Source organism: Nicotiana tomentosiformis, chromosome 8 (assembly GCF_000390325.3).
Source record: "Nicotiana tomentosiformis chromosome 8, ASM39032v3, whole genome shotgun sequence".
NCBI lineage: Eukaryota > Viridiplantae > Streptophyta > Magnoliopsida > Solanales > Solanaceae > Nicotiana > Nicotiana tomentosiformis.
In genome coordinates this window covers 42983327-43055415 of record NC_090819.1, presented here as the reverse complement: position 1 = coordinate 43055415, position 72089 = coordinate 42983327, and the positions used below count along the sequence as shown (strand labels likewise).

General features: G+C 40.3%; 3 protein-coding genes across 3 annotated transcripts; 2 read left to right on the top strand and 1 right to left on the bottom strand.

Annotated features, from left to right (window-relative positions):
* Positions 1-32833: 32833 nt before the first annotated feature.
* Positions 32834-34261, bottom strand: LOC104090288 (uncharacterized). The gene is made up of 2 exons (XM_009595356.2): positions 33489-34261; positions 32834-33395 (listed from the first exon to the last, which is right to left on the bottom strand). Exons 1-2 carry the CDS (start codon positions 34259-34261, stop codon positions 32834-32836), a joined length of 1335 nt encoding a protein of 444 aa, XP_009593651.2.
* Positions 34262-39872: 5611 nt separating this feature from the next.
* LOC138897388 (uncharacterized) lies at positions 39873-40853 on the top strand. The gene has a single exon (XM_070183354.1). The coding sequence runs from the start codon at positions 39873-39875 to the stop codon at positions 40851-40853; it is 981 nt and encodes a 326-aa protein (XP_070039455.1).
* A 2005-nt stretch (positions 40854-42858) lies between these two features.
* Positions 42859-43428, top strand: LOC138897387 (uncharacterized). The gene has a single exon (XM_070183353.1). It carries the CDS (start codon positions 42859-42861, stop codon positions 43426-43428), a length of 570 nt encoding a protein of 189 aa, XP_070039454.1.
* Positions 43429-72089: the final 28661 nt, after the last annotated feature.

Below are 72089 nucleotides of genomic sequence, written 5' to 3'. Positions count from 1 at the left end.
TCAAGCCGCATGTGCAAATATCAATGGTAATAATAGCACGACAGAAACCTTGTGCAACCCCATAATAACAACCACACGGCAGAAACCTCGTGCATCACAATAATAACAACCGCACGACAGAAACCTCGTGCATCACCACAACAAGTACCACAGCAACAATGACAATAATATAAAGTACGACAAGTAAATCAACTCAAGAACTTTAATTCACAAAGAAACGGTAGAACCAATTCACAAGGAATAACCACAATAAAGAATGCTAGGCGTAAAAGGAACAGTTCAACAAAGGGAAACTAATGTGTATCAATGATCCCACAATATACATTTCAACAACAGGGAAACTAACACGAGTCAAATAATTCCAAATAAAACAAGTCGACTAAGATATAGGATGTCTAAAACCTCTTTTAAGGTTGAGGAATTACTAAGGATTTTTAATAATTTAATTAAGGATAAGCAGCGGAAAGATAATCATAACCTCAATTAAGACTGAACAAATTATAAGATGATATAATAATAATTTCAAATAAAGATAAGCAGTTATGAAAAGATAGCATGGCAATAGAGGATGTAAAATCTTCAGTTAAGTCAAATAAGAGTCAAATAGGCAATAAGAGTGAATCCTAAAAGCAATTAATTCTAATTAAAGCATGTAGAGGTGAAACTAGTAAATAGGAACTTAATAATATCAAGAACAACTTCATACTCAGTGAATATAAGGACCTAAGAATCCTAAAAGGCCAACTTTTTACAAATAAGTCTGAGCACGCACTCGTCACCTCGCGTGCATGGACTACAATCAACATAGAAGACTCAATCCTAAGGGAAAAATCCCCCACACATGGTTAGGCAAGATACTTACCTCAAACCAAGCTCAACCAGTCCGTAAGAATGCCCTTTTTTTCAATTATCCGACTCCGAATGGCCCAAATATAGCCAAACACAATTGCATATCATGAATACAATCATAATAGACTCATCTAATTAATAAAATCAATACTTTAACAAAAATCTCGAAATCCGCCCTAAAAAGTCGACCCGGGCCCACGTCTCGGAATCGGGTAAAAGTCACAAAATACGAACACTCATTCACTCACGAGTCTAACCATACAAAAATCATCGAATTCCGATACCATTTCGTCCCTCAAATCATGATTTTTCATTTTGAATTGTTTCTTAAAAAACCACCATTTTCCTCAACTCAAAACACAAATTAAATGATAAAAATAAAGATAGAATCATGGAAATAAATAAATTCTAGGTGAAGAACACTTACCCAATCGATTTGCTTGAAAAACCCACAAAGAATCTCTCAAAACCGAGCTCTAGAACTCCAAAAATGGTGAAAATGGCAAACCCTTGGAATAGAGGACTTTATATTCTGCCCAGGGGTTTTGTGCATCGCAAACGCAGAGAAAGGGATGCGTTCGCGAAGAAGAGAAACAAAAGCTGCCCAGTTGTTCTTCACGAACGCGACAACACGTTCGCGAACGCGGAGAGGAAAACTATGATGGCCCAACGACTGCTCTTCGCGAATGCGTGAAGTAGTACGCGAACGCGAAGAGTGTAATGGAATAGCTATGCGAACATGTAAGTGACATGCGAACGCAAAGAGAAAAATGATCATCAGTGCCTAGGGCCTGGTTTGCATTTCGCGAACGCGAGATAGGGAATGCGAACACGAAGAAGGGGGTGGTAGAACTTCGTGAACATGAGAGGGTGACTGCGAACGGGAAGAGAAAATATTTCACCCTCCAAAATAACACTACGCGAACGCGAAGGCAAGGACGCGAACGCGATGAAGGAAACCGGATGACAGATAACAATAATTCAAAAATAGGGGGAAAATACCCGTAGCCCATCCGAAACTCACCCGAGGCCCCCGAGACCCCGTCTAAACATACCGACTAGTCCTATAACCAAACACGGACTCGCTCGAGGTCTCAAATCACATCAGACAATGCCGAAAATACAAATCGCACCACGAATCAAACTTATGAACTTCCAAAACTTCCAACTTTGAAAAATCGTGCCAAAACCAATCTAACCAACCCGGAATGATATCAAATTTTGCAAGCAAGTCCCAAATAACATAACGGAGCTGTTCCAACTCTCGGAATCACATTCCGACCCCGATATCAAAAAGTCCACTTCCGGTCAAAATCTTCAAACATTTAACTTTTGCCATTTCAAACCTAAATCAACTACAGACCTCAAATTCACAGTCCGGACATGCTCCTAAGTCCAAAATCACCCAACGGAGCTAACGGAACTGACGGAACTCCATTATGGAGTCGTCTTCACACAGTTCCGACTACGGTAAAAAATCCTAAGACTTAAGCTTCCGTTTTAGGGACTAAGTGTACCAAATCACTCCGGATCATCCGGTAACTGAATTCAACCACGTACGCAACTCAAGGCACATAATACGAAGCTGCTCAAGGCCTTATGCAGCCGGACGGGATTTAAATTCTCAAAATGACCGGCCGGATTGTTACACAAATGCGGAAAGTGTTGGGCAGAGGCTATAAAAATCGAGGTTTTTGGTTCTTTTATCATATTTTGAGATGTGGGACTCGGATTGAGGCGATATTTGGAGCAAATTTCATCACAAGAATTGGGGTAAGTGTGCTCTACTCATTTTTGGTTATATTTCATTAATCTATCTTCATTTTTGGTAATTGGATTATGATTTTCAAAGAGGAAATTAGGGGTTTTGGCCTAAAGTTTAATAATGTAAATTTTGAGTTTTGAACATCGATTCGAAGTCGAATTTGAGTGAAACTAGTATGGTTGGACTCGTAATTGAATGGGTTGTCAGATATTGTGAGTTTTGTCAGGTTCCAAGGTGCGGGCCCGTGTTAGACGTTTTGGCCGATTTTGGGCTTTTGATTAAAGATTCGACCTTTTTCATTTGGAATTGTTTCCTTGGGCTTTATTTGATGTACTTGAGTTATTTTTGGTTAGTTTAGAGCCGTTCGAATGTCGGAACGCGCGTGATGGCATCTTTGGAGCATCGTTTGGCTTGCTCGGCATTGGTATTGGCTTGTTCGTGGTAAGTAACTCTTCTAAACGTAGTGTTAAGGGTATGAAACCTCGTAATATGTGTTATGTGATCGATATTGAGGTGACACACATGCTAGGTGACGGGCGTGTGGGTGTGCACCCTATGAATTGTGACTCCGTTGCTTCCATGGCACTGCATTGTGGCTCTATTTTGTTGATATCTGTGTTATCACCATGTGATAAAGTAACTGAGCTGTCAATCATGATAAATATCATGTTTAGACTTTATGCTGATATTTTTAGGTCCTATAGTGGTCGTTTCTTGCTGTCATCTCACTGATTTTATCGATATATCGTACTCAGTCATATTCATGCATTCATATCATATCTCTATCTCAGTTGTTGTTTATTGATACATCATATCATTGTTATCGGGCTAGTTTCATGACATTGTGAGCCCTTGAGTGAGACTGGAGAGATTGATGACTGAGTGAGGCCGAGGGCCTGAGTGAGAGTGACATTTTGGGATCGGGCTGCACATCGCAGCATATTATAATGATTATATTTTATATGGATCGGGTTACACGCCGCAATGAGCCTGAGGAATGTATGTATATGGATCGGGTTGCACGCCGCAACGAGCCTTAGGGATATATATAAAATGGGATTGTGCTGCACGCCGCAGCGATATAGCGCTTGGGCTGAAGGAATCCCTTCGGAGTCTGCACACCCCCAGTGGGCGCAGTCGACTATATATATGTGGACCGGGCTACATGCCGTAGCGGGTATTGTACAATGCTGAGTGATTGAGTGTGCTGAGCATTGAGCATATTGAGAGAGGATGCGAGACAGTGAGATTGCGTACTCTGAGAGTGTGAGTACATGATTCATCTCTGAGATACATGGCATTGGCATGCACACATGACATACATGCATAAAGATGCATTTTCTTCTCAAGCTGTATAGTATCACGTCATTCATGTCTTTTTACACACATTGATATGTGGGCATAGAGAGGTATTTCACACTTGCTATCTGGAAAGAAAATGAAACATTTTTATTTATTGTGGAAATGATATTTGGAAAAAAAATTACAGTTTTCAAACTTACTCGTATTTTTGGCATTTTCGTTAAAAGATTTGGGTTTTCATTAAGATACTTGAAAAGCATGACTATTTTCTGGAACTGTGAACGAGTTGAGCATTTTACTTCTGAGATACATCTCTTATTACCTGTATTATGCTGTTTTGAACTGTTGTGAAGTATTGGTATTGTACCCGACCTTGTGTTAGCTCGTCACTACTTTCAACCTAAGGTTAGGTTTGTTACTTATTGAGTACATGGGGTTGGTTGTACTCATACTACACTTCTGCACCTTGCGTGCAGATGTTGGTTATTGATGTTGCTATATTCGATGGGAGCTGGATTGAAGATGTACCTGCGTCCCAGTTGTAGCTGCCTCTTGTTCGTGGTAGCTTTAGATTTATAAAACTTTGTTTATGTACTTTTCCAACAGACTATGTATTTATTTCATTTCGACTTTGTAAACTCTATTCTTAGAAGCTCATGATTTGTACTACCAGTCCTTAGGGAATGTATAAGATTCAGATATTTCTTTACTTAATCGCTTTATTAATTGTTATTGGAATTGGTTAAAGGTTAATTGGCTTACCTAGGGGGTTAGGTTAGGTGCCATCACAACTAGTGGATTTTGGGTCGTGACAAGTTGGTATCAGAGCTCTAGGTTCATAAGTTCTACAAGTCATGAGCAAGTGTCTAGTAGAGTCTTGCGGATCGGTATTATGATGTCCATACCTATCTTCGAGAGGCTACATGGCATTTAGGAAATATACTTGCCATCTTTCTTTCTTTATCGTGCGGAATTGATTCAGCTTGAGACATAACTCTTTGAATTCCTTCCATGCATTCTTATGCGCACACGAGCACTCAGTATCAGCTGTGCATCGCCGGCTTGTGATTCTATGAATGAGGTACGGGATGTGATTTTTATGTGCTGATGATGGGCCAGTCTGGAGGACTGGAGGCCAGGTTTTGACTGTAGCTTAGGCACGGAGATTTTGATTGTGTGAGCACGTGCTTTTGGACTTATATGTCTGGTAGTGTTCCTATGAGTGGAATTTATGGCTCGATGAGCGGTAGAATGGCTTTGTCATGAGTATTATGCGACTACGGGATGTGTTAAGACGATTTGAATGCGACGAGAAGTGTTTCCTTGAAATGTAAAGGAGGGGCCATTGGGTGCTTGATTTTTGTTTTATTGTGACGTACAGTCTCGTGTGTGAGTGAATTGAAGGATCCTTTCTGTTGCTTAATGCTGGAACAAAATAGGTTCTCATGTCTTATTGTCGAGATCAGACTCAGGGAGATTAAGTGATTGCTTAGTAGTTGTGGCTGTGAAAGGGTATAAAGAGATGTCAGTTTGAGGCTAAGTGGGTGGGGGTATAACCTGCGAGGTAATCTACGGATGTGTGGTTTTTATAATGTTGTGTGGAGGCTTTCTTTTCTACCAGTGGGGTATATTTGTGCAATTGGAGTTTGGATCGGTTGTAATGGTTGACCTGACTATCACGAGGATGAATGCGAGATTTGCAGACGATTTGAGGTATTATATGGTTTGTATTATATGAGCTTACGAAGGATTTAGTTGAATTTCAGTGCGGGATTTTGGCAGTAATAGAGTATGGGTATCGTGATGTTATCGACTATTGTGTTGGCTTTGAGCCAAGTGGGGGAGTCTGCTATCGACAAGTTGATTGCATGATTATGTGTTGTATTGGTTTCGGTTCGGGGTATACTGGTGAATCAGTTACGACTTGCAGAGGTCGAGATCGAGGATGACTCAGGTAAAGGAAATTCGGGATACAAGTTGTATTACACTCTATGGGTATATGGGAATCATAAAATAATTGAGTGGTTATTCGTGAATGGTGTAGTGTACATGGAGTAGGAATCTGCTCAGTTGCTTAGGAGTGTGGGTTACTCCCCTTGGGTGTTGGTGTGCTAATGGGGCACAGGTCGTTCGGTCCGTTTGGTCGGTTTAATTGAGATTTGAGAAGAGTGGATGACTCTCGAGAATGGTTCTAATGGATTCAAGATTTATATGCAGCGATTTGGAATTTTCCAGATTTATATATGGATAGAAACTGGGAGTTGCATTGGATGGTGTAGAGACTTATGGCATTTTATATCATTGTGGATTGTGCATTTCAGTATCAAGAAGATGAATGAAATAGTTTTAGGTTCACATAAGGTCTCTTTAGAGTACGTGTCTCGGTTGAGGTGCCTTGTGGTGCTTAAGAGGGGAGTCAGTGGCTTATAGGCCTTAGGGCGTTGTGGTTTTATACTAGGGTCTCTTGTGTGGTGAATTTTGGTTAGGGATCATGGTGTTCTAGAAAGGAGAAGTATCAATTTGAAGGAAATTTGGAAAGGACTTAGAGAAATAGGACAACTTAGTAGTAGGTTGGGCTAGCACAGTGATGGGTATGATCGGTTCTTTGGGTACTTATGACGTGGCTAGTCTCTACAGGTGTTTTGTGGCAATGCACTTGGGTTTTGGCAACCTGCGTGGCTGGGTTGAGTTAGAGATATTCGGTTCAAATAGCTTGGTTATGTGCAAATAGGTTTCGAAGAGTTCTCAATGGTTTTTACCACGGTTCGAGGAGTATATTTCCTGCTGGCGTGAGGAGCATGTGGTGTATAGGGAATTTCTCTTGGATGAAATCAAATGGAAGGTCCTTGGCTAATTGAGTATGTAGTTGCTTGTGACTCGGAGTGGACTATGAAGTTCTTGTATTTTTCATATGATGGCATGGTATATGCAGTGTGTTGTGTGGGATTGAGATTTACGTGAGAGGGATCACAGTTCTGTTTGGAAGAGAAGGTCATAAAATTCGTAGGCAGGATGGACGGTTTCAGATGACTAGGTAAATGATATTACTATTTGGTATGGCTTGATGAGAGTATACATTTCAGGAGGGGCAATGTGTTTTGATATATGGATACTTCACTGGTACTGCGACACTCTTCTAGTTGACCGACTGCTAATATTCAAAATTTGCTATATGGCACGGAAGAATTTTAGAAGTATTCCTCGTGGGATGATCATGTATGAGAGATGTGTTAGACATTCTGGCAGTAGAGTTGGGATCAAATATAGTGATTCGTGTGTTCTATAGATTTGGAGATTGGGAGTTCTCAAGAGCAAATTGTTTCATGGTTGTGGACTGTGAAGTTATGGCCGAAGATAGCCAGATGATAGAATGTGTTATGATTCAGCCATTGTGGACTTTCGGAGGTTATTTATCTATTCGTGGGTGCCCGAAGTTGATTTGGGGGTCCATTGGTAGGCTCAATTAGGATGTGTATTCTACACCGAGCTGGATTGACTGGCTCTATACTGCTATTGTTGAGGGAAGTGCCATTAAGTTGTTGTTGAGCTTATTCATGTTCTGAAATGATCTATGAGTTACTCTTCTATGCTACGAGAAGTTGTGATTCATTAGTTATATGCACATATGGTGCGGTTCTATTGTGGCCTTATAGTAGAATTTGAGCGAGAAAAGTATTGGGTATTGCTTGGTTAATGGCGTATTGGTTATGTTCTTTCGGGTTTTGTGTGGCATGGTGTCATTTGCTTCTCCGTGGTTATGGTAATGTACTTTGAGTACTTAATGTCGAATTGCGCATGGTTATTGATTTTTAGCAGGGTGGCTTGAGGTATTTCATATGGACCAGTATTTGGATAGGGTCGTGCATTGCAGCAGAGTTATGTGGAAATATGATCCTTTGTGTTAGATTCGTGTGTTATGGTTCTATGGTATGTGATAGGTTTAAGCATTTCGTGGTGGTGGTATTTGATGAGCTTGCGGGACGATTCTCTCATTTGAGTCATTTTTCATGATTGAGTACATTTGGAATGTTGCTATTTGGTGCACGGATTTCACGGGTTGTGGCTTTAGATTTTATTGATGTGTCATGTCACTAGAGTGGTCGTGTTGGATGAGATGAGGTCATTGGACCTAGAATAGATGCTATCGGATTTGATTGTGGTATATTTGGAAGGATAATACCGAAAGTCGGCTTAGAAATTTGCTATAGTTCTTGTAGAAGGAGAGTGAGCTCCATGACCTGTTGATCTGATGAATGGTTATGAATTCTGTATGTTTCTTTCATCATCGGCAGTGTACGAAGGTTTTAGAGCGAGGCTTTATTTGATATGAGGTCTATTACCGGTATTTGGTTGTTTTGAGCAGCTACTGTGATTTGAAATTTTCGCTATGAGTATTTGAGTTATGTGGTACATCATGTGATTACATCTTGGGTTATAGATATGGCTTGATACAGCTTGTTCAGACTTATACGGTGTGTAGATGCGAGATTCTGATCTTATAGAAATTATAGTTGCTGGAAATTGGATTCTAAGGTTTATGGGCTAGGTTGAATTATGAAACTACAGTTATGTTGTGTTGTCGGGCCTATATGGGATAGAGTGACGTGAGATCACCCCCGGGTATGTGCATGGCAAGGTTATACGGCAACTTGATGGCTTTGATAACAACCCTGGACACGTTCGAGGACGAACGTATGTTTAAGTGGGGGAGAATGTAACGACCCAATAGGTCATTTTGAGAATTTGCACTTCGCTTGGTAGTTTACGGGCGTGAGTAGCTCCGTATGATGTATTTTGATTTGTGTGAATCGTCGGTTTTGGTTTTCAGGTTATTTGGGACTGATTTGGAAGAATGATTCTTAACTAGGGAGCTTTAAATTTGAAAGAGTTGACCAAGTTTGACTTTTTAGCATTTGACCTCGAATTGAAATTTTGATGGTTCCGTTAGCTCCTTTTGGTGATTTGGACTTAGGAGCGCGTCTGAATTGTGATTTGGAGGTCCGTGGTTGAATTTGGCTCGAAATGGCGAAAGTTGAAATTTTAAAAAGTTTGACCAGGAGTGGACTTTTTGATATCGGGGTCGGATTCCCATTCCTGAAGTTGGAGCATGTCCGTAATGTCAAATGTGACTTATGTGTAAAATTTGAGATCAATCGGACATGATTTGATAGGTTTCGACATCGGTTGTGGAAGTTTGAAGTTTCAAATTTCATTGAATTCGAATTGAGGTGTGATTCGTCATTTCGATGTTGTCAGGTGTGATTTGAGGACTCGAGTAGGTCCGCATTATGTTATGGGACTTGTTGGTATATTTGATTGAGGTCCCGGGGGACCTCGGGTGAGTTTCGGACGGGGTTCAAATAATTTTCATTTCATGTTGCATTACTGAAGATTTCTGGTGCTGGTGTTTCCGCATCTTTGGAAGAGTGGGCGCAGATGCGAGTCCGCAGATGCGGACAATTGGCCACAGAATCGTAGCAGGCTTGGCTGGAGGTCATCGCAGATGCGGAGGAGGAGTCGCACCTGTGAGTGTGCAGAAGCAGAAATTGTTCCGCAGGTGCGAGGGGCTAGCTGGTTAGTTATGGTTGTAGAAGCAAAACAGTTACCGCAGATGCGGTGGTCGCAGATGCGACTATTTGTCCGCAAATGCCGAAAGTGCTGGGCAGAGGCTATAAAAATCGAAGTTTTTGGTTCTTTTATCATATTTTGAGATGTGGGATTCGGATTGAGGCGATTTTTGGAGCAAATTTCATCACAAGAATTGGGGTAAGTGTGCTCTACTCGGTTTTGGTTATATTTCATTAATCTATCTTCGTTTTTGGTAATTGGCTTGTGATTTTCAAAGAGGAAATTGGGGGTTTTGGCCTAAACTTTCATTATGTGAATTTTGAGTTTTGAATATCGATTCGAAGTCGGATTTGAGTGAAACTAGTATGGCTGGACTTGTATTTGAATGGGTTGTCGGATTTTGTGAGTTTTGTTGGGTTCCGACGTGCGGGCCCGTGTTAGACGGTTTGGCCGATTTTGGGCTTTTGATTAAAGTTTCAACCTTTTTCATTTAGAATTGTTTCCTTGGGCTTTATTTGATGTACTTGAGTTATTTTTTGTTAGTTTCGAGCCGTTCGGAGGTTGGAACGCGCGTGATGGCATCTTTGGAGCATCGTTTGGCTTGTTCGGCATTGGTAACATCTAGTAGAGTTGACTTAACACCAAGCAAATCTCCTTTCTAGTCTAGGACTTATAGCTTTGGAAATTAAATTACTCTTGCCTTCTTCGGAAAGAGGAGTTGCTTGCCTTACCACACCAACCACCTTAGCGCTGGAAGTTCTAGCAATGGGCCCTCTCGACGATGAAGCTTATCCCCCATCATCTCACTAGCCGACAGTTTTGGTCTATCGAGAAACCCCCCTCTGCCCGCATCTCTGGAACTTGCTTTGCTTTTTTTCTTTAAAGACCCCGCCCTTTTCGTCTGAATTTATTCCCTTAACTGATTCTGAAATCCCCGCACTCATCAAGGCAGACATCAGAAATGAAACTATTGCCAAGGGTTTTTTCAGGGGCAGAGTCAAGTTCGTTACGGTCAGCACTCTACTGAATCAGCTGCTTTATTTTTGGTACCAACAATTAAGAATTGTTTTCCCCTACTTGCTGCGTCAAAAACTAAATCACAAGCTTCTGATAAAAAACTCTTTTTTGTTAAAATGAATGCGGATGGGTGTCTACTTTCTTTGAGAATTTGGATTGTACAACCAAGAATGTGGCGCCTGGTCCTTTCGAACCTTAATCTTAAGAAATTCCTGAACGAGGCTTATTGCCCCATGTCTTACCTATAAAAAAAAGAACATATCTAAATTCGGGCTCTTATGAACTCTCACCATCCCTATGGTACTATGGCTGTACAGCTACAGTGCCCTATGAAGAGATTTTCCACTCTTATTGGCTTGTTCGAGGTAAGTAACTCTTCTAAACTTAGTGTTGAGGGTATGAAACCCCGTAATACATGTTATGCGATTGGTATTGAGGTGACGCACATGCTAGGTGACGGGCGTGCACCCTGTGAATTGTGACTCCGTTGTTTCCATGGCACCGTATAGTGGCCCTATTTTGTTGATATTTGTGTTATCACCATGTGATAAAGTAACTGAGCTGTCAATCATGCTAAATATCATGTTTAGGCTTTATGCTGATATTGTTAGGACCCATAGTGGTCGTTTCTTGCTGTCATCTCACTGATTTCATTGATATATCGTACTCAGTCATATTCATGCATTCATATCATATCTCAGTCTCAGTTGTTATTTATTGATACATCATTTCATTGTTGTCGGGCTATTTTCATGACATTGTGAGCCCGCGAGTGAGACTGGAGAGATTGATGACAAAGTGAGGCCGAGGTCTTGAGTGAGAGTGACATTTTGGGATCGGGCTGCACGCCGCAGCATATTATATTGATTATATTTTATATGGATCGGGTTGCATACCGTAGTGAGCCTAATGGCTGTATGTACAAGGATCAGGTTGCACGCCGCAACGAGCCTTAGGGCTGTATATATATATATATATATATATATATATATATATATTATGGGATCGGGCTGCACGCCGCAACGATTTAGCGCTTGGGCTGAAGGAGCCCCTCCGGAGTCCGCACACCCCTAGTGAGCGCAGTCGACTATATATATGTGGATCGGGCTGCATGCCGCAGCGGGTATTGTACAATGCTGAGTGATTGAGTGTGCTGAGCATTGAGCATAGTGAGAGAGGACGCGAGACAATGAGATTGAGTACTATGAGAGTGTGAGTACATGATTCATCTTTGAGACATATGGCATTGGCATGCACACATGACATACATGCATAAAGATGCATTTTTTCTCATGTTGTACAGTATCACATCATTTATGATATTTTACACACATTGATATGTGGGCATAGAGAGGTATTTCACACTTGCTATCTCGAAAGAAAATGAAACATTTTTATTTATTGTGGAAAGCATATTTGGAAAAAAAATTACAATTTTTAAACTTACTCGTATGTTTGACATTTTCGGTAAAAGATTTGGGTTTTCACTAAGATACTTGAAAAACATGACTATTTTCTGGAACTGTGAACGAGCTGAGCATTTTACTTCTGAGATACATCTCTTATTACCTGTATTATGCTGTTATGAACTATTGTGAAGTATTGGTATTGTACCCGACCTTGTTTTAGCTCGTCACTACTTTCAACCTAAGGTTAGGTTTGTTACTTATTGAGTACATGGGGTCGGTTGTACTCATACTACACTTCTACACCTTACGTGCAGATGTTGGTTGCTGATATTGCTGTGTTCGATGGGAGCTGGATTGAAGATGTACCCGCGTCCCGATTGTAGCTGTCTCTCGTTTATGGTAGCTTTAGATCTATAAAACTCTGTTTATGTACTTTTCAAACAGACTAGGTATTTATTTCATTTCGGCTTTATAAACTCTATTCTTAGAAGCTCATGATTTGTACTACCAGTCCTTGGGGAATGTATAAGATTCAGATATTTCTTTACTTAATTACTTTATTAATTGTTATTGGAATTGGTTAGAGATTAATTGGCTTACCTAGTGGGTTGGGTTAGGTGCCATCATGACTAGTTGATTTTGGGTCGTGACAAACAACTCATAACAATATAATAAAAGTGGTACATGAAATAACTCGGAAATGTAATGTTCAGTTCGTTCACAGTTCCAGAAAAATAGACATGCTTTTCAAGTATAATAGTGAAAGCCCAAATCTTTTACCGAAAGCACCAAAATATGAGTAAGTTTGAAAAATCATGACTTTCCTTCCAAAACTTTTCAACAGGTACATGTTTCATTATCAAATGGCACGAGGAAAAGTACATCTCTATACCTACATGTCCAGGTGTATGAGAAGCCATGGATGACGTGATACCGTACAACATGAGGAAAAAATGCATATCTATGCTTGTATGTCAAGTGTGCATGTCGAATGCAGTACAACATAGTGAACAATCATATGCATACTCTCAGAGTATCAATCCACTCAGTCCTCCCAATCACTCGGCACTCGCACTCGCACTCAATAGGTACCTGCGCTCACTGGGTGTGTGTGCAGACTCCGGAGGGGCTCCTTCAACCCAAGCGCTATAATCCGCACTGACAACTCACGTGCTACACGAACAACTCATGTGCTATAGTATCAATATCTGGATCCGCACGGACAACTCATATGCTATAGTATCAATAACCTCATAATCAGGCCCTCAGCCTCACTCAGTCATCAATCTCTCCAGCCTCTCGGGCTCACTATGTCATGAAACTAGCCCAAACTGATGATATGATGTATCAATAAATAACAACAGAGACTGAGCTATGCTATGCAATGAATGAACATGACTGAGTATGAAATTGGAATGTAAGCAAATAACTCAACAGTAATAATGACCCCAGTAGGTCCCAACAGAATAAGCGCATAGACTAGACATGGTTTCTAACATGGGTCACAGCTTAATAGCTCTAGTACGCAGAGAGTTCATGGTTACAGATAAGCTTAGGTAACTACATAGTACAACCAAAATAACGGAGTTATGATTCACACAGTGCACGCCCACATGCCCATCACCTAGCATGTGCGTCACCTCAACAACAAATACATAATACGAAATTCGGGGTTTCATACCCTTAGCACAATGTTTAGAAGCGTTACTTACCTTGAACAAGCCAATTCCAATACCGAGCAAGCCAAGCGATGCTCCAAAATGCCATCCCGCATGTACCGACCTCCGAATGGCTCGAAACTAGCCAAAAGCAACTCAAATACATCAAATAAAGCCCAAGGAAACAATTCCAAATGATAAAGGTCAAATCTTAATCAAAAATCTAAAATCGCAGAGCCCGCACCTCGGAACCCAATGAAACTCATAAAATCCGATAACCCATTTAATTACGAGTCCAACCATACTAGTTTTACTCAAATCTGACGCCGAGTCGACATTCAAAACTCAAAATCTCACTCTATGAAACTTTAGGCTAAAATTCCCAATTTTTCGCTTTAAAGCCCATAATCCAATTACCAAAAATGAAGATGAAATCACGAAATATAATCAAAACCTGGTGTAGAACACTTACCCCAATCCTTGTGATGAAAGTTTCCTGCACAATTGCCTCAATCCGAGTCCCACATCTCAAAATATGAACAAAAGAACCAAAATCTCAATATATAGCTTCTGCCCAGCATTTTCGCATATGCGGTCACATTGTCGCATCTGCGACTTCCGCTTCTGCGAACAATTATCGCTTCTGCGAAGCCCTCTGAAGAGCAGACTTCCACACCTGCGGAGCTTTCCCCGCTTCTACGCACACGTAGGTGCGACAAACAACTCCCGCTTCTGCACCACACGCCGCTTCTGCGGCTAGTCTTACGCTTCTGCGGATGAGAAGATGCGCCCTTACTTCCGCTTCTGCGGTCTTCCCCACCATTCATAACCCACATCTATGAGTCCTCTATCGCTTCTATGACCATTGCACATGCGCAACCCAGCCGCAGGTGCAATCACACCAGATCTGCCACCAACAACTTTAGCAAAAAATGATCCAAACAAATCCGAACCTCGTCCGAAACTCACCCGAGCCCTTCGGGATCACGTCCGAATATACCAACAAGTCTTGTAACATAATATGGACCTACTCGAGGCCTCAAATCATGCATAACAACATCGAAAATATGAATCGCACCTCAAATCGAACTTAATGAACTTTGAATGTTTCAACTTCCAAAACTCGTGCCGAAACATATCAAATCAACCCGGAATGAATCCAAATTTTGTACACAAGTCCCAAATGAAATAACGAAGCTATTCAAATTCCCTGAACCAAAATCCGAACCCGATATCATCAAAGTTAACTCCCGGTCAAGCTTATAAACTTTCCAAACCATACAATTTCTAACTTTCGTTGATTAGCGCCTAATCCTTCTAGAAATATCCAAATGCAAATCTAGGCATACACCCAAGTCCAAAATCACCATTTGGACCTAACGGAATCATCAAAAATCTATTCGGGGGGTCAAATTCTCAAAAGTTAAACTTGGTCAACTCTTCAATCTTAAAGCTTAAATCATGAAATTTATTCTTCCAAACCGATTCCGAATAACCTGAAAATGAAAACCGATGATTCACATAAGTCATAGTACATCATGTGGAGCTACTCATGCCCTCAAACTACCGAGCGAAGTGCAAATTCGAAATGACCGGTCGGGTTAGTACAGTATGTCATTTCTCACAAATATCTAATTGTATGACAATGATAACCTTTCAAGGTTTATACCTCAAGTTATCGACTCTCTCCCACAAAACTCCAATATTTGTTATGCGTAAAATGGTACAGTTGAATTTATACGTGGTTTATAGAAAAGTGAATTAATTTGATCCTGAAATAATAGATGAATTAGACAAAAATATAATACTTTGCCTTGAGATGAAGATAAGATAGAAGAAACAGTAATTTCGGGAGCAGGGCTTCTAGGGACAATAGCAACGATATCAGTAAACAAGAAGATAAAATTATATTAAGCTTTGAATAAAGTATAGCATATGTTTGTCAGAAAATTCGTGTCCTTTACAATGATAATAGAGCTTCGTATTTATAGCTTCACCTAGGGAACAAGTTCCTAAGATCAAGTCCCTCTTTAATGTCAATTATGAAGGCCATTGAAAAATGTGTAACGGTAGGCAGTGAATGTTATATTCCTTGTAATGAGCCATGCACTTCATACTATAGAATATTCCTCACTAAATGCTAACGGGTGGTAGGCATTTATTTCGCCTTTATGAGTATCATTCTCTCCGGTAAGAACAGACGGGATCGTTGCCTTTAGATTCAACTATCTTCTATCTTCGGCTCCACGTGTCACTTCCTCATGCGATCATTTAATATAAATATATTTTACCCTATATAGATAGTCCCCCTGCTTTCCGGTGGCATAACTTTGTGTCACCGGAAAGTTGGTAGAAATACCTTTTTTGGCGGGAAATACACTGACCCCCTCTGAAAAGTTTTTGACGGTTGATTAGACGCATCATCCCACAATTTAGCATCACTTTTGCCGGTTACCGAGGTAATTATGGCCACGATTTTAGCCGCCTATACCTTTACTTATACGCATCAACCTCCTTCATTCACACTTCAGAATACTCTAAAATTTCTCAAACTTTCTTTACTCAACTCATACTTCGTCTTTAACCTTTCTTTAACTTTTTTCTTTGAGAGAAAACCCTTCTTCTGATAAAAAATGGCCTCTTCTTCCAGAAATCCTAGTTCTTCAAAGAACAAAGGTAAAGCTGATGATGCTGCTCCCCTTACGGTAAGTACCATCATCCTAAAGAGTCTAGTTACTACCAAAGTTTTTGAAGGGAAGTATGCTTCTGCTCACCCTCGTACGTTGGTTGTTAGCGTATACCCTTCTTCCATCTGTCCTTCCAGTATCCATGATGTGAAGGAAAACTGCCACTGTCAAGATTTGGACATTATCGCTCCTGACCTGGCGGAGCAGATAACCCTACCCAAGAAGGGTTTTACATATTTTTACACGTATCCCTTCAATTTGGGAGCATTTGCTTTGAGTGAAGAGCTTGACTCTGTCATTATGGAGTTCAGCCTCCGTTATCACGTGTGCTTGGCACAAGTAAGTCCTTCCGTGTGGAGGACAATCGCTTATCTTCGGTGCATGTTCCAAGAGAGGGTAGAAGCGTTATCCCCAACTCGAATAATGAACCTCTATTCCCCCAAGATCTTCCACGGGGGAATGATAAATTTCAGTAAACGTGGCCACCATGCCCTGCTATCCAACATGGATGATGACAACCACCATGGGTGGATGGAATGGTTCATTTCAGTCGCCACCAGTGACATCATCCCGACCACGACTCCAGCCTTTTCAGAATTATGGAATCGCACTCGTAAGTCTATCATTAATTTTTTCTTCTGTTAAGGATCATTCCACATCGTTGTTGACCCTTCCTCTTTTACTTATTTTAGCAACTCGGTGGGTTCCATTTAGGGTTGAAGGCTTGGACCAGTGGGTCTAGATAATTTTGGACGTTACTACGCCCGAAACCCGCACGTGGAAAGAACTGTCCCTCAAATAAGGGTGGAAGGCCAAAAATCACGGTAAGTCGAACTCATCTTGTTTTTACGTTTTCATATAAGGAAGTTCTTTGACCCTTCTCTCCTATTCAATTCAGGTAAACCCAGGGCTCAGTTGTCATCCCCGAGGAGGATGTTTTGGCTAATCTTGCTGATGTGGAGAGGCTGCTGCAGGAGGCTTTTTACACAGACAGGTGTCTCCGGGCCTACTCTGGTTTGAGTGCTTCTTCTCGGAGTCCTCGTTCGGAGAATAAACAATCAAAGAGAAGACATTCCTCCGCGGCCGAAGGAAAGAATAAGAGGGCGAAGAATGCCTCTACCGAGTCGTCTCCAAAAGTTGTGGTGACGAGCCCCCCCCGAGCCGTCCATAGACACCGTGATGATTGACGATGATGGGGAAGCCAGCAAGGAGGGGGAGTCTCTACATCGAAGATGACGACCTTCCTCAGCTCAATAAACTTCTCAATTTGTTGAGATAGTTACACCAACCAAGAACAATGCCTTGACGCTCTGAGGGGAGTTTGAGATGGTGGAAAATGCCAACTCCCATTTTTGGATCCCAGTCGCTGTGCCTGGTACCTTGAGGTTGAGTACCGGGTCCCTACCATCTTCGGTTGACGAGTATCCAACAACCAGTACTGCGCTTGCCGCAACCACTTCTCATCCTTCAACGCCATCAACTTCATCTCCTTTTTCACAACCTCTTCCTTTACCACCAGCAATTGCTACATCATCTCCACTGACCAAATCTATCCGAGAAGAGGATGTTCCTCTCCCCAAGTCCCCAGTGCATGGGAACTTGGGGCAAAATTATGCCACCCCTTACAAGATCCGCAAAAGAGGAGGAGCGTTACTCTCTTGGTCTCTACCGGATGCAATCTGCTGTCCCGACCGGTGGAACTTGCTAACTATCTGAAGCCTTTGGCTTCAGAAAAATATAGGGAAAAGATACAAGCTCTCTCGGGAGAGTGTTTGTTGAATAATGCTATGTACAATGCCGCAACAGTATATTCTTCGTTTCCTTCGTTATCTCTTCTATATTTGATATAGTAGTATTTTGAGTTTGCCTTTTTTGTTTCACATCCAATTTTCTTACTTCCGAGGGCCTCCAAAGGTTGATTCGAGATAAGGAGGAACTTACCTCCGAGGGGGATCAACTTTTGGCCGAGCGGGACCAAACTGGTGCTCGCCTCTCAAAACTTGAAGCTAAAGCTGCTGAGGTTGTTGTTTTGGAGGCTCGGTTGCAGCAAAGCGAGCAAGAAGTAGAGACCCTTAGCCAAGAGATTACCCCGCTGAGGGTTCAATTTGAAGAGGCTAGGGCCAAATGGGATGAAGTTGATAGTGTCATTCTTGCTGCATCCGATCGCGAGGCTGCTTCCGCTGAAAAATGAAATAATTTGGAGGCAGTCTTGAACTCCAAAACTGAAGAGATTGCTGCTGCCAGGTTGAAATATGACCAATTGTAAGAGAAGTATAAGAAGACCATCGAGCATAATATAATTTTTAGCTCCATTGTTCGAGATCTTAATGTTAGCCTCCGGTCCGTTAGATCTGCATGGAAAATCTCTCTACCAAGGTTGACCAACTTAAAGAATAACTCAAGCACCGAGCGGATTCCCTCGTTGTTGAAAACATATGTTATGTACAACATGAGGAGAAAAAACTAGGAAGAAGCCAAAACAGGTGTCATTGACTTTGATGCCGAAATTGCTAAAGCTTGTGAGCTGGAGTCAACTACTAAAAGGGGTCTTCTGGCCAGGCCTGATGCTTCCGATTCTCCTGGTTCTGGTTCTGAATTCTTGGGAACTGAAGAGGAACTGGAAGGCGATGATGCTGAAGGTCAAAATGATGAAGGCTGAGTCGAGCCGGCGACAGATCTACTCACTTCTCTTGGGGGCTAGGATGCTTTGCTTTCTCCGGGTTCCGGAGATGCATCAACTTATCTTTTGATTTCTTTTTCTAACTTTTGTACTTATGTCATTTGGAACATTCATTGTAAATTAAAACACTTTTTGCTCAAGTATTGCATGAGTTTTTCATTTTACGTACTTTTGTTTAAACATTTATGCAAGTTTAATCTTGTGTCCTTTTTTGTTTAAGTGTTTTGCACAAGTTTTAATATTTGCGTCTAATCATGCAAGGCTTTGGGTGTATTTTCCCCTAAAAGCGTTCGGACTTCGGGCACAAGTTCTTCCAAAATCAACCCTTTATCATGAGGGTTTTCATTAGAGAGGGCCCTCTTATGTTTATGGTTCTCTTAAAGAGGACGTCTCTTGTTTATTACGGCACTAACATTTGAAGTAAGTGTTTAACTTTCAAATGACAAAATCAATTCATCGCTCAGACATGAAACAAGATAGAAATAAAAGGACTTTACTTTATTCCATCCATTTTCAAAAGTACATAAGCATTCGTTATCCTAAAAAGAAATTGACATTTCTTGTGGCTAACTTATACAACTTGTTTCTGCAGGGCTGGCCGCGCAGTCCCCGATCCCGATGATATAACTATCCTTCTGGGTTTCGTATTCCAATCAAAGTGAAAGTTGTTGTTGTCGTATCCTTATATCATCCCTCCAGTGTTTGAATGCGAAGAATGTGTGTTTGAACACTAGAAGTTTTATACCTTCGAGTATTCCACTAATGAATTGGTAGATAATCTTTAGTTCGGTAACAAACTTCAGTTCCCCTTAGGAATTTATGATATCGAGCCAAAAACTATATAACAATCCCCTAGTGGCTTGCACTTGTGAACTATTAGATAATCTTTGTTCGATAGAGAACTTAACTTCTCGATAGGAACTTTGCTACCGAGCAAAAGATTATCTAACCGCTCCGGAGTGGTTTTTCGCTTGTGTGCCTTATAATTAAAAGGTCTTATTGCTTCGGTTGAGACTTTCTTCGTAGTATGCTTTCCGTTACTTCCTTGTTAAAAACCTTGCCAGAAAAACCCAATTGGGACAAAAGTTGGACAAAGGGAAAAAGATTGCAGCACATACTTTCAGTACATGTGAAGTTCATCAGCAATAGTATCTCTTGAGGTGTGCCACATTCCAGTTGCTTGGCAACTTTTCTCCATCTTGATTCTCCAACTCGTATGATTCTTTTCCGGTGATAGCTGAAACCTGGTAGGGGCCTTCCCATGTTGTACTCTCAAATTAGGCTCCCCTACTTCCACCGGGATCAGGGCTTCTGCTCCGTACACAAGGGAGAAAGGAGTCTCTCCTATGCTCGATTTGGCCGTTGTTCGGTACGCTCATAATACACCGGGCAACTCCTCGGGCTATTTGCCTTTAGCTGCTTCCAATCTCTTTTTCAGATTTTGTATAATCACTTTGTTCGTTGATTCCACTTGACCATTTATGCTTGGATGATAGGGCGAAGATGTGATCCTTTTGATTTTCAAGTGTTCAAGGAACTTTGTGACCTTTGCACCTATAAATTGTGGCCCATTGTCATAGGTTATCTCTTTTGGTATCCCATATCTGCAAATTATATTCTCCCATAAGAAATCCACCACTTCACGTTCCCATAAGGACCTACTTCAACCCACTTAGAAAAATAGTCAGCTAAAATAAATAAAAACCTTACCTTACCAGGGGCCATTGACAATTGTCCGACGATATCCATTCCCCACTTCATGAACGGCCATGAAGACAAAACTGAGTGTAATGGTTCTGCTGGTTGATGTACCAACGACGCATAGTGTGGACACTTATCGCATTTTGAACAAAAGCTTTGGCATCTTGTTCCATTTGGGGCTAAAAATATCCCTCCCTTACCAATTTAGTACTAAGGAATCCGTGCCCGAATGATTTCCGTTGATCCCTTCGTGGACTTCTCGCATAACATAATTAGCTTCTGAGGCTCCTACACATCGGGCCAACAGGCCTTGGAAAGATTTCCTGTACAATTGGCCTCCTTTGAAACTATACCGCACTTCTTTAGCACACAGCGCCCGGGATGACTTGGGATCTTCAGGCAACTTTCCATGATCGAGGTAATCAATGATCTCATTCCTCTAGTCCCAGACCAAATTAGTCGTGTTTACCTCATAGTAGCGATCTACATCCAGAACTGAGTGCATAAGCTATAGGACCGTACCAGAGTCCGATCCCTTCATTTCCATTGGCGAGCCAAGGTTAGCTAATGCGTCTGCTTCTGCATTTTCTTTCCTCGGGATATGCATAATTGACCACTCCCGGAACTGAGCAAACAGAGCCTGAACCTTCACTATGTATTACTGCATGCATTCCTCTTTGGATTCAAAGATCCCATAGACCTGATTTACCACCAGCTGGGAATCACATTTGATTTTTATGACCTTGGAATCTAGTCTCCGAGCCAATTCGAGCCCTGCAATCAAAGCTTCATACTCTGCTTCATTGTTAGTTAGAGGAACCGTTCATATGGCATGCCTTAGGGTTTCTCTCGCAGGCGTGGTTAATACTATGCCGAGCCCAGACCTTTTTACGTTGGAAGCTCTGTCTGTGAATAGGGTCCAAACTCTTGATGTCGATTCTGAAACCATCACTGCTTCTTTGATTGCCAAAGGTAACAATCCCTGACTGAAATCATCCACAAAGTCGGCCAAAACTTGTGACTTAATCGCAGTCTTAGGTTTATATTCTATGTCAAATTCACTTATTTCGATGGCCCATTTGGCCAGCCTACTCGAAAACTCGGGTTTATGAAGGATATTCTGCAGGGGAAAGGTTATCACTATAGCTATCTGATAACATTGGAAATAAGGCCTTAGCTTCCGAGCGGCAACTACGAGGGCTAAGGCCAACTTCTCCAAATGTGTGTAGCGAGTTTCTTCTCCCGTTAAAATTCTAGTAATAAATAGGAGATTGCGTACCTTCATCCTCAGACTAGAACGACACTTACTGCTACCTCTGAGACTGCTAGGTAGATTAACAGTTTTTCGCCTTCCTCTGGCTTCGATAATAACGTAGGACTTGACAAGTACTTTTCAAAACCCTCAAGCCTGCTGACATTCCGGGGTCCATGGGAAGTTGTTCTTGTTTTTGAGTAACAAGAAGAAATGATGGCATTTATATAAAGACCAGGAAATGAACCTGCTCAAAGCGGCCAATCTCCCTGTGAGCCTTTGAACCTCTTTTATGCTTGATAGATGGTCCGGGATGTCCTCGATGGCTTTAATTTTATCAGGGTTAACCTCAATCCCCCTTTGTGACACCATGAATCCCAGGAACTTGCCGGAGCTGACCCCGAACGCACACTTATCGGGGTTAAGCTTCATGTTATTCTTCCTTAGGATGTCAAACATTTCTTGTAAGTGTTTAAGATGATCACCTACGTTTAAAGACTTAACAAGTATATCGTCTATATAAATTTCCATAGTTTTCCCTATTTGTTTTTCAAACATTTTGTTTACGAGCAGCTGAGAAGTGGCTCCGGCGTTCTTTAGCCCAAAGGGCATCACATTATAGCAATAGGTACCGAAATTTGTTATGAACAAAGTTTTTTCCTGATCCTCCGGGTTCATCTTAATTTGGTTGTACCCGGAGTAAGCATCGAGGAAACTCATTAACTCATGCCTGGCCTTTGCATCAATCATTTGATCAACGTTCGTGTTACACCCTATATTTTCGTACGTGAGAGTACGTCGTAAGTCAATTGATGTATGCTCTGAAATGAGAGCATCTTTCAGAGTACATAAAGTAAGTTAATCATGTTAACTTGGAGGTTACAAATATTTAAGATCATGGACTGCAAGTACCAAGAGGGTTGAAAGGCTTAGAAGCTAAACCAATTGAAGAAAATAAGTTTCGTCGAAAGTCGAAAAGTTGGGAATATTATAACGTGTACTTTTGGGGTGAGACTAGGGTGCTCAAAATGATAAGGAGGTTATGTTATGAGTTATTTTTTTCTTATTATAGTCGTGCGTTATGTTTTGAAGTCAAGCGAGTTGTGGAACAAAAGTTGACAAAGATCATCACAAGTTACATTAATAAATATGCTGAACATTAGGTCAAATGTAGCTGAGCATTTCTCCCAATTTACTTGGAATTACGGGATGATCCACATATAAAATTGACTATTTAAGAGTCTAGTTTCTAACGCATTAAACCGTTTGTCGATACGACATCGAAGTAGAGAGATATGTGCAGTTTCGTGAGGCTGCGCAGACTGCATAGGTGACATGTAGGTGTGTCACTGAAGCGTATTGAGTAATACATTTCGTATTTTATATGAGGTATTTTTGGAACATATTATATACAAAATTGAAGGTCTTGGAATGTAGTTTCTAATTATTTTAACCGTTTGTTCATACGACAATCGGATAAAAAGATATAAACGTCGGAAGAAGAGCCAATGCTATGGTGCCAAGCTAGCACCTCTTTGACTTTTTAAAAGTTGATATATATACGGTTTTAAATCGTCTTTCTCTTCATTTTTCATAGAACACGACCAGAGAACACCCAAAAACTCACCCTTAATCTCTCTACAAGGGTCCCAAAGAAGTTTAACATCCCGGGTACGAAATCAAGAAGCGATAACATAAGAACGATCCGTACGACGTAAGTATCGCTATATCGCCTCTCTTTTTCTTTGTAGTTTGAGTTTTGGAACATACTTCATAGTTAAGAAAATTCCTAATTTATGTATTTAAGCTTTTAAATATCATGTAAGGTTGATAAATTCATTTTCTAATAGTTAGAACTCACGGAACAGTGATCGGAAGCCGTGAGTTCGATTTATTTCACTTTTAGTGGACTGTTTTGTAGTCCACTCGTGTTGGCCTCTTGTGCTGATGTTTTATGGATTTTTGGAGGAGAAAATATGAGGAGAAACACCACATAATTACAAAATGGTGGGCTGGTCATTCTTCGTTACATATTTTAGGTTGTTTGACACTACTTTGGTTGTCGTTTTATGTATGAAGTGATTAGGGTGTGTGGGCTGTTTTGTTGTATATTGTGATGGAGATAAGGTTGAAAAATGATGTATACATGTTGTTACTGTTGTGTTCTTGTTGTTATTGGTATATTGTATTGGAGGAGGGCCTAGTTACTAGGGAAATTCTGCCCAAATGTACGTAAATGAGCTACTAGTTTAAGTTTCAAACTTAGCCTTTACTCAATACTGATTTTGAATCTCCTTATGCTGTGGTAGATTGAGTTGAGTTGTTTGAAGAATTGCTTGGAATGTATTAAGGACTCAACGGAGTTAAGGTATGTTAAGGCTTAAACGTTTCTTTCATTTTGGCATGATCCCGTAACTACATGAGTTTGATAACGAGACATAAACTGAAGTTCGTATTCCTGAACTTATGTACATTATCCTAGTCTCATAAGTTACAGTATTCTCCCTTATCAAGACTTTATATTCAGTTAAGTATTATTTTCTTCCAGTCAAGAGAGTAGAGGGTCTATATATATATATATATATATATATATATATATATATATATATATATATATATATATATATATATATATATACACACACACACACACACAGAGAGTATTACAGTACTTTCACCACTATCGAGCTATAATCGATGGGCAGGCCCCTATTGGGCAACCTCTGATCAGATAGTAAGTTATATACCAAGCCTACTGTGGCCGAGCGCCTATGAGCGAGCCCAAAATGGCCGAGATACAGAGCGTAGTATAGGCGAGCGCCTATGAGCGAGCCTACTACGCAAAGCAGTTACACATACCGAGCCTTATAGAGCCGGACATATATTTTACTCACTATATTGAGAGAGATGAGTCAGTATCAGCAGGTGAGCATATCTTTAGATTATCTTTGACTCCCATTTACTTTTAGTTATTATATTATCAGCTCAGTTTCAGTTTTCATTTATTTTGTTGCCTTACATACTCGGTACATTATTTCGTACTGATGTCCCTTTTGATGGGGACGCTACATTTCATGCTTGCAGGTCCTGATAGATAGCTGGATAGACCTTCGCAGTAGACAAAGCCAAACATCAGCTTGGTTGGTAAGCTCCACTTCCCCGGATTTACTAGGTCTAGACCTTGGAGTCCATTTTATATATACAGGTTTGATGGGTAGGTCGAGGCGCTGTCCCGACCATGATACAGTTCAGTTATCCCTAGAGGCTTGTAGACGAGTCCTGTATATTTTTTTTATATTAGTATTGTGGCTTTACCAGCCCTATGTAGATGTTTAGTTTGGTATTGCTGGTTGTAGACGTTATTTTCAGATGATTCAGAATACGGCCTCATCGACCTAAGTTGAAGGTTACCACTCCAGAGTTCATAGTTACAGAGTGGTATGCTCGGGCCGAGTATGGCACCATGTGCCGCCCATACCTTTTCAGGTTTGGGGCATGACAAACTTGGTATCAGAGTAGTTCTATCCCAGGGAGTCTACAAGCCGTGTCTAGTAGAGTCTTGTTTAGGGGTGTGTTGTGCATCACACTTATAAGTAGGAGGCTACAGGACATTTAGGACTGTCACTGTTTCTTCTTACTCTAGATCGTATGGTATAGCTTAGTTGTAAGAATTCAAACTCCAAAATTTTATTTTATTCGTAATACAACGATACTTACATCCAGAAAGATAGTTGGTAAGAGATTGAATGTGACTATGGAAGAGTTGAGTCAGAGGAACTCGATTTTGCATGGTTATGATGAGTAAATGTGAGGTCTTCAGAAGATCATGTGTGTACTAAGACGTGTAAGCTTCTTGGTATGGAGCCCTAAGGCATGAATATTTATCCACCCATATGGTAAAGAGAAATGAGAGAATCAGAAGATAGATACAACTTTCAATAAGTTAAAGAAGCAATGCGAAGAAGGGTACGTAGTACCTAGTTAGTGAAGATTATAAGTATTTACAATTCAGGTAGAGAAATATAAGCATTCTGAGTTACTTTCCACAATAACAGAGGTATGTACAATTGGCCACACACATCTCAGTTATGCCCTATGGGAGCTAACATATATAGTTTAAGAGAAGTATGATAGATCAGGATACAGTTGGGGTTATAGTAACCCAAAAATTGTGGATGGATTGTTATCATTAGCTAACATTTTCGAAGGATAGTGCAAACGTGTTAATAGTTCTCCTTGTGAGACACCCAGATGGTGCACTCTAGAATAGTACAGCTAGACATGAATACTAGTATATTCATAAAATTCAGAAGATAGGCACTGGAATCCTAGCAGAGATAAATATTTACCTTAGTATGATTCCCGTCCCTAGTAAAAAAAAAAGAAGGAGAGAGAATGTTAGGCATCCCGAAGAGCCAGTGAGATGAAGCAAGGGGAGCTAAAAGTGAAAGAACGTTTTTTTGAAGTTTTCAAAATAAAGTGATAGACAGAAATATTAGCTGGAGAATAAGAAGAGAGTAAATGAAGTATTATGAGTAAGATGTGATAAATGCGTGATTACGGTAAATCAAAATATGACAGTATGATATAGTCTATAGTCAAGTGAAGGAAAAGATAAAAGGAGACATGCCTTGAGAAAATAAAAGAGTATAGGCCAAAAGTCGTATTCTCATTTCGAGAAATGAGTTGGTGAGTCCAACGTGATTACCAGAATAAAAATTTAGACCCCCGGAGTAATAGAAATCAGCATGGGATAGTGAACAAGATAAACGAAACATGAATTAGGGACCAAATGATTTGATAATAGTCGATATCGTGAGAATTTCAGAGATAGAGTTCCGACAATAATAGAATGGACAACAAAAGAATAATCTTTAAAGTTCATTCAGGAAGACGCTTCCCTAAAGCAAGCATTGTGAGCAGAGTTAAGCTTAAACGACTAAGTGTGCCAGTTACACTAGGTGTCACCCTTGTGCATAAGGAATTCAGTTATTCCTGGTACAGAAGGGTTACCGTAAGGCGAATAAGGGTCATTGATGATGTGAAAAGATGCCAAAGATGAAGAGGTAAAATATCTATAGATAGATCGTCATAACACTAAATCTTAGTACTCTCTTAAAGGGGGGAAGGGGAGGAGATGGTGTGATGTGGTATTAAGTCGGAGTTAAGTGGTTCAGGTAACTATGGAATAGTAAAGGAAGAATGTGGTAGAAAGGCAAAAGGAATGAGATTGTATTTATTCAGATCCTATATATATGTCGTGACTCCAGAACATTATGCAAGAATGACGCCGGCGAGAGGAAGTAAGGGTTCCCGCCCGGGATGTTATTGATAAATAAGTGCGAATAAGCATTTGATACATAAGGAGCCAATGTAAGAGGTGAGTTAAGACAAGGACATAACCCAAGAGAGGTTACGCAGAAATATAGATATGAGAATGGACCAACGAGTAGTTAACAGTTGATTTAGGAAGAGCCTAGTTATATCTAGATAAGAGGATATAGACAAATCATGCAGATTGTGCAAGATAAACGTAGTGAACCCCAACATAGTGAATTCAGTCTCGTAGATATGACGTCATAATCCTTGAGAAATATTCAGATAGGAGTTGGGGTAATTAAAGGTACTGTATATGTATTACAGAAATAAAAGAGAGTGCTACTGGGAAGACAGTAAAAAAACATTTCAGTTCAGAAGCAACCCTTCTAGGACAAGGGCGTGGAGGTAAGTAATTAAGGATAATTATAGGCTAGTAAGAACATAAAAAATTCCTTCGGGTATACAATATAACAAGCTCGCAACTTTACAAGAGCCAGAAAGTCTCCCTAAGTACTACAACGAAAGACTAGCTGAGGAAATAAGGAAGAAGGTTTCCACCTAAGCATAGTGACCTAAATAGGAAATGATCTTGTAACAACAGTCTCACTACAATATTGTATACACTCCATAAGAAAGTGGCACCTATCGTGGCTAATGAATGGGAAAAAAATAATCAAAGGTGATATTTGAGATCATATGAGGTACATGAAATTACAGTATTCATGGGCAATAAGACAAGCCAAGTATTCATGCAACAAGTGGCAGAACGACCAGGAAAAGTAATGGCTTACATTTAAAGATAACTGAGAAGGCACGAAAGGAAATCTATGGTGCTAGCAAGTTAAAGGAAGATTGTAAGTAGTATAAATAGATATGTATAGGTCGCAAGCTAAATTATGGTAGATGACAAGGTTTTAGGTATATGGGAGTAAGGATAAGAAAAGGTGAGTTAGAAGGTAACAAGAATAGGTAAGACCTCGGGATTAAGCCCATCAAACAAGAGAGCTGATGGTTTCTGTATGTTATAAAAAGCTCAGTATAACTTGAACAAACTTGGAGGTGTCTAAGACTAGGAGCAATTAGAAGAGATGAAATGCTGCCCAGGTAGTAGAATAAGGGTGTAATGGTGATGTATAAGAAGATGATGTTTAGGCCTTTGATTGAGTAATGATTTTGAGAAAAGGGATTTCATGAATTGCATGGGATTAGAATACCCCCCCCCCCCCGAAAGATGCATCGCATTGGGATGCTATGAAATATGCTTATTGAAGTATAGTATCGTCCCTAGGTGGATCAGAAAAATCACTTTAAATGTTCCCCGATACGTCGTGAGCCCTAGTGACAATGTATTACATAAGAGGTTTTAAGTTATCAGTGGTAGATTATAGATCAACATTAAGGTGAATCACCGATAGATGGATAAAAGTTCCAAAGTATGAGATGAGATTAGGTTGTCATTCTTAAGATGAACAGTAATGAGGAAGCATTAAAGGACTTAGATTTATACATATAGGATAAGCAGCGACATCGTAACATATAGTTGGGTTACAAATCTCGGTAATAATAAACTGAACTAAGTTTTATGGTATAGTATGACCCAACTAGATGTAGTAAAGCCATAAGGATAGATAACCGAGGCTATGAAACAAGATATAGCAATAGTCGTAAGTTCGACAAAGTACCAAGTGAAGGACTTCAGTACACCTATAGATGCCTAGAGGGACAGCTTGTCATAGTTCTGTATATGTTCACAAAGTGAGGCTTAGAGATTGGATAATAGCTGGAGGAAAAAGGAGAGAAGAGTCGCATAGTCATACATACAGGGATAGAGTCGTACAGGCTATACGACCGAGGTAGAAACAGTAATGAGATTGGAAGAATTCCGACCACAGGTCATGGTGCGAGAAAGAGGCCTGAAGGGGGGAATGCCCTGGACTTTGGATTTATTCACAGAATAGTTGCCTAGATGTCAAGGACAATACAAAATTATTCGTAAGAGCTATAGGTTATGAGACTGATAAGCGCATCAGTCAACATTCGAGGATGAATGTTCCAAAGGGGGGAATGATGTTACACCCCATATTTTCGTACGTGAGAGTACGTCGTAAGTCAATTGATGTAAGCTCTGAAATGACAACATATTTAAAAGTACATAAAGTAAGTTAATCATATTAACTTGGAGGTTACAAAAATTGAAGATCATGGACTGCAAGTACCAAGAGGGTTGGAAGGCTTGGAAGCTAAACCAATTAAAAAAAATAAGTTTCGTCGAAAGTTGACAAGTTGGGAATGTTATAACATGTACTTTTGGGGTGAGACTAGGGTGCTCAAAATGAAAAGGAGGTTATGTTATGGTTTATTTTTGTCTTATGATATTCGTGTGTTATATTTTGAAGTCAAGCGAGTTGTGGAACAAAAGTTGGCAAAGATCATCACAAGTTACATTCATAAATATGTTGAACATTAGGTCAAATATAGCTGAGCACATTTCCTAATTTACTTGGAATTAAGGGATGACACACATAAAAAATTGATGATCTACGAGTCTAGTTTCTAAATCATTAAACCGTTTGTTGATACGACATCGGAGTAGAGAGATATGTGCAGTTTCGCGAGACTGCGTAGACTGTATAGGTGACAAGCAGGTGTTTGAAGCGTTTTGAGTAATACATTTCGTGTTTTATATAAGGTATTTTTGGGACATATTATATACCAAATTGAAGGTCTTGGAATTTAGTTTCTAATTCTTTTAACCGCTTGTTCATACGACATCTGTATAAAAAGATATAAACATCGAAAGAAGGGCCAATGCTAGGGTGCCAAGCTAGCACCTCTTTGACTTTTCAAAACTTGATATACATAGGGTTTTAAATCGTCCTTCTCTTCATTTTTCATAGAACACGACCAGAGAACCCCCAAAAGCTCACACTTCAGCTCTCTACAAGGGTTCTAAAGAAGATTAACATTCCGGGTATGAAATCAAGAAGCGATAACATTAGAACGATCCCTACGACGTAAGTATCGCTATATCGCCTCTCTTTTTCTTTGTAGTTTGAGTTTTGGAATGTACTTCATAGTTAATAAAATTCCTAATTTATATATTTAAGATTTTAAATATCAAGGAAGGTTGATAAATTCGTTTTCTAATAGTTAGAACTCACGGGACGGTGATCGAAAGCCATGAGTTCGATTTATTTCACTTTTAGTGGACTGTTTTTTAGTCCACTCGTGTTGGACTCTTGTGCTGATGTTTTATGGATTTTTGGAGGATAAAAGGTGAGGATAAACACCACATAATGACAGAATGGTGGGCTGGTCATTCGTCGTTACAAGTTTTAGGTTGTTTGACACTACTTTGGTTGTCATTTTATGTATGAAGTGATTAGGGTGTGTGGGTTGTTTTGTGGTATATTCTGATGAAGATAACGTTGGAAAATGATGCATACATGTTGTTACTATTGTGTTCTTGTTGTTATTGGTATATTGTATTGGAGGAGGACCTAGTTATAGGGGAAATTCTGCCCAAATTTACGTAAACGAGCTACTAGTTTAAGTTGCAGACTTAGCCTTTACTCAGCACTGATTTTGAATCTCCTTATGCTATGGTAGATTGAGTTGAGTTGTTTGAAGAATTTCTTGGAAGGTATTAAGGACTCAACGGAGTTAAGGTGTGTTAAGGCTTAAACCTTTCCTTCATTTTGGCATGATCCCGCAACTACATGAGTTTGATAACGAGACATAAAGAGAAGTTCGTATTCCTGAACTTATGTAGATTATCCTAGTCTCATAAGTTATAGTATTATCCCTTATCGAGACTTTATATTCATTTAAGTATTGTTTTCTTTCAGTCAAGATAGCAGAGGGTCTATATATATATATAGTATTATAGTACCTTTACCACCATCGAGCTATAATCGATGGACATTCCCCTATTGGGCAACCTTTGATCAGATAGTAAGTTATATACCAAGCCTACTGTGGCCGAGTGCCTATGAGCGAGCCCAGAATGGCCGAGATACAGAGCGTAGTATAGGCGAGCGCCTATGAGCGAGCCTACTACGCAAAGCAGTTACACATACCGAGCCTTATAGAGCCGGACAGATATTTTACTCACTATATTGAGAGAGATGAGTCAGTATCAGTAGGTGAGCATATCTTCAGATTATCTTTGACTCCCAGTTACTTTCAGTTATTATATTATCAACTTAGCTTCAGCTTTCAGTTATTTTGTTGCCTTACATACTCGGTACATTATTTTGTACTGACGTCCCTTTTGATGGGGACGCTGCATTTCATGCCTGCAGGTCCTGATAGATAGCTGGATAGACCTTCCCAGTAGACAAAGCCAAACATCAGCTTGGTTGGTAAGCTCCACTTCCCCGGAGTTACCAGGTCTAGACCTTGGAGTCCATTTTATATATACTGGTTTGATGGGTAGGTTGAGGCCCTGTTCCGACCATGATACAATTTAGTTATCCCTAGAGGCTTGTAGACGAGTCCTATACATTTTTTTATATCATTATTGTGGATTTACCAGCCCTATATAGATGTTTAGTTTGGTATTACTGGTTGTAGATGTAATTTTCAGATGATTCAGAATATGGCCTCATCGGCCTAAGTTGAGGGTTACCCCTCCAGAGTTCACAGTTACAGAGTGGTACGCTCGGGCTGAGTATAGCATCAGGTGCCGGCTACGCCTCTTCAGGTTTGGGGCGTGACAGTTCGGCAATGGGAACGAGTCCTTTGGGCACGCCTTATTTAAGTCCTTATAGTCTACGCACATGCAAAATTTATTATTCTTCTTTGGAACTACTACTAAGTTAGCTAGCCAGTGTGGATACTTTACCTCTCAGATTGAACCAATATCAAAAAAGGCGAGTTACCTCTTCTTTGACGAATTTATTTCTGGCCCCGACGATAGGACGTTTTTTCTATCTTATCAAAGGAATGCTGGGATCCAAGCTTAGCTTGTGTACGGCCACTTTCGGCGGGATACCTGTCATATCCGCATGCGACCACGTAAAATAATCGACATTAAATTTAAGAAATTCAATAAATCCAGATCTTAATTCGGGGTGCAGTCCTGTCCCCAGGTGGAATTTCCTCTCCACGAACTTTTCGAATAATGCGACTTGCTTAAGCTCTTCCACTGTAGAATTTTTACGTCCATCTCTTCTAGTACCTGGAAATACCTTGGCACCTGACAAGATCCCGATACCTCTTCTCCCCGGTTGACTTCGCTTTTCTCGGGAGCAGGTGCCGGTTCCTGTAATTGCTATGCTCCATGCCCTTTCCCTTTGCTACTGGAGACCGAAATTGCATTCAACTCTCTTGCCGCCAGTTGATCACCTTTTATTTGTTTAATTTCCTCGGGATTTGGGAATTTCAGCAATTGGTGTTACGTCGATGGTACAACCTTCATATCGTGCAACCATGGTCTTTCTAGGATAATGTTGTAGCCCATATCACCATCCACCACCTCAAAAATGGTCGTCTTCATCACCCCTTCAGCATTCGTGGGCGGCAGGATCTCTCCTCGGGTTGTCACACTTGCTAGGTTAAACCCGGCAAGGAGTTTTGTTGCCGGAATGATGCTTCTGGTGAGCTTGGCTTGCTCCAATACCCTTCATTGTATAATATTGGCCGAACTTCCTGGATCCACCAGAACACGTTTGATTTTAATATCTGATACATTTAAAGAGATTACCAATGCATCGTTGTACGGTAGCAACAATCCATCTACGTCCTCCTCCGTGAAAGTGATGTCATCTTCAGCGACTTCCCGGAGCCTCTTGATATGGTTTACTGACACCTTTGTCTTTTTTTCTACCGAGAATGTAACCCCATTAATCTCGTTTCCCCCAAAAATCAAGTTGATGGTCAAGCGCGGGGGATTTTCTCCTGTTTTTGAGGGCTCCATGTTGTCATGATTGCGATCGTAATTATTTTTAGCCTGGTCACTTAAAAATTCCCTGAGATGGCCATTTTTCAGTAGCGTCACCACCTCTTTGCGCAGATGCTGGCAGTTCCCGGTCTGGTGAGCATTCGTCATGTGATATTCGCACCAAAAATTAGGATCCCTCTGACTGGGATCAGATCTAATTGGATTTGGGAACCGTGCTTCTTTAATGTTCCTCATAGCCAACATCAACTCTACTACACTGACGTTGAGGTTATATTCTAAAAGTCTGGGGTAGGAAGAATCTCGAGAACCTGACGTTTCCTTGTCCTATAACGACTTCTTGTTCCGGTCGCGATCAGTTCTTCTATCGGTAACGAACCTGTCTGCCGACCCAATACTTCTGCCGCGTCTTTTGGCCCGTTCATAAGGCAAAAACCGGCTCCTCGAAGACTGTCTATGTGTGTCAAAATTGTCTTTTAATTTCTCTTTATTCTTCTCCCGACCCTTAACCGACGCCAGGAAACCGAGCTGATCATCCTCAATCCTTATCTTTGACCGGTACTGATTATGAACATCCGCCCAAGTTTTCGCTTGGAACTTGAGCAAGCTTTCTTTCAACTTCAGGGAATCATCGGAACTCCTCATATTCAAACCCTTGGTGAATGCTTCAGCTGCCCATTTATCCGGAATGGCCGGTAGGAACATCCTTTCCTTCTGGAACAGGGTTACAAACTCTCGCAGTAACTCAGACTCTTCTTGTGCAATCCTGAATATATCGACCTTTCGGGACTGTACCTTTCTGGCCCCGGCATGTGCCTTAATGAAAGAATCTACGAGCATCTCGAAGGAGTCTATAGAATGCTCAGGCAAAAGCGAATACCACGTCAAGGCTCCCTTCGTGAGAGTCTCTCCGAATTTCTTTAGCAAAAACGATTCAATCTCGTGGGGAGCTAAATCGTTCCCCTTCACCGTTGTTGTATAGGCGGTGATATGCTCCTGAAGATTTGAAGTTCCATCATATTTCGGCACGTCGGGCATTTTAAACCGCTTCGGAATCAATTCTGGTGCCGCGCTTGGTTTGTACGGCAATTGAGTGTACTTTTTTGAGTCCGGCCCTTTCAGCACTGGTGGTGCACCCAGAATTCGGTCCATGCGGGCGTTCATTTCCTTTATAAACTGTATGAATTTTTTTTGAAGGGATCACTCTCATTGTTGTGACCGGATCCGTCCCCCCTATCCCCATCGAAGTCGACCTCTCCCCTCAGAGTGTTGTTGTTGACCCTCTACATTGTTTGATTTGCGGGGGCATCGGGAGGAACTGGACCTAGTCCATTTGCGTTATTGGAAGAACCTGATAACGCATGCTTCAGCTCTATCATAACCTTATCATGTCGTGTGAGATGTACTAAAATGGCCTCTTGTTGCTCCTGTAAAACCCTTACCGCTTCGACGACGTGCTCTTCTTCAGCATCATCAGGAGTCGCCTCCCGAACATGTCGAGGGTACCGCCTGCTATAGACCGATGTTGCCTTGTTCCTCTCACTGCGGGTATCACTGATTGAATCCTCGTGGTAAGGCTGATTTCCTTCGGTCTCAAGATTGTGTGTGTTGTTAACACCATTATCTGCCATTTTCTATGATTTTTTTCTGAGAACAAATAATTAAACACGTTAGTAAAATAGGCAAGGACCAACTTAATTCCACAACTGTTTAAGCCTCACGGTGGGCGCCAAACTATTTACCCATAAAATAGTACTATTAATTTAATCCTGAAATATTAGATGAATTAGACAAAAATATAATACTTAGCCTTGAGATGAAGATAAAATAGCAGAAACAGTAAATCTGGGAGCAGGGCTTCCAGGGAGAATAACAACGATATCAGTAAACAAGAAGATAAAATTAAATTAAGCTTTGAATAGAGTGTAACGTATGTTTGTTAGAAAATTCATATCCTTTATAATGATGATATAGCTCCCTATTTATAGCTGCACCTAAGGAATAAAGTCCTAGGATCAAGCCCCTTTTTAATGTCAATTATGAGGACCATTGAAAAATGTATAACGGCAGACAGTGAATGCCATATTTCTTATTACTGGCCGTGTACTTAATGTTATAGAATATTCCTCATTAAATGCTACCGAGAGGCAGACATTTATTTCGCCTTTACGAGTATCATTCTCTCCGGTAACAGACGGGATCGTTGCCTTCGGATTTAACTATTTCCTATCTTCGGCTCCACGTGTCACTTACTCATGCAATCATTTAATATAAACATCTTTTACACTATATAGATATACCAAAAGCATCTTCCACTCTTGAAATAAGGTGAATATAGTACTCTGATTTTTAGTCACATGAAATTATGTCTATTTGTAGATTGATCAATTTTTCGGAAAAGAAATCATCTATGTCTTTGGTCCTCAAAGAATTTGTTTTTTAAATCTTAGCTACTTTTCTTTCTTTTGCCTTTTCCCAACTAAATAGTGACATGCAAAATAAGAAACATCGATAATACTATGAAAATTTTACGCCTTATGTAATTTGTCAAAATCTTGTGAGTTTTTTATTTGGGACAGCAAAAATCTACTTTGCAATTTGTCTGAAATTCAGTTTTCATCCTCAAGCATCATCTCTTTCCCATAGATGGGGAGTTACTCCGTATACGGTCGAAATAGATTTTGGCCTTCGTACAATTGATCGAGGTCAAAACATAATGGATCAAAGAAAGACTTTGTAATATCGAGATGGGTTCTGAAGATGGTATGAACGAGCTTCAGATTTCAGGTATAGGTCAAACACCGAGTTCGAAGTCATTATCGAGCTCGGGTCCGAATCAAACTATGATGAGATGATTTCGAGCTTAAGGGGCAGAGGCCAACCGATACCGAGCCCGAATCATCACCTGATCCTGAGTCCACATCGAGCTCACGGACAAGAGCCGTTGCAAACACACTAAGGGAGAGAATATCGGCGGAAATTAGGGAAAAGCTGATTTATCATGGGTTCTCCACTATGTACTTTTAATTATATCTAAAGTAGGATCTTTCACTATAAAGAGGATGGCTACATTTCTGTAGAGGGCAGTTCTTTGGCTTACATTGTAAATTCAAGCACCATACACTCCAATATTGATGAGTTATTCTTTTAAGATTCATAAATTGATTCATCTTGCTTAGTCCTAAAAATCATCTTCTTTTCAACCTTATTTATTTGGTATCCGTATTTGAGATTTCTATTTATCCTTACAATCTGTATTAAGCTATACTACATATCCTTAGAACTACGTACAAATTAAACTCTATCCGTTTTTCGAGTAAACAACTCCCAACTCGTTATAATAATTAGATGTGCATAATATTCTTATTTTCCCCTTGTTCTCGCTTGGAAGAATACGGGAAAATCTTCATTTGGAAGTTTGTGTCAAAATTTCCGAATTAATTCAAATGGCAATACCAATATTTAGTTTCATTAATTGAGTCATAGGCTACAGACTCTAATTCATATTAGGTGTGTGTAAATATAGTCCTATATGGAAAGTAGCAAAGAAAATGATTCTATTATAAGGTGTTGAACTTTTTGGAAAAAATCGTGCAGATTTGGCACAACGCTTCAATATCACACTATGTTAAAAATAGAGAAATTTTCATAAACCACTACTATTTAGAGTATAGTAACTATTGTTTGCCTAATCAAGAGTGCAATGATACAACATGTATCGACTGTATTTATTCGCGCAACGAATACAACAAAGGCGAAATACAGAAATACAAAAAAATAAAATGTTCTTGTTGAGAGTCGAACTCAAGACCTCCTAGAATTTTTCTCTCAAAATTCCGCCGTCACTGTAGCAGCTACAGTGCCGTGAACAGTGCATGCGAGCTACTGTTAATCGCGGAAAGCTGAAGCTTTGAGCTTCAAATGGCCATAATAGCCGATGGCCATCCATCTTTGTCGGCTGATCAGCCCTTCCCCAGCGTTGCACAACAACATACAACAACAAACTCCAATCCAACCCCCGTATATTTCTCAAAGATTTTGAAACCAAATACGTTAAATCCTCCAGCGATGGCTACTGCTGCAAATTCAGTGCAACCCATTCCGATGCGACGGGCTACTTTCTTGAATGGTTATCCAGTTATTAGATTCACAGCGGCAGAAGTCGAACAAATGAATGTTATTGAGGGTCTTCAATATGCCGTCGTCGAAAAACTCTCATATGGATCTTCGGAGATTTATGAACTTCGCCGAATCATACCAACACAGTGTGGTATCAAAGGAGAGTGCAATATTGGATTTCTTAGAGATCTTCATGTGTTAAATAGATTAACTCTATGGCAAGACTTCCTCGATTTCACATTGAAGAGTACATACTACATCAAAGCCAAAGATATGTACGAATACCAGTTGTGAACTCTTATTTACGATGCAAAATTTAAGGTGGGTGAAGAAACTTCGATGGTGATGGTGTGGATTTCTTTTCCGGGACTGCTTCCTACTTTTTATGTAAAGAAAACTAAGTTTTCCTTAGCTACAGCTGTGGGGAGGCCCCTGTGTCTTGACGCGGCGACGATAAACAAAACTAGGCCGAGTTGCGCGAGAGTAAAAGTTCTAGTTGATTTATTGGTTGAGCTACCCAAGAGGATACGTCCGGACATCGATGATAAAGTTACTGGAGGGGTAAGAACAGAGTGGGTAAAGGTTCACTATGATATTTTGCCAAAATATTATAAGGAATGTAAGCTTCAAGGCCACAATGAAATCGAATGTTGGCGATTGAACCCCGACCTAGTCGAAAGTCGAAGCAATGACAAGAGAGCTGCTTCTGATACATTTCACGATGTCACAACTGCAGTGGAAGACCAGGGGAAAACAAAAAAACATAATGCCCCTTTAATGATTCTCACGAGAGGAAAAGTTATTGGGAATGTGACTAAAACTGGGCAAAAAATCGTGCCAGTTGAGAAGACTACTCAACAGGTGCAAACAGATAATAAATTTGCAATCATGGAGATGGATAACAGTGAAGATAATGAGAAGAATCAGATTGTTGTGGTAGAGTAAAATGCTCAGCAAAATGGAATTCATAATCCTAAGGAAAATGGGATTAGAAATCCTGCAGCACCTGGCAATGTGGCTGGTAATGGCAAGGAACTATGGAAAGAAGTTAGGGATAACCGTGGCAATAATGTTGTTAATTAGATGGAAACTCACAGAACTAATGGAAAAGAAATAATCTCAGTTAATCAAGGTGAAGAGAAACAGGTGCAAGTGGGAAATAAATTTGCAATATTGGAAGTTGAGGAAGTTGGGAATGAGGATGCTAATGTGATGCAGAAGCAGATTCAAAAATCTATTCCTAAAACTGTTGGAAATCTAAATCCAGCAGCTCCAGTGTTTAATCCTAACTCAGATAGGATTGTATCAACTAATAGTTGTACATATACTACTCCAAGTGAGAAAGAAAAGGTGACAGCTGCAGCAAAGGAATCAACTGCTCATTGGGTCCAAAGAGCTTTCAAATACAATGCAGTGGGAATTAACATATCATGCCAGGACATACCATCACAAGACACCTTGGTGGATAAGGAATTGGCCAAAACTCCCGACAATTGAACTGGGGGACCTAAGTTTCCTAAGGTGAATGAGAGAGTTCAATAGAGTGGAGTAAGGTTATGGTCTAACTAAATAGAGAAGGTTTCAGATGAAGGTGAAGCTCCAGATGGAGCACCGGTTGATGATGAACCAGCTGACGATGATCAAGAGGGAGAAGAGCAAAGTGTAAATAGTGATCCCATTGTTACAGCTAACAACAATACCGATATTAATACAAACAATGTTAATGAGGAGTCAAATATTCAGGAAGCAGGCAAGGACAAGCAAATTGCAACAAAGGGTAATGGAATTGATATGGAGAAGTTTGCAGGAAGAGGATCTGATGCTGTAGATCCCGGTGGAACAGGGGAGATTGCAGTATCTAAGAAAAGTACTATTGCTAACTTTATGGTACTTACAAATACTGGGAATGAGCAACTGCCTACTGCACAACCTGCAGATGCACCTAGTACTGCTCCATTCGAAACCACACAACTGAAGCTGCAGAAGAAAGGAGAGGATCAATCTGTGGCACCTAAACCTCACAATATAAATGCTATGACTCCACTGGGGGTAAGGATGCCAATGATGTAGATGAGAAAATTAATAGAATAGGCAACGATATGGATCAAGAGTCTACTGCCCAGAATTTTCAAAATGTAGCAAGGCAAGGTGATCTATTACCTAGGCATATGAAAAAGGCTAAATCAGCAGCAAAAGGAAGGAAAAAACAGCAGAAAGATAAGAACACTATGCACACAAGTGGTGTAAAAACAAGGAGGACTCTGACCAAATCAAACAATCAGTGATGGATGCTCTTATTTGGAACATAAGGTCAGTTAATACACAATAAGCATTTGAGAGGCTGATCAAAATGCATAGGCAGAATCATTATGAATTTATAGGATTAATGGAGCCAATGCAACAGGCTAAAAAACTGGAAAGGTATAGAAGAAAAATTGGATTTGCACAGGCAATTGCAAATGTGTCAAACAAGATTTGGGCTTTTATAGATGAGATATTTGATGTTACTATTATGTATAACATGGTGCAACAACTAATACTAAGGCTCGTTCATTCTTAAACACATGTAGAAATGGTTCTTACTTTGGTATATGCTAAATGTGATGCCATCGAAAGAATAGAGTTGTGAGACTCAATGTATGTAATGGCAAGGGACATGACTGTGCCATTATTTGTAGGTGGAGACTTTAATGTTATTTGGGATGAAGAAGAAAAATATGGTGGTTTTCCAGTGTCTTTGAATGAAACTGATGACTTTCGACACTGCATCAACACTTGCAACTTAGTTGATCTTGGCTTCAAAGGTAGTATTTTCACTTGGTGGAATGGGAGGGCAGAAGAAGACTGTATTTTCAAGATGTTAGATAGATGTTTATCAAATGTTGAATTTCAGCATACCTTCCCAGGAATTGAAGTTACACATTTGTCAAAGATAGGCTCAGACCACAGCCCTATGCAACTAAAGTGTGATATAGAGGTTCCTCTAGTGAAGAAACCTTTTAGATTTCTTAATTTATGGGTCGAGCATGAGTCATTTAAGGAAACTGTGAGAGAGAACTGGAAGGCAGATTTTAGTGCAAGCCTATTTGTCATGTTCAATTATAAGCTGAAGAAATTAAAAAAGGCACTGTTAGTGTGGAGTAGAGCAACCTATGGTGATATTTTTCAGAAAATTGCAAGCTTGGAAGAGGTAGTATTGGTTCATGAAGCACAATTTGAAACTAATCCTATCAAACTGAATAGAGAAATATTGCACAAAGTACAAGCAGATTTGATCAAATTTCTTGCCTTGGAGGAAAAATATTGGAAGCAGAAATCAGGTATGGCTTGGTTCAAAGATGGTGACAGGAACACCAATTTTTTTCATACTCAAGTCAAGCGTCGAAGAAAGAGGCTGCATCTCAAAAGGATTCAAAACAGTCAAGGTATGTGGATAGAAGAAGATGAAGAGATTGCTATGGAAGCAGTTAACTTTTATAAAGAACAGTTCAAAGAAACCACAATGCCAACTTCATTTCACATTTTAGATCGAGTGCCAACACTGGTTGATATGGAGCAGAACTCAGAACTAATGAAGCAACCAACAAAAGATGAGGTAAAAAAATGCAGTGTTTGGTTTGAATAAAGATAGTGCAGGGGGACCGGATAGATACACAGGCAGAGTTTATTACTCATGTTGGGACATAATAAGGGATGATGTATTTGACATGGTGAGAGCATTTTTCAATGGCCATCAATTGCCAAAATGTGTGACTCACACTAACTTGGTCCTACTCCCAAAGAAAAAAGAGGTGACTACATTTTTTGATTTGAGGCCAATAAGTCTTAGCAACTATAGCAACAAACTGATATTGAGGGTGATACATGACAGGCTAGTGGGACTACTGCCTAATATTATATCTGAAGAACATGTTGGCTTTGTGAAAGGGAGGAGCATTGTTGAAAATGTATTGCTCACACAGGAGATAATTACAGATATAAGACGTAGAACTAAAGCTGGACCAAATGTAGTTATGAAGCTCGATATGACTAAGGCATACGACAAATTATCTTGGCTTTTTCTTACTAAGGTGCTTAGGAAGATGGGCTTTGCAGAGAGATTCATTGGCATGGTTTTTGGCATTGTCTCAAATAACTGGTATTCTATTCTTATCAATGGCCAGGCTCATGCTTTTGTCAAATCATCGAGAGGAGTCAAATAAGGAGATCTATTGTCGCCTACATTATTTATCCTAGCTGCTGAAGCACTGTCGAGGGGGTTAAATGCTCTACATTTGAACATCTACTTTTGTGGCTTTGGCCTACCTAAATGGAGTCCTAAAATAAATCATCTAGCCTTTGCAGATGACACTATTATTTTCTCTTCATCTGATGCTATTTCACTTCGATTACTTATGGAAGTGTTAGGAGCATATGAGGCTGCATCTGGACAGCTTGTGAATAAGAGCAAGTCAGCTGTTTATATGCATCACTTAACATATGTAGAGGTAGAAAATAAAGTGGAAATGGTCACTGGTATCAAAAGGCAAGAATTTCCATTCATGTACTTAGGCTGTCCCATGTTTTACGGGAGGAAAAAGATGGATCATTATCAAAGTTTGATCACTAAAGTACTGGACAAATTACAACCATGGAAGGGGAAGTTGCTTTCTATAGGTGGCAGAGCAGTCTTGATTGCTCATGTACTGCAAAGTATGCCCATACACCTGCTTTCAGCAGTCAATCCTCCCAACTATGTTATAAACAAGTTGCACAAAATACTTGCACAATACTTCTGGTGCAGTTCAGTAGGAGGCAGCAGCAGGCATTGGGCATCTTGGAACACATTATGTATGCCATATGCTAAAGGTGGAATTGGCTTCAGATCTTTGCACGATGTATCTAAGGCATTGTTCTGTAAACTATGGTGGAACTATAGATTCAAGCCAAGTTTGTGGAGCTATTTTATGAGCCAGAAATATTGTAAGAAAATGAACTCATTGATTGTGCCATGGAGGGGAGTGTCTCATGTATGGAGGAAGATGTTAGAGTGTAGGGATTTAACCGAGCATCAAATAAAATGGCATCTAAAGATGGGGTCATCACTGTTTTGGTATGATAACTGGACAGATCTAGGGGCATTGTACTTCATTGTTCCACAAGATTTTGGGATTGATGAGTCCATTCACAATGTATGGGATGTGGTTGAATAAGTTGGTTGGAATGTGAATAGATTGCTGGAGGATTTACCTAAGGAGTATGCTATGCATATTGTAAAAAACATCAAGCCACCTCCTGTAAATGAGGTACTTGATGTGCCTTATTGGATGTTGGAACCTCGAGGCTATTTCAGTGTTAGAACTGCATGGGAGTATGTGAGAAGAAGAGATGAACCAAGGGTAGCTTACAAGATGATTTGGGTGAAGGGGCTACCATTCAAAATTGCATTCTTCATGTGGAAAGTTTGAAAGGCAAAACTGCCTCTAGATGACTTCATGAAGAGGCTGGGTTACCTTATGCCCTCGAAATGCTGGTGTTGTACACAACCTAAGGAAGAAACTTTACAGCATTTATTCTTCAACTCAGAGACTGCTAGAGATGTGTGGAGATATTTCCTCTCGAGGGCAGGTATTGATGCACAGGGATTGATAATGCATCATGCTATCACCAAATATTGGACTGCCAAAGTGTGTGATAGACTCAAACCAATTATGCAGGCTTTGCCTTCCTATGTAGTATGTGAATTATGGAAGAAAAGGAATAGTATGAAATGTGGTGATGTTGTCTCAACCAGTCGTGTGATATATCAAGTTTCATCGACACTTCAAGCACTTGTAAAAGTAAGGAAACCAGGAGTGCATAATGTCCCTCACAAATGGCACGAACTATTAGCAATTATGGAGAACTATACACCTAGATTAAAGGTTAGCAAAGTAATTTGGGAATTACCAGGAGAAGGCTGGATTAAAGTGAACACAGATGGTGCCTCGAGGGGGAATCCTGGCAGGAGTGCAATTGGATATTGTGTAAGGGATGAATATAGAGACATTGTGTTTGCAGCAGGGAAGGAAATAAATGAAACAACAAACACTGAAGCAGAGGCAGAGGCTATTGTACAAGCACTCAAATTCTGTAGAATGCAGCAGTACTCCCAAGTGTGTGTCCAAACTGACTCGATGGTTATGAAGAAAATTTTAGAGGGATCGTGGAAGCCACCTTAGAATATAGCAGACCAGATTGAGGAAATTATGCAGATATTGAATGGAGGCAATTATGTGGTGTCACACATTTTTAGAGAAGGGAACAAATTGGTTGATCATCTTGTCAATTATGCAGTAGATCATGGGAATATTGAATGTCAAGAATTTTTGCAATTAGATACCCAAGGGAGGAGAATAGTGAATGAAGATAAGTTACAATGTCCATACTTGAGGGTAAAGGTTGCCAAGAACTAAGGAGCAAGGAGATAAAGAAGTGTAGGGGACATGAGCGTGCATTGGACCAATAAGTTCGAATCCCTAGGGGGAGAACATGTTGAGATCAATTTTCACTAACTTTGTTTTCTTTTTTGCAGGAAAAGTTACTGTTCTCATGCCTTATCATATTATACGATTTCATTGGGTGGTATTAGCACCTAGTGCTTATTCCCTTGAAGGAGTTATTATAGTAAGCACAAGCATGAAGTCCAAAGTACTACATAGGTGGTTCATGGACATCAGAAGACTCTATACCTTCATGCACCAAAGGTCATTAAGTCACAAAGATGGTACAACTATTAGAGGAAATCAAGGCAGAGTTCATCATGACACACACAAAAGGAATGCACCAAGGTTGGAACGCAGGAGTATGCTGTCCAGAAATATGCAGCATTTGTTGTTGAAAATGGAACCAAAGGGAATACTATGGAACAATTCAATATAATACATGGCATCAACAGTTCAAACAAGGAGCCAGACAAAATTACACAGGAATTGTCATATATGTTTCACTGCAGAGAAGTTGGAATATGTTGGAGATCAAACAAGCAATCACCATGATCAAACTTTTAGGGGGGAGAATATGGTGATAAATGTTTTCACTAATGTTGTGTTCTTTCTTGCAGGAATCGTTACTGTGGCCATGCACTATTCTTTGAACAACCCCCAGTTGGTGGTATTAGTACTAATTACTCATTCCACTGGGAGGGGGGGGAGCAAAGGTAGGCACAAGCATGACATTGAAGATTCAAAGGAATGTGCAAGGTGATCTTGGTAATTTGACGATTTTGAGGCAGGGCAATCTCCATGCTCTCCACAAGCCAATGAATGGAATCACCATCGCAAACAGTGATCCTAAATATGTATATAAGGGAGGGAACAAAAGAAAATATTCAACACTACCCAGTCTCTTGTGGCCGAGACAGTGTAGATTAAGTCATTATACAGGTCGTATGATTTGGATTTCCAAGGACCCCTATACAAAACATCATCTTTGATATGCAAGGAAGATGGGACAAGAGAGGACACACACATGAGGGTGCCAATTGTAATAAAAATCTGGGCAAAAGGTAGCATAGGAACAACACTACTAAGACAGTGCATGCTCACACATGCTCCTAAGTGCTGGACATTACTGTTAAGCATACATCACTTAGTTCATCTCGTGATCAGTGGGAAGGAAACCAACAACTATGGAAAACAACACAAACCAACTGGAAAAACTGTCGAGGTTGTGTGTCTACGCGACAACGTTATGCACATTTTTTTGGATGTAACTCTGGATCTTATGAATGCATCTGGGACCCAAATTAAGATAGAGTTCATTCACGTAAGAGCTAAACACAAGGTACACGGAGGTAGGACAATAATTATCACTATGGGGCCTCACGAATATGGGGGTAACAACGTCTTGCTCGAACACCACTGGACAAAAGAGCAACTGTCTCGTGCAGGTGGCAGAGGCATTTCCAGCAATGCATACGAGGAAATGACGACGCCACAACCAAACAACAAGTACGTACCAATTGAAATGCTGAAGAATGGGCCATGTACAATTGAAATGCTGCAAATTGACAATGGCTATGTACAAAGTAGTGAAACGCTACTAATGGACTTCATAATTGATGGCCTACCTTGGCTAGTTATTAAACTACATTTTCTTCTTGTACTTAACATACAACATGTACTATCGTCATCGAGAATTAAGATCGATTCCGATAATAGGGGCTATGTAATTGTCAATTTTTATTTCTTCCATTTTTTAACGCATCACGGATTTTGTTTTTCTTCTTTTGTTGATATATATAAAAATAGCCCTAGGCACTATGCCTAGCGGATTGCCACAAAAAAAAAAAAAAATCAAGACCTCCACTAGGTAGGAGAGCACTCTAACCGACTAAGCTATGAGAGCTCATTGCCCTCTTATTTCATGAATTTACTATAAAATTTAAATATAGCTACAAATGATAAATTTGCTAAAAGTATAGCTACAAATGATAAATACAATATAAATTTTTGTTGTGTCGCGTAATTTTTCCTTAAAAATATCTTTAACTGATTGTGGCCAACAATTTATTCTCACTTACATGCAATTATTCATGCATATGCATCTCCACTATTCGTTTCCTTTTACTTGTCATTTTTTATTTTTTGCACACTATTTAAGAAAATATTAATTAAAACGATAATTTAAACTTAATTACCCTTATTTATTTATTTATTTTTATATCAATTTATTACTACTTCTTTCTTTTACTACAGTAATCTCCCTCCACAATTTATTAGAGTAAGATTAAAATTAGAAAAGGAAATCTGTCCTCTCTTTTTTTATTTTAAATGACAAGTATCGAGGACAATTTTTGTGAACTTGACAAGTAAAATGTAGAGAGTATACAATAATAGGCATGTCGATCCGTTCTTCAAATTGACCCTCTTTGTTATTTAATCGTCTAATTAATTCATTGTCAAGTGGATTAAGCCTGTTATATTAAAAGTCAAACTCAATATTGATGGAAACTGTATACATAGACAAATGTGAAGGAGGAGTAATCAGAGATAGTAAAGGGATCACTATATTTGCCTACTCTATTCCCTTAATTCGGTCCTGGCACAGCAACATGGCAGAGGCTGCAACCATGCACTTTGGTCTCAAGTGGTGCTCTAGCAGAGGCTGTATATGATTCCGTAAGAAATTAATTACTAAATGCAATTAGGACATTGAAAACCCTCTTGGAGGATAAAACATATACGTCAGGGAGATTGACAAATTAGTCAAAGGGCATGGACTCATCATCAATCATTACTATAGATAGAGTCCATGTCTTCAACTCGTTTTGTGAACTCCCCAATCAAGTTAAAGGACTTGTAAACATGGATAGATGGAACTTACTAGATTTTAGTGTTATAACCAAATTACTTTAAAGATAAAATCCTTTATCTTTTACCCAAGAACTATCATGTCAAATCATCGAGATATATAACTAGATGCGGAAGCGTACCTGAATCCATAGGAATGAATGAAACAGCTCATCTTGCGGTCATTGGTCTTCCAAATCAAGATATAGGAATTGCACATAAGACGACTCTCTCTCTTTTCCACCGATGGGATATTAGAAAAGAACGCTACATCTGATTTGGAGACCATAACCCTATTTATAGATGCACACAATTTACGTAATTCTAATTTAGCCTATTATTACATTAGAAACTACATCCGGGTATTTACACATAAGACCCCATACTTTAGGAGGTGTCTTATAGACCCATTTAACTTTAAACCTTAACAGATCACTTTTAATTTGGGTCAACTTATATTAATAGCAACCAATATATAATTATTCTTAATACAAAATATATGTTCATGCCCATAAATTCTTACAATCTCCCACTTGGACGACGCACATATATGTATATATAAATTTATAATTGTATGCCACTTTATGAGCCCAAAATATTTGCTATCATAAACCAAAGTATCTCCAAACAATGTCGTCCATCAATCATACCAATATTGGACCAATGCGGCTTTTGTTATATTTTTCATAACTAAACCTTCCTTAATCACGAATACCAACATAACCAAATGATATAGATCAATTATGAATGTGTAGCATGGAAATTACATGCAATGTGATCTAAGCATGCTTATTTCCAACTGGCTAACTGAAAAGCCAAGTCAGAGTGAAAAATAAAGTAAGTACTTTATTTCTGCAGAAATAACCTCAAATATCCTTAAACTGAAATCATTACCTGAAACCTTAAACTGAATCCAAATTGTGTCCATAAAGAGCATTTAAGAGGTTACAAACTCACACTGAAATTAAATATCTTTAAATGACATGACACCCATATGAGCAATATGCTCATGAAAACCTTGGGTGGTAGTCCCTTAGTAACTGGATCCACAACCATGGAGTTTGTACCAATATGCTCTATAGACACCTAACCACTCTAAACTCTTTCTTTAACAACCATGAAATTTATGTCAATATGCTTTGACTTTTACTGAACTCCTATTGTTATTGGAATATAAGGCTGCTAACTTATTGTCATAAATTAACTCAAGTATGTGTCACGACGCCAATTTTCCTCCGTAGGATATCGTGATAGTACCTAGTCTCCACGACTAGGTAAGCCTAACAAATAATAATAACTGAACAGATAAAAATTTACAAGTTACTGAAATCAACTGAATAATAGATAAAAACCTTCTGAAAACAGAATCTCACAATACACACCCCAAAATCGGTGGAACTGAGTCATAAGCTATACAGAATAAAACTAGAGTACTACTACATCACTATCCGAAAGAAAATGCAACATAAAGTATAATAGGGAAGGTGACTCCGAGGCCTGCGGACGGGACCAGGTATACCTTGAAGTCTCCCAAACAGCAGCTACAACAATCCTATAATGACCATCACGAGCAGGTGTACCTGGATCTGCACAAAAAAATAAGCAAAAGCATAGTATGAGTACACTACAACGGTACCCAGTAAGTATCGAGCCTAACCTCAGTAGAGTAGTTACGAGGCCAGGTCAAGACACCTACTAGGATATAAAATATATAGTATAAATTTGTAATACGGATGTGTAATGGAAAGTGAAGAAATAACTGATACGGAAAGATAATAGCAAGGGCTAGTACCGGGAACCAACAACAGAAACAACACAAAAGAAGCAACTAATGTGCCATAATGATCATGTACGGACAACAACTGCTAGAACAAATAAGGAATGACACAACAAGATATATTTTTCACCAAAAACACCTTGCAACATGAAACGAATAGCAAGAATCACAATGAGGTACCGCCTCGTGTATAATGAAATCAAACCGAGGTACCGCCTTGTATTCACTTTTCTCAATTTCAATCACAATCTTTTCTTATACCGCCGCGTGAGCCTTACATTTGAAAATATATTTTGAAAATAGTTTTTCCGAAATAGCTACACACACTTTAGCCCACCTTATGACGTCGCGTGGCTTCACGTAGTTCCCCTACAAGCAACACACACATAAGTCCCACCTTATGCCGCCGCATGCATATCAACCCAAGCCTTATATTGCCGCATGCGCCTCAATATCATATCACAATAACAATTCGCACCACAAGTGCTCATATACCATAACTTGCCAACAACAATATCAATGTTTCCACAACCATAACCCATGGCTCCATCACAACGTATACAACAATATCCACAAAAATAATGTATGAAAATTTTTCAATAAGATAGATGTTTCAACAATAGCCAACATCGCTTTAACGTATTAACGACTTTCACAACTTCAACTCCAAATAACTCAACAATGAGTCTCAAATATTAGAAATCAACAAAGTAAAGGAATAACATGAACAATTACTTAAAGTAATGAAAACCAATAAGGAAAGAGATAACACGAATAATAAATTCAGACAATGATAATTAACAATGAAGAGATAGCATGTAACAAATAAAGGAGGCAACAAGTTCAACTAAAGCATGGGAGCAATTTAGCAAGTAGGATGTGGAACAAGTACTAAACAAGTCAACTAAGGCATGTAAGGATAGTCGAACACAATCAAGAATAAATTGACAATGAGAATTTAGAACATGATATGGTATTTCAATTAGAGCATGGAAATAGTCTAAGTAGCCTAAACCGGTCAAATACTACATACAACCCGTGTATCCACTCATCACCTTGCGTACACAGATTTCACTTAGTACAATTGAATCAAACAATACCAATCCTAAGGGGTAATTCCCCTACACGAAGTTACACAAGACACTTACCTCAACTAGAGCAATTCAACACTTGGAAATAGCTTTTCCCTTAAAATTCGCCTCCACACGGCTTAAATCTAACCAAAAGCGACTTAATATCATCAAAAGAATGCTAGGAAATTCAATTGCAATAGATAAAGTTAAGATCTTTACACTTTTTCCAAAAAGTCAACTCGGGGCTTGCCTGGTCAAAACTCGGGTCCAGTGGTAGATTCCGTCTACCCATGACCCCACGGGTTCATATATGTGATTAGTTTCAACATCCGAGTCCAAATCGACTCTCAAAACTCTATTTCTTTTTTTTTTCCAAAAATTTGACAAAGTTTCACAAATTTCTACTTTGATTCACATTATTGTGATGTTATAATCCAAGATATGTTGTGGAATATGATTAGGATTAGATTAGAATCACTTACCCAAGGTTTGTAGGTTAAAATCACCTTTACAAATCGCCTCCTACCGAGTCTAGGGTTCAAAAATGTGAGAATGAGTTCAAAAATCCCGTCTCCCATTCCTTTAACCAGCTGCAGATGTTGTATTTGCGACACAGGGTTCGCATTTGCGAACCTTGGCAATTGCAGACTAGGGGCTCGCATTTGCGACCCTGACAGACTCAACATATATATCAAAATTGCGATAAAGCCTTCGCAATTACGAACTGGGGAAACATAGCAAAAAAGGACAATTGTTTGCATTTGCGAACGCTATACAATTCCTACTATCTTCGCAAATGCAAAGGTGAGGTCGCATTTGCGACAATTCGCCATCCCTTGTCGCCTTCGCAAATGCGAGCCTGGTGTTCACATTTGCAACACCAAAGCACCTAACATCAGTTTTCTGTAGTTTTTAATCAAAACCTCTTCGGATCATGCCTGAAACCTATCCGATCCCTCAGGGCTCCAAACCAAACATCCACACAAAACATCATACGAACTCGCTCATGCGATCAAAATAGAAAATAACATGTAAAACTATGAATCAAACACTAAAACGCATGATTTTTAATGAAATTTTCAAGAACTTCTAGAACTACAACTAAGCGTCCGAAACCTATCAAATCAACTCCAAACGACACCAAATTTTGCAGATAAGTTCTAAACGCCATAACAGACCTACTCCAAGTCCCAAAATAAAATTCCGAGCTCGATAGATAAAAGTCAACCTACGGTTAAACTTTTCAACTTTAAATTGCCAAATTTCGGCAAATCAACACAAATCAACCTACGAACTTCAAAAATCAATTCCGGGCATACGCCCAAGTCCGAAATCACGATACAAAGCTATCAGAGTCATAAAACACAGTTTCAGGATCATTTTCACAAAAGTCAAAGTTTGGTCAGCATTTTAAAATTTAAACTTCTAAATCAAGAATCAAGGGTCCAAATCAACCCAAAAGCTTCCCGGAACGAAACTAATCAACCCCGCAAGTCATAAAAGCATAAACACACACGTGTGATACAATAAAAGGGGGGTAACAGGGCGCAATAACATAAAACGACTGATCAGGTTGTTACATTCTCCCTCTCTTAAAACAAACATTTGTCCTCGAACGTGCATAAGGACATACTTGAAGTGGTGAATAGATGAGGATAACAACTTCGCATGTCGTGATCGGTCTCCTAGGTCGCCTCCTCGATCGGATGACCCCTCCATTCAACCTTCACTGAAGCAATATCCTTTGATCTAAACTTCTGGACCTAACGGTCCAAGATAGTCACAAGCTCCTCAATGTAAGTCAAATCCTCATCCAACTGGACTGTGCTGAAGTCTAGAACATGAGACGGAGCACCATAATACTTCTGGAGCATAGAGACATGGAACAACGGATGAACCGCAGATAAACTAGGTGGCAAGGCAAGCTTGTAGGCCACCTCTCCAATCCTCTCAAGGATCTCAAAAGGTCTGATATATCTAGGGCTTAACTTGCCCTTCCTCCCGAACCTCATCACACCCTTCATGGGTGAAACTCGGAGCAAGAATCGCTCTTCAACCATGAATGAAACATCGCGAACCCTCCGATCTGCATAGATCTTCTGTCTAGATTGGGCTGTATGAACCCGATCCTGGATCATCTTGACTTTCTCCAAAGCATCTCGAACCAGATACTGCCTAATAACTTAGCCCCTCCCGGCTCAAACCATCCAACTAGAGAACGACACCGTCTCCTATATAGAGCCTCATACAGAGCCATCTGAATACTCGACTGGTAGCTGTTGTTGTAGGCAAACTCCGTAAGTGGCAAAAACTGATCCCAAGCACCCCCGAAATCCATAACACACGCGCGAAGCATATCCTCCAATATTTGAATAGTGCGCTTGGACTGTCTGTCCGTCTAAGGATGAAATGCTATACTCAACTCAACCCGTGTGCTTAGCTCACACTGTACAACCTTCCAGAAACCTGAGCCAGCTGCTTTAAAGAATTGGTACGCCGTGGTACGCCATGAAGTCGGACAATCTCGCAGATATAAACTTGAGCTAGCTGCTCTAAAGAATAGGTAGTCACTAATGGAATGAAATGAGCCGACTTGGTCAACCTGTCCATAATCACCCTTACCGCATCAAACTTCCTCTGAGTCCGTGGGAGCCCAACAACGAAGTCCATAGTGACGCGCTCCCATTTCCACTCAGGAATCTCAAGCCGCTGAAGCAAACCACCCAGTTGCTGATGCTCATACTTCACCTACTGACAATTTAGTCACCGAGCTACATACTCCACTATGTCCTTCTTCATCCTCCTCCACCAATAGTGCTACCTCAAGTCCTGATACCTCTTAGCGGCACTCGGATGGATGGAGTACCGCATATTGTGGGCCTCCTGAAGAATTAACTCACGCAAACCATCTATATTGGGCACACAAAGTCGGCCATGCATCCGTAACACACTATCATCCCTAATAGTAACCTCCTTGGCATCGCCATGCTGAACCGTGTCTTTGAGGACAAGCAGAAGGGGGTCGTCATACTGATACTCTATGATATGATCATATAGAGAAAACGAGAAGCCACGTAGGAAAGAACTCGACTGGGCTCCAAAATATCCAATCTAATAAACTGGTTGGCTAAGGCCTGAACCTCCAATGCTAATGGCCTCTCTGCCACCGATAGATATGCTAAACTACCCAAACTCTACGCCTTTTGACACAAGGAACCGGACACAATATTGGCCTTCCCGGGATGATATAGAATGGTAATATCATAGTCTTTGAGTAACTCTAACCATCTCCGCTACCGCAAGTTAAGATTTTTCCGTTTGAACAAATGTTGTAGACTTCAAATCTTCAATGCATGAACAATGGCTGCCAACTCCAAATCGTGGACTGGATAATTTTTCTCATGAGTCTTTAGCTATCGAGATGCATAGGCAATCACCCTACCGTCTTGTATTAACACCGTGCCAAGGCTAACACTTTAGGCATCACAATACACACTATAAGACCCTGAGCCCGTAGGAAACACCAACACTGGGGCTGCGGTCAAAGTAGTCTTGAGCTTTTGAAAGCTCGCCTCACACTCCTCGGTCCATCTGAAAGGAGCACCCTTCTGGGTCAATCTGGTCATAGGTGCAACAATAGATGAGAAGCCCTCTACGAAATGACTATAATACTCGGCCAAACCAAGGAAACTCTATATCTCAGTAGCTGAAGACGGTCTGGGCCAACTCTGCACTACTTCAATCTTCTTTGGATCTACCTTGATCCCCTCACTCAACATTACAATATCCAAAAACGCCACCGAATTAAGCCAAAATTCACATTTTGAAAATTTTGCATACAACTTCTTTTCTCTTAAGGTCCGAAGCACAATCCTCAGGTACTTCTCATGATCCTCCCAGCTTTGGGAGTACACCAAGATGTTGTCAATAAACACAATGATGAATGAGTCAAGATAGGGATGGAATACACTGTTCATCAAGTGCATAAATGCTGTTGGGGCGTTGGTCAACCCAAATAATATCTCAAGGAACACGTAATGACCATACCGAGTCCTGAAGGCAGTCTTCGGAATATCCGAATCCCGAATCTTCAACTGATGATAGCCCAACGGCAAATCAATCTTTGAGAACACTCTAGCACCCTGTAGCTGATCAAATAGGTCATCAATGCGTGGCAATTGATACATGTTCTTCACTGTAACCATGTTCAACTGTCGATAATCAATACACATGTGCATAGAACCATCCTTCTTCTTTACAAACAAGTCTGGAGCACCCCAATGCGACACACTAGGCCGAATAAAGCCTCTATCTAGCAATTCTTGCAACTACTTCTTTAACTCCTTCAACTCCGCTGGGGCCATACGATATGGTGGAATAGAAATGAGCTGAGTGCCCGACAATAAATCAATACAAAAATCGATATCCCTATTGAGCGCCATGCTCGGAAGATGCTACAAAAATATATCTGGATAGTCTGTCACTACCAGAACTGACTCCACGGTAGGAGTATCAGCACTAACGTCCCTTACAAAGGCTAGATAAGCAGCACACTCGTTCTTAACCATCCGCTGAGCCTTTAGAAATGAGATAACCCTTCTAGGAACATAATCTAATTGACCCCTCCACTCCAATCGTGGCAAACCTGGCATAGCCAGCATCACAGTCTTGGCGTGACAACCAAGAATAGCATGATATGGCAACAACCAGTTCATGCCCAAGATAACATCAAAGTCTACCATACTAAGCATCAACAGATCAACTCTGGTCTTAAAATCACCAAGAACAACTAAACACGACTGATACACGTGGTCCACAACAATAAAATCTCCCACAGGCATGGACACATAAGCAGGAGAACTCAAAGAATCACGAGACACATCCAAATACGGGGTAAAGTAAGATGACACATATGAAAAAGTGGATCCCGGATCAAATAAGATTTATGCATCTCTATGGAAAACCGGAACCATACCTGTAATGACTGAGTCTGAAACAATTGCCTCTTTCCTACTCAAAAGTGCATAAAATCTGCCCTGACCTCCCCTTCTAGGGTTACCTCTACCCACCCGCCCCCATCCCTAACTGGCTATGCGGGTAGAGCGGCAACTGGGGCAGCAATCATGTCCTAAGAAGTATGCGGACCTGACTGGATCCGTGGAGCCTGAGTAGTCTATGAAGGTGCACCCCTTATGAGTTTGGGCCAGACTCTGACCATGTGGCGGGTACTAGCATACTCAAAATAAGCTTTCGGTGGGCGTCGCGGCTGGAACTGGCTCGGAACTGGTCGGCTGGACTCACCGCTGAAGGCACCCTGTGCAGGAGATGCACTAGAAAGTGGCTGAGCAAAGTGGGCTACCTGAGATGTCGGAACACCTGGAGCTCCACTAGAAGCTGGAAGTGATGAATGGCCTGGATGACTCACATAGCCCCTACCATGATGGGCTGTAGCTGTAGTGTGACCACCACTAAATCCTCCCATACCACTAGACCTCTTGGACTCCCTATCATCTCTATCATGGTCTCGCATACCCTCCAACCTCCGTGCAATCTCAACCACCTGCTGAAAAGGAGTGTCTAACTCCAACTCCATAGCCATGCTGAATCTAATACTCTGGTTGAGCCCCTTGATGAATCGACAGACTCTCTCTCTGACTGTAGCAACCAAGGCTGGTGCATGCCTAGACAAATCACTGAATCGGACAACATACTCGGACACTGACATAGTACCCTGGCGCAGCAACTCAAACTCCACGCGCCAAGTGTCTCGAAGGGTCTGAGGAACAAACTCTCTCAAGAAAAGCTCTAAAAATCGATCCCATGTAAGTGAAGCTGCATCGGCTGGGCTACCCTCCTCATACGCCCGCCACCTATGATATGCCACTCCCTTTAACTAGAAAGTAGTAAAAACAACCCCACTCGTCTCCACAATGCCGATAGTGCCAAAAATACGGTGACACTCCTCATGAACCTCTAAAGACAAACCACTGAAAGTAAGAGGGCGTTACTTCTTGAACCTCTCAAGACTGCTACTCCTCCTCAGATACTGCTGCCCTGACCACGGGCTGAACCGAATCAACAGGCTGTACCAGTAAAACCTCTAGGACCTGATTAGCATGGACCCGCTGCTATGGGGTATGGGCCGCAGGAGTCTGTACTCCTCCCCCAGCCTGAGATATGGCTGGTGCAAGTGGGATCTACCCCGCCTGAGCTAAGGTACTGAACATGCTCAGGAACTATGCGAGGGTCTCCTGAAGTGCTGGGGTGGCAATAGGCACCTCGGGTGTCTGTCCCCCGACTAGAGCTACTGGAGGCTCCTCAGTCGCAGATCGGGCAGGTGCTCTGGCTGCACCACGTGCCCATCCTCGGCCTCTGCCCCAACCCTGGCCTCTCGCAGCTCTAGCAGGGTGCGCGGGTGTTTGATCATCGGATCCTGCAGTGCATGTCCTCACAATCTATGAGAGAATAGATAGTCGAAGATTTAGTTTTCGAAATCAAATAATTCGCACGATAAGGAATCAAAGAAGTGATGTTTTCCTAATAGTTCTGTAGCCTTTCGAAGATAAGTACAGACGTCTCTGTACCGATTCGCAAGACTCTACTAAACCTACTTATGACTCGTAACACATGAACCTAAAGATCTGATACCAACTTGTCACGACCCAAATTTCCCTCCGTAGGATGTCGTGACATCACCTAGACTCTACAACTAGGTAAGCTTAACAAATAATAATAACGAAACAAATAAAAAATTACAAGTTACTAAAAATAATTGAATAATAGATAAAAACCTTCTGAAAATAGAATCTCACAATACACACCCCAAAACCGGTGGAACTGAGTCATAAGCTCTACAAAATACAACTAGAGTACTACTACATCACTGTCCGAAAGAAAATGCAACAGGAAGTAAAATAGGGAAGGCAACTCTGAGGCCTGCGTACGTGGAGCAAGTATACCTTGAAGTCTCCCAAGCAGCAGCTACAACAATCCTCTAAAGACCGACACGAGCAGACGTATCTGGATCTCCACAAAAAAATATGTAGAAGCGTAGTATGAGTATACCACAACGGTACCCAATAAGTATCAAGCCTAACTTCAGTAGAGTAGTGATGAGGCCAGGTCAAGACACCTACTAGGATATAAAATAGACAGTATAAATTTGTAATACGAATGTGTAATGGAGAGTGAAGAAACAACTAATATAGAAAGATAATAGCAAGGGCTAGTACCAGAAATCAATAATAGAAACAATACAAAAGAAGCAACTAAAGTGCCACACTGATCATGTACGGACAACAATTGCTAGAACAAATAAGGAACGACACAACAAGATATATTTTCCACCAAAAACACCTTGCAATATGAAATGAATAACAAGAATCACAATGAGGTACCGCCTCGTGTATAGTGAAATCAGACTGAGGTACCGCCTTGTATTCACTTTTCTCAATTTCAATCACAATCCTTAATAATACCGCCGTGTGAGACTTATATTTGAAAATAGGTTTTGAAAAAAGTTTTCCCGAAATAGCTACATGCAATTTTGCTTACCTTATGAAGTCGTGTGGCATCACGTAGTTCCCCTACAAGCAACACGCACATAAGTACCACCTTATACCGACGTATAAACATCAACCAAAGCCTTATACCGCCGCATACACGTCCATATCATATCACAATAACAATTCGCACCCCAAGTGCCCTTATACCACAACTGGCTAACAACAATATCAATGTTTCCACAACCATAGCCCATGGCTCCACCACAACGTATACAAGAATATCCCTAACAACAATGTATGAAAAATGCTCAATAAGATTGATGTTTCAACAATAGCCAACATCGCTTCAACGTATTAACGACTTTCACAACTTCAACTCCAAATAACTCAACAATGAGTCTCAAATAATGGAAATCAACAAAGTAAAGGAATAATATGAAAAATTACTTCAAGTAACAAAAACCAATAAAGAAAGAGATAACACGAACAATAACTTCAGACAATGATAATTAACAATGAAGAGATACCACGTAACAAATAAAGGATGCAACAAGTTCAATTAAAGCATGGGAGCAATTTAGCAAGTAGGATGTGGAACAAGTACTAAACAAGTCAACTTAGGCATGTAAGGATAGTCGAACACAATCAAGAATAAATTGACTATGACAACTTAGAACATGATATGACATTTTAATTAAAGTATGGAAATAGTCTAAGTAGCCTAAACCGGTAAAATATTGCGTACAACCCATATACCCACTCGTCACCTTGCGTACACAGACTTCACTTAGTACAATTGAATCAAACAATACCAATCCTAAGGGATAGTTCCCCCACACGAAGTTAGTCAAGAAACTTACCTCAACTAGGCCAATTCAACACTTGGAAATCGCTTTTCCCTTAAAATCCGCCTCCACACGGCTCAAATCTAACCAATAGCAACTCAGTATCATGAAACAAATGCTAGGAAATTCAATTGCAATAGTTAAAGTTAAGATCTTTATACTTTTCCCAAAAAGTCAACCCGGGGCCTGCCCGGTCAAAATCCGGGTCCAATGGTAGATTCTATCTACCCATGACCCCACGGGTTCATATATGTGATTAGTTTCAACATCCGAGTCTAGATCGACTCTCAAAACACTATTTCTTATTTTTCAATAACTTGACAAAGTTTCGCAAATTTCTACTTTGATTCACATGCTTTTGATGTTAAAATCTAAGATATGTTGATGGAATATGATTAGAATTAGATTAGAATCACTTACCCAAGGATTTTAGGTGAAAATCCCCTTTCCAAATTGCCTCCTACCGAGTCTAGGGTTCAAAAATGTGAGAATGAGTTCAAAAATCCTGTCTCCCAACCTTTTAACCAGCTGCAGATGTCGCATTTGCAATTGCAGACCAGGGCTCGCATTTGTGACCCTGACAGACTCAACATATATATCGCAAATGCAATTAAGCCTTCGCTATTGCGAATTGGGGAAACATCACATATGCAAATAATTGTCCGCATTTGCGAATGCTGTATAATCCCTACTCTCCTCACAAATGCAAAGGTGAGGTCGCATTTGCGACAATTGCCCATTACCTGTCGCCTTCGCAAATGCGAGCCTGGTATTCACATTTGCGACACCGGAGCACCATACATCAGATTTCTGTAATTTTTAATCCAAACCTCTCTGAATCATGTCCGAAAATCATCCGAGCCGTCAGGGCTCCAAACCAAACATCCACACAAAATATCATACGAAATCGCTCGCGCGATCAAAACATAAAAGTAACATCTAAAACTACGAATCGAACACTAAAACACATGCTTTTCAAAGCAATTTTCAAGAACTTCTAGAACTACAACTAAGCGTTCAAAACCTATCAAATCATCTCCAAACGACACCAAATTTTGCAGACAAATTCTAAATGCCACGACAGACCTATTCCAAGTCCCAAAATTGAATTCCGAGCTTGATAGCTAAAAGTCAACTTACGGTCAAACGTTTCAACTTTAAATTGCCAAATTTTGGCAAATCAACCTACAGACTTCCAAAATCAATACCAGGCATATGCCCAAGTCCAAAATCATGATACAAAGCTATCGGTGTCATTAAAATACATTTAAGAAGTCGTTTTCAAAAAAGTCAAAGTTTGGTCAACATTTTAAAATTGAAACTTCTAAGTCAAGAATCAAGGGTCCAAATCAACTCGAAAGCTTCTCGGAACGAAACTAATCAACCCCGCTAGTCATAAAAGAATAAACACACACATGTGAAGTAATAAAAGGGCGGTAAAATGGTCGCAATTACATGAAATGACCGATCGGGTCATTATAGTGTGCTTTCAACATTATCCATAAATTTGCAGCCAATGATAAAATTCTGCAGTCATATTGCATAATTAGATGCCACATAATATGTTGTAAATTAATTGCCATGGTGAAAAGAGCTATGAGTATTCGTTTTAACACTCTTCCTAATATACCTCATCAACCAAGTATGTCATATTATATCAGCATCTAATGTAGTCTATATCCAAATACCTTATTATCTTTAAGTTTTTTGATTTCTTTCATGTGAGCATAAAATATTTGTTCTCTGTAATTACCTTTTGAACCTTTAAGCTGGTTTCAAAAGATAATTTTATAAATCGTTTAAATATCTGCCCAACATCCCTAAATTAAATGAGATATTCAGACGCATACAAAGCTGATCATATATAACACAATAAAAAAAAAATACTTACTCCCATTAAACTTGTGGTATACATAATAATTAACAAGATTTATCTTGAAACCAAATCAGACAATAACTTGATGAAATTAGTTATACTATTAATGAGACATTTTCTTAAGTCCATAGATAATTTTCTTTATTGAAATTTATTCTTGAGGTTGTAGAGTTTGTTCTTTGGGAATGTCACAACCCAACTGGAGGGTCATGACTAGCACCCGGGCCATACTTGCCGAGCACCAACGTACATTTTATCTAACCTTCCTTATTATCTTTAAAGGCCAACAAGATTAATATAAATAGTAGACATGGATCATGAACATCCAACAATGATGTCATGAATATACATAACATGGGACGACAAGACTGTCAAGAAACTATATATAAGGTACGAGCTACCATGATGCCATAAAAGACTATACAACAAAAATCAGCCGACAAGGCATTCTAAACCATACATAAGTCGACACTTGTCTATGAGCCTCTAAAAGAACATAAATGCTACAACATTGCCGGAACAGGGCCCCGACATACCCATAATATCTATAACAAAAATGCATACCAAGACCAGGCAAGTCCGGAGAAGGGATCTCGCCAATAACCGCTGAACCGGATAGCCTACTGTGATGGGGGAGCTGCGTCTACCCGTCTATCAGGACCTGCAGCACGACATGCAGCGTCCACAAATAAAAAGGACGTCAGTACGAATAAAGTACTGAGTATGTAAGGCAGGAAAGCATAAGTGAGAACAGTAATGTAAACAGGGATAGAGAATATACAACCTGTGACATCTGGGTACCTCTGAGGGCTACTGACATGAAATACATGATACATACATATATATACATAAACTTTTAAAACATACGCCTTTGTGGGCATCACCATCATCATATCGTACCCGGCCATAATAGGCTCGGTAAAACGTACCCGGCCATCATAGGGCTCGGTAGAATCGTACCCGGCCACGTGGAGCTCGGTAAAACCCAACTGATCAGTGGTTGCACAATAGGTGCCATACCCGGCCGACTATAGCGCGGCTCGGTAGAGTAAAATAGATACATATATATGATGCATGCTGGACTCATTGGAATCACATTTTGAACCTTTCGGAGTGACGTAAGGTCGGTATCCTTCGTACATGTTATTAGGATTAACTCTTCATCAAGAATCTTATAAGAATAAGGAACTACCAACAACATTGATAATATAAGAATAAGAGAAGTAACATCAATATCAATCGTTTCATAAGAAGGGCAGCAATGTAAGTACTGCTAGCTTCTAAGAGTAGAGTATCTTTGGGAGCTCGTTCATTACATTATGTACAATCGGAGTCGTGCAAAAGAATGAAGAAGATAGCCTCACATACCTTGTATATACTGCCCAACCTCAAGCTATGCAAATGTCACGACTCCTTAGTCTACAATAAGACAAATGACACTATCATTATCGTTTAAGCGTCGTAACTATTATGTATCGACCACAACCTATTTTATGATGAAACGGACAGCACCTTCCCTATTTATATGACTTCCCACAAGTCAATACAATCACCAAACAGCCCAAACAATATCATTAATAATCATATTGAGCCTCCAAAATAGTCCACCAACCAACAACATTACTACCAAGCCTTTCGATATATATTTCACAAGTTCTAGCTTCAACGACTTAGCTGCAACTTGGATAATCTTAAATATATATAGAGTAAGAGGTTCCTTACCTTTAAACAGAAAGAACAACTCCAATTTGACCTTAATTTTCCACGAAATATCCCTTCAATTCTGCCACAAGAACAAGGAAGCGAAACTAGCAATTAATTCGGGTTTTTCGGCACTAGAATTACTTTAGAAGACTTGAAATCACCTAGGGTTGATATTAAAAACTTGAAGGTGTATTTACAGGACATAAAACACTTAAAACAACCTCCCACACGAGCTGGAACAACACAAAAATCAGCAACAACAAGAAGAACAAGAAACTTACTAGCGCCACGGGATTCCTGACATTTGATTTGTGTTGTTTGCCCTTTGTTTGGTTCTTGGATCATGAGAGAACCTTGAGAGACTGATTTTAGGGTTATAAGGTCTGAATATACTGAAAAATAATGACTTAAAACGGGGTTGAGGTATCTTATATATGTCCATATGTCTTAAACCGCCTTTGTGGGCCCCATAGAGAGCAGCTTGGCGCGTTCTCGCAAAAACGCGAATATCTATCTATTCCGAGATCGTATCGACGAACGGTTTAATGCGTTGGAAACTAGACTCATAGATCTTCAATTTGATAGGTATATCACCCCATAATTCCAAGCACATTGGGAGAAAAATGCAGTAACATTTGACCTAAAGTTTAAGTAAAATTATAAACCTAAGTTGCGACAACTTTTATCGACTTTTGTTTCATAACTCGCTTGACTTCAAGACTTATGATACGGATATTATATGATTCAAATACATTAAAACAAGACCTCTTGGGACAGTTAATCACCTCTAGTGTTACCCGAAAATACGGGTTACAACATCCTTGATTCGTTTAACTTCTAATATTTGTTAACCACTCTTATACACCCTTGTATCGTTTAAGACCAATAGGATTAACTTCTTATCATCTCAAAGATAATTTCTTCTTGGATTTACGTCGACTAACTTATGGCGTGATCTATGGTATGCGAATTTGGGTTGTAACAGGGAACTACTTCTTGAAGGACAGGTTGGATGATATTGTCTTTAATCCGAATTTGCTTCTTGAATAATATCAGGTATAGAAAGTTGTTCCTGAATATTAAAGGAATATCAATATGTTCCTCTTCAAAGATAAAGTCCTTAACTCTCTCTTCCATCACAAACTCAACATCCTCAAAGAACCTCACATTATTGAAAAAAGTAGGCTTAGTGGTGGGATAAAAATTCTGCAATATTGAGGGGATATAAAATATTATTGGAGAGAAGTCTCTTAGTTCTCCTTTAGAGATATGACCTAAATTCTCATTCCATAAGGAAGCTAACTATTGGATGGTTAATTTATCCTTATTACCAGTTATGTTAACATACAAGGTTCATTGAACGAAGCAATCATATCAAGTAAGTATAGATTATTGTAACCTGATAAAGAACCAGGACCAACTAATTTTGAATTATGAAAAAGACTAATTTTGTCATTTTCAAATAAATAAAAAATAACCAAACTTGTCTAATATAGAAACAAAAATGAAATCTTATAAAAAAATAGTGCAATATATGTCTCATTCAAATTCAAATAAAATCGGTTCTTAACAATAATCTAAAAGTTCTAATTTTTTCGAATTCCTCTGACTTGCCGTCACTATCGTAGATGTAGCTTTCACCATCATTAGGATTTCAATAGTTCAGGCAACCCTTCATAGACACAGTGATGTGAGTTATTGTACCGAAATATCTCCACCATCCATGTCTTGGTACCGACGTCAAATTAACCTTAGAACAAACAAAATTAAGAGGTGTACCTTTCTTTGTACGCCATGCGTGATAGTTGGTATAATCCTTCTTCTTATGACCTTCAGCTTTACAAAAGAAACAACCATATGTTGTTGGTTCCTGATGTTGTTTCTTTTGTGTTGCTGTATCTGCAGCTTCCTTATTCTTTCTCTTCTTGTCGTTCCTTTTGTCCTTAGGCACAACAACTAAGTGAGTAATTTCTTTCTTTTTTTGCTTCAGTCTATCCTCTTCCTGAACACATTGTGAGATGAGCTCATTTAAAGACCAAGTCTCTTTCTGATAATTATAGCTCAGCTTAAACTGGCTAAACTGCGGTGGAAGGGATATCAAAATCAAATGCACTAGCAAGTCCTCAGAGAGGTCCAACTTAAGTGCTTTCAACTTAGAAGCAAGATGAGACATTTGCGTGATGTACTCCCTGATGTTACCTTTGCCTTGATACCTCATTGAAATAAGACTTGTCAAGAGTACACCAATCTCAGCTTTTTCACTCTTAACAAATACTTTTTCAATTTCAGCCATAAATATTTTAGCCGTCTTAACCTTGCCGAACATAGCGCCCTTGAATGTTTCTGGAATGGCTTTCTTCATGATCATCATACACATGCGATTTGATCTCTCCCACCTTTTTATCTCCCTCATTTCATTAGAGGTACTCTTATATGTAAGAGGTGGTGGAGAATCAACCTTTAATGAAAGGTCGAGATCCATGACTCCGAAAACTATATTGAGATTCTCTTGCCATGACTTGAAGTTAGTGCCATTCAACATAAGAATTAAATTGATGTTGGCAGTAATATTTGCAGGAGTAATTTCAGCTGAATCAGACAACAATAAATAAACAAAATAAGCTCACACATACTTAAAACGAAAATGACGATAAATTTGAATAAAGGTAAACCCAATCTCAAAGTACCGGTCACTCTATTAATCTTTTATCGTTGGACAAAATATTAACTTGTGAGTGGTATCTTGATGTAGTAATAAAATGTTGATAATAAAAGAACATGTCGAATAATAAAACCTTCCTTTGGGCCGATTTATTATTCACATTGTTTACCCTAAAAATTGAGTAACAATTAAACTTATATTGTGGTTTTAAGGATATGTAATTTAAACCAGCACAAATTGATAAACAACGAATTAAATAGCTAAATTAGATAATAAAATAAATCAAACCGGTCTGCAAACATTCCCTTGACTTCGATTCGAGATAGTCTTGAGGTTAGTTAATAAGAACAGTAGAGGATGGAATAAGCAGTGATGAACTGTAAGTAAGACAAAGAAAGCAGCATATATGTATATTCTGATTAGTGAACCATGATGCCCTACAAATGATTGGAACTCCTCTTTATATAGTAGAGGAAACCTAATTATGGAATGTCTCTAATTACATAAGGAAATTGTATAAGCAACTAGTTAACCGCTTCTGATTTGGTCTGTTCCGAGATTCACGCCATGATCCTAGACCAATCATGGATATCCGTCCCGAGATTCACGCTGTGATCTTTGACCGGTTACTGATATCTCGCCATTCCGTTATTATGCTCCCCTCAAAGTCGGTCATACTTGATCTCGATTGTTGCTGGCCTCGGTCTCAACGTACACTTCGATCTCTAGGCTTGATGTCTTATCTTCGAGCTCGGGTCTGATTTATTACGAGGCTACCCCCGATGCATCTCCCTTATTTCGATAAAACAGCAAAATCGGGTAGGCCCGATTTTGACCGTATACAAATAGTCCCCTCGTTTCTTGGAGTGTAATGAGAAGAAACAAACTGAGCCTTTGATTTAGTACCTCGATCAATTATGACGTCAACATCATGATGTAAGCGACATAAGCGATTAAAGCATCGTGTCTCCGCAGTTCCCAAGGTCATTAATTAACGCCAGTTGATGGTCGGCCACCAGTGCTTTCAAACCGTCAAAGTGGCTATTATAAATAGACTACCTTCATAATCTTTTTAAATTTTACTTTCAAACTTCTTCTAATCTTCAAAAGCTCTTCTATTCTCTTCAAGTCCATCAACTTTGTCGGTTTCGGTTTGCCAATCTCTTATTAAAATGCAAATTCTGCCTTTTCCTTCCTTAAACCTCATATAGCAATGGCTAAAACATCAAAGACCATTCCTCAAGAAGAAAAGGCCTCCTCATCGCGGCCGGCCGGTGGAAAAAAACCGGTGGAGCCACGTATCGAAGAGTGCATCCCCGAGCCATGTGAACTTACTTCTGACAATTAAGTAGAAAAACCCTCTTCGGTTCCTGGCCGATGCGAGCCCGTGTCTAGATACATTTGTTCGATATCCGAAGATGATCTCGAGTAGGTGAAAAAGGATTGCCACTGGGAGAATAAAGAGGTGGTGATTCCTACCCCCCGAAGAGGACATCACCACTCATGTGAAAGGGTTCTTAATTGTGTATACTTACCCTTTCACACTGGGTTCCGTTGATCCCATCATAATCAACTTCTACCGCCAATACCGGGTAACCCTAGGCCAGTTCTACCCCTCTTTTCAGCGTATTGTCATTTTGCTCAGATTCGTCTCGAGCAAGATCAAGGGGATGTCTTTCACCCTCGATCATCTCATTAGGCTATACATCCCTCGTCTTTATCGGGGCGGACTGATAAGGCTTCAGCGCCGGGCCACGAAGGTGCTATTCTCGAGCATAGACGAGGACAAAGACCGAGGATGGATGTGCCGGTTTGTCCGAGTCAGGACCTCAGATTTAATCCCCACCGAGAAGATGCCATTCCTCGAAGAATGGAACATGAAGCGTAAGTAGAACTTCACCGATAACGTTTAATTACTTGTTATGTTTCCTTAACCTCTTCTCATCTATATTCTTCTTTATGTTGCAGCTTCCCCCTGTTTTCCTGGTGCAGTCCCGGACCTTGTAGGTTGGGTTTGACAACTGGTTTCAACCTCTTCGTATGCTGAGCGCTCGTGGAGTGATTTGGCCGAGGGTCGATGGGAGGCCAAAAATCATTGTAAGTTCCCCTGTTCGTGTTTGATGCTTTCCTGTGAAATACTTCCATTTGACTTGATTTTTTCTCATACAGGTCTTGGAGATAATGTCATTTTGAGGACGCCTCCCCTCGGGGAAGAGGAGTCCCAAAGCCAACCAAAGAAAATAATAGGAGAAGGGCCTCGCCACCAGATACCCCAAGACCAAAGAAAAGCAGCGCTCGAAAGTCGAAGATTGGTCTCGCCGTTCTGCCTGCCGATGTAGTCCAAACGCTACAAGATAAAGATGAGGAGGGAGATGATACCGACTGCCTATTGGTGGCTCGAAAGAGGGAAAGCATCAAAGCATCGAAAGCTACTGAGCCGGTGATGACCGAGGGGGTTCGACCGTAGACCGAGGCGATCTCGGGGGATGGTCCGAGTAGAGTCCCCGAATAATCGGGTGTTGATGATGCCTTCTGCCGTGATGAGAAACCAGCGGTTGTGCCCGAAGGGTCTAGTTCTGATACCCTTCAAAGAGAAGAGAATGACCCAAGTGACTCGCTCGGGGCAATTAATATTGACTATTCGGTGCCCGGCCCCATGTTCTCTAAGGGGTAGTTTTGGGATGCCCGATCCATAGGGACCCCCGATGTGGGGAAGGCCCCCAAAAGGGATGATATATTTCATGGTTTCTTTGCGGGGGTCGATGATGTTTCCGACCTTGACGCATCACTCATTTTTGATGAGGTTCAGCGGCTTCTGAACCAAGTGCGTTTTAGCCCATGCTACCAAGCTTGCGTTTGTTCTTATTTCTCTAAGTCTGGTTTCCTTTCTTTCTGTATAGGCTACAGCGCTCCATCGAGAAGCATCTTCCAAGTACCGAGATGAGCTGGCCCGATGTGAGGCTGATCTCAAAAAGCTTACGGAGGAGAGAAACTCCCTCAAAGTCCTCTATGTGAAAAAAAAGAGGAGATCATGAGCATTCGAGCTGAGCTGACAAGAACTCATCGAGATCAGACCGAGCTCATTGAACGGGCAATGTAAATTTTTGGGAGCTTGTTATGTATTAACTTGATATTGGCAACTAACACTTTGATCCTGCGGGTTCAGTAGAATGCCTAATTGGTTGAGCAACATCGTGAGGAGGCCAAGATGAAAGAGGCAGAGACTTTGGGGTGGAAGCAGAACATGGACCATCTCGCCTCGGAGAAAGAAGCGGTTCGGGCCCAACTATCTTCGATTGAGTGTCAACTCCAAAGTGTGAAGGAGGATAACTTGGCCCAAGCCCAGAAGGTTGAAGAGCTCGAGACTCGGTTGGCCGCTGAGCTTGCAAGGGCCACATCCGAGGCAGAGGCGCTCGTGGCCTCCTACTGAGTTGATGCTGAAACCGCTAACACTCAGGAAAAGTAAATTTCTGACGCTGCTAAGGTTAGATTGTCCCATGTTGCCGAGCATGCTAGGTGCCAGTCTCACAGAGAGACTCTTGAGGAGGTACATGCTCGTGGCTTCGACCTCATGACTGATATTGAGAATGCGAAGGCTTTGGAGGATGAGGCCGGAACTTTGCTTTCCGATGAAGAAGACTCTGCGAGTGGATCCTAGAGCGGAGATGAAGATGAAGCTCCCGAGGTGGACTAGGCACTTAGGATTTTTTCTCTTTTTGTGTTTTGTGTAAGACCCTGAGTGGTCTTTGTAAATACTTTGCATATATGAACGATTTCTTTTCTTTCTATTTCATCTCCGATTTCTGATTTATGATAAATTTTGTTTTGCCTTTGTCTTGTGAAAACTTGGTTGCAATTGGGTTACTGTAGCCTCTATAATCGAGTGAGAAATAGCTCGAACTCAGAGTAGAACAAACCCTTAGGTTTTTTTAGTTAAGCGAGGGCGAGTCCGCGAGCTTAACAATATGTTCGGGATTTTAATTTCGGATGGCTTGATCGAAGCCGTAAATGTACTGCTTTTATAGCCGAGTTCGAGTAAGTTTCGAACTTACAGTAACAGACCCCTTAAGGTTTTATATCAAATAATGATAAATCCTCGAGCTATATTTTATTTGAGCTCGGAATAGTAGAACCCTTAGGTCCGAACTGAGTGAGAACAAAATCTCGAACTCTAAGTATATTGGCCCTTAGGCCCTTTTAGATTGGGCCGATATGGCCTCTAAAAGATGGCTATTTTTTCCCTTTTTTGGCTTAGAAGACTTAGTAAAAAAAAATTTCTTTATGTCTTAACATGTATTCTTTACCCATTGGTTTTTTGAGGGTTCGATGTCGATTGAAACCCCTTTAATTTTTGTGCCTTAGCACGTTTGTGTTAAGATAATTTGATACCTCTTAAGGTTTTTCGAGGGCTGATTTTATCGAAGCCCTTTTGATTACATGCCGAGGGTAGCCTTTTTTAACCAGTTTTTCAAAGAATTCGAAGGCCTATTTTTATTGCGGAATTTGGACGTCTCTGAGCCGCTTTAATTTGGCCGTAGCCTTTAGGTATGCCTCTTGGGCTTATTTCCCAATAACACTTCAAACTTGTTGGAAGTGTTTGTCCCTGAGAGTGATGCTCTTGGCCTATAGATCGAGGGGTTCCTCTTTGAGGTCTTATGAATTTGAGTTTAGATTACTCGAATATGTCGATCGTCGACAGCAGTCCCCGAGCATACGAGGTATATTTGAACTTGGCCTTTGAGCCATTTCTTACAAAATCATAAGTATGGAGCTTGTATAGTAGAAAATTTTCTTGGACACACAAGATGTTTGATATAGAAAGAATGCTTCTCTGTATAATTTATACATGTGTACATGTTTTGCTATCGGGTTCGACTAATCTTTACGGACACGGCTCATTCGACCGTTTAGCCCATTACAAAGTTTCTCTACCAAGACCCTTTGACATGAAGTATTTTCCTTGAAAATGTAACATCCGAGGGTGATGCCCCCCAGTATTCAAGGTTGATTGTAAAGAATCCTTGGATACTGTTAAATCGTCCTCAGGTAGCACATAATTGTTGCCTCGTTAAAAACCTCGCCAGAAAAACCCACTTGGGACAAAAACCCGATCTAAGGGAAAAAGAGTGCAACGCGTGCTTTAAAACCTGAGGTCTCGATATCTTCGATCGATCATCTGTAGTGAGTTAGTGTCGAATATATAAATAAAAAAAGGGAATAAAGTCATACCTTGGCAATAATACCATTTGAGAAGCGATATGTTCCAATTATATGGCAGTTGTTCGCCGGCCATCATGTCGAGCTTATAAGATCCCTTTCTGATGATGTCGAGGACTTGGTAGGGTCCTTACTAATTTGGGCCGAGCTTCCCTTCATTAGGATCTCGAGTGTTGATGGCGACTTTCCTTAGAACTAAGTCCCCAACTCTGAAGTGGCAAAGGTTGGTTTTCCTATTGTAGTATCTTTCGATTCGTTGCTTTTGTGCAGTCATTCGAACGAGGCGGGTTCTCGTTTTTCATCCAATAATTCGAGGCTAATATTCATAGCCTCGTGATTTGATTCTTCTATTGTATGATGAAACCTGGCACTAGGTTCCCCGACTTCAGCTGGAATCAAGGCTTCAGAGCCATATACTAAGGAGAACGGGGTTGCCCCCGTACTGGATTTTGACGTTGTTCGATATGCCCAAAGGACTTCGGGTAGAATTTCTCTCCATTTCCCCTTAGCGTCGTTCAACCTTTTATTTAGGTTTTGAATAATAGTCTTGTTCGTCGACTCGGTCTATCCGTTCCCACTATGGTGATACGGCTTTGATAATATCCTTTTTATTTTGTGGTCTTCGAGAAATTTCATCACTTTGCTGTCGATAAATTGTTTTTCATTGTCACACACTATTTCGGCAAGTATCCCAAATCAACATACGATGTGATCCTAGATGAAGTCTATAACCTCTTTCTCTCTCACTTTTTTGAACGCCTGTGCTTCAACCCATTTAGAGAAATAATCAGTCATAAATAAAATGAACTTGGCTTTACCAGGGGTCGATGTCAGAGGGCCGACGATATCCATCCCCCATTTCATGAATGGCCATGGGGATAGGACTAAATGAAGTTGTTCTCCGGGCTGATGGATCATCAGTGCAAACCTTTTACATTAATCACATTTTCGAACAAACTCCTTAGTGTCTTTTTCCAATACTATCTCAGTAGTATCCTGCTCTAATGATTTTGTGAATTAGTGATTCGGCGCCGGAGTGGTTCCCACAAGTGCCTTCATAGACCTCTCGTAGAACATAATCAATGTCTCCTGGTCCTAAGCATACTTCCAATGGTCAATCGAATGTCCTTCTGTATAATGTTCCATCTTCAGCCAATGTGAATTGAGCAACTCTGGTTCGTAGGGCCCTCGTCTCTCTAGGGTCGGATGGGAGCTTTCCGTTCTTCAAGTATTCAATATATTTATTCCTCCAATCCTAGGTTAAGCTTGTAGAGTTTATCTCGGCATGACCTTCCCCGATCACGGATCTCGAGAGATGAACGACAATCCCCGAGCTGATCTCATCTTCCTCGACCGATGACCCTAAATTTGCAAGTGCATCGGCCTCACTATTTTGTTCTCGAGGTACATTCTATAAAGTCCATTCCTTGAAATGGTGCAAGGTTACCTGCAGCTTGTCTAAATACCTTTGCATTCTATCCTCTCGAACTTCGAAAGTTTTGTTTTCTTGGTTCACCACCAGTAAAGAGTCACACTTGGCTTCAATGACTACTTCTCCTAAGCTTTTAGCTAGCTCGAGACCTGCAATCATGGCCTCGTACTCCGCCTCATTGTTAGTCAACCTACAAGTTTTGATAGATTTCCTAATAGTGCTACCCGTGGGCGGCTTCAAAACGATGCCTAGCCAGGACCCCTTCACATTCGAAGCACCGTCTGTGAAAAAGGTCCATACCCCCGATGATGTACCCGATTTTAACAAGAGTTCCTTTTCGACTTCGGGTACGAGGGTTGGCGTGAAATTGGCCACGAAGTCTGCTAAATTTGAGACATGATGGACGTCCGGGGTTGATATTCAATATCATACCCACTGAGTTCGACGGCCCATTTGGCCAATCGGCCCGATAGTTCAGGTTTGTGCAAACCATTATGAAGTGGGTAAGTGGTTAATACGCATATGGGGTGACATTGAAAGTATGGTCTTAACTTTCTAGAGGCGCTTATTAGTGCAAGTGCCAATTTCTCCAAATGTGGATATCTAGTTTCTGCTTTTCCTAAGGTTCGACTTACATAATAAACGGGAAATTGCGTACCTTGCTCTTCCCGAACTAGGACACCACTTACCGTGATATTCGATACTGCCAAGTACAAGTAAAGTTTTTCATCTGACTTTGGAGTGTGAAGCAGTGGTGGGCTCGATAGGTATCACTTCAATTCCTCTAATGCCTGTTGCCATTCCTGGGTCCAGGCAAAATCGTTCTTCTTTTTGAGCAGAGAGAAAAATCTGTGTCTTCGATCCGATGACCTCGAAATGAATTGGCCTAAGGAAGCTATCCGTCCAGTGAGCCTCTACACAGCATTTACACTGTCCACTACGGTGATGTCTTCGATGTCCTTGATTTTTTTGGGGTTGATCTCGATTCCCCGATTCGATACAATGAAGCCAAGGAACTTGCCCGAACCGACCCCAAAAGCACATTTCTCGGGATTGAGCTTCATGTTGTATTTCCTTAAAATCTTGAATGTTTTCTGCAAATGAGCCAAATGGTCCTCTGCGCGCAGGGACTTAACTAGCATGTCATCAATATAGACGTCCATTGATTTATCTATTTGTTCTTCGAATATTTTATTTACTAGGCGTTGGTAAGTAGCTCCTGCATTTTTTAGCCCGAAGGGCATTACATTATAACAATATGTACCATATTTGGTGATAAATGAAGTCTTTTCTAGGTCCTCTGCGTCATTTGGATTTGATTGTACCCGAAATAGGCATCGAGAAAAGTAAGGATCTCGTGGCCGGCCGTGGCATCGATCATGCGATCGATATTAGGAAGTGGAAAAGAATCTTTGGGCATGCCTTGTTTAAATACTTATAATCTGCATACATTCTAAGT

Excerpts from the sequence above, each read along its gene's own strand:
- LOC138897387 (XM_070183353.1), top strand. The coding sequence starts at position 42,859 with ATGCATCATGCTATCACCAAATATTGGACTGCCAAAGTGTGTGATAGA.
- LOC138897388 (XM_070183354.1), top strand. The coding sequence starts at position 39,873 with ATGGCAAGGGACATGACTGTGCCATTATTTGTAGGTGGAGACTTTAAT.
- LOC104090288 (XM_009595356.2), bottom strand. The coding sequence starts at position 34,261 with ATGGACCGAATTCTGGGTGCACCACCAGTGCTGAAAGGGCCGGACTCA. Across the intron at positions 33,396-33,488 it reads AGTATTGGGTCGGCAGACAG|ACTTTTAGAATATAACCTCA; the intron begins GTTCGTTACCGA and ends TTCCTACCCCAG.